Source organism: Micromys minutus, assembly GCF_963924665.1.
Source record: "Micromys minutus genome assembly, chromosome: X".
In the NCBI taxonomy this organism is placed as follows: Eukaryota; Metazoa; Chordata; class Mammalia; order Rodentia; family Muridae; genus Micromys; species Micromys minutus.
The window spans coordinates 16,799,700-16,871,788 of record NC_137970.1 but is presented as its reverse complement, the minus strand read 5'-3'; the positions used below and the strand labels follow the sequence as shown (position 1 = coordinate 16,871,788).

General features: G+C 39.2%; 1 protein-coding gene and 2 pseudogenes across 3 annotated transcripts; all 3 read left to right on the top strand.

Annotated features, from left to right (window-relative positions):
• The first annotated feature begins 16,995 nt into the window (after positions 1-16,995).
• On the top strand, positions 16,996-17,955 carry LOC308414603 (heterogeneous nuclear ribonucleoproteins A2/B1-like; annotated as a pseudogene). Its single transcript has one exon. The product of its transcript is annotated as a heterogeneous nuclear ribonucleoproteins A2/B1-like (transcript).
• A 29,425-nt stretch (positions 17,956-47,380) lies between these two features.
• Positions 47,381-48,876, top strand: LOC308415663 (spindlin-2C; the record flags this gene model as incomplete). Its single annotated transcript, XM_080910719.1, has 2 exons — positions 47,381-47,459; positions 48,095-48,876. Exon 2 carries the CDS (start codon positions 48,097-48,099, stop codon positions 48,874-48,876), a length of 780 nt encoding a protein of 259 aa, XP_080766845.1. The 5' UTR covers positions 47,381-47,459; positions 48,095-48,096.
• Positions 48,877-52,357: 3,481 nt separating this feature from the next.
• Positions 52,358-52,797, top strand: LOC308414730 (acyl carrier protein, mitochondrial-like; annotated as a pseudogene). The gene has a single exon. The product of its transcript is annotated as an acyl carrier protein, mitochondrial-like (transcript).
• The last annotated feature ends 19,292 nt before the right edge of the window (positions 52,798-72,089 follow it).

The window sequence follows — 72,089 nt, the reverse complement described above, 5'->3', positions numbered from 1 at the left end:
CATCCCACAAAGTCACTTCCTCAACCACAATCATAGCAGCTTCGTTCATAATAGCCAGAAACTAGAAACAACTCAGATGTCCCGCACTTGATGAATGGATAAATAAAATGTGATACATTTATTACACAATGGAGTATTACTCAGCAAAACTTTACAGGCAAATGGACAGAACTAGAAAAAAATCATCCCAAGTGAGGTAACCCACACCCAGAAAGATAAATATGGTATCTACTCACTTATATATGGATATTAGCTATTAAAGAAATGATGATTGACCTACAATCTGTAGATCCAGAGAGGTCAGGTGTAGAGGAACAGACTGGGAGAGCACATGGTTCTCTCTGGGAAGGAGAAATAGACTAAATTTTCAGGGTGACCTGGGGGTAGTAGGGGATAAGAATGGGAGGATCACAGAAGAATGAAGTTGAGTGAAGAAATGTAGAGGGAGGGAGAGCTAGAATTAAGGGGCATTTGAGGGTAGTATGGAAACCTAGTGCAGTGGTAATTTTCTGAAATATATAAAGGTGATCCTAATGAAGTCTTTATTAGAAGGTGGAATTCTAACTGACCATCTATTGTCACCAAATAAAGCTTACAGTACTGGAACTTGGTTACATTCAGTTGAGGTGTTGGTCAAAGGGGTCCTATAGAGATCCTCACACAACCCAAGCTGTTGCTAAGATAATATACGCTGTTATCTTCAGATAGACAGCAAAGTTCCATTGTTGAAGACAACACCCACACAACACATTGAACAAGTAGAGCTAGAACTGGTGCTTGAATAGACCCTTCACCCTATGTTCTGGTGACTGGTATGGAAGGTACTCTGCAAGATATCCAAAGCAAAATAGAAACACCAACCCTGCCACAAAACCTTTGCAAGTTATCCAAAGAGAAACAGAAACAGCCACCTAGCCACAAAACCTTCGATCTACAGTCTGTCTTGCCTGCAAGATATTTTCCCACAATGGGGAAGTAACCAACCAATGTTTCATTGACTTTAGGCCCACTTTATAAAATGGAATACATGCCTGAAACTGCTTAGGTGACCAAATATCAGAGAGCAGATATCCCATGAACCTAGGGTAAAACCAAATACTACCGGTCAAAAATGTAGCAATAAAATGACTCCTAATGATATTCTGGTGTACTCATAGATTAGTATCTTGGTCATCAATCATCAGAGAAGCTTCTTTCTGCAGCAGATGGGAACAGATACAAAGACTAAACATCACACACACACACACACAGAGAGAGAGAGAGAGGAAAACTTAGAGCACTCAGCTCTAAATGTAATGGTCTACTAAACCCTTTCCCTCAGAGCTCAGAGAACCCTGCAGAATAGGAGGTAGTATAAAGAATATATGAACCAGATGGAAAGGAGTAGAACAAGACCTTCTGAATCAACTGAGAAAGACTCACAGAAACTCACAAAGACTGATCCAGTATGCACAAGGTCCATGCAGGTCTGCATCAGGTCCTCTGAATATATAGTGTACATTACTGTTTAGTGTTTTAATGGGACCCATGACTGTGAAAATGAGTGGGCACCTGATTTTCTTTGCCTTATTTTGGGGTTATTTTCCTTCTGTTGGTTTGCCTTGTCCAACTTCAATGTGATGGTTTTTGTTTTATCTTACTATATGTTATTTTGTTATAAAAACTCATGTAAAGTTAACACATCTTATTTTCCGTAGTAAAAGAATAATAGAAGAATGTAAACAAAGATATTTACATTATATACATATCTTAGTCAGGGTTTCTATTCCTGCACAAACATCATGACCAAGAAGCAAGTTGGGGAGAAAAGGGTTTGTTCAGCTTACACTTCCACATTGCTGTTCATCACCAAAGGAAGTCAGGACTGGAATCCAAGCAGGTAACGAAGCAGGAGCTGCTGCAGACACTATGGAGGGATGTTACTCACTGGCTTGCTTTTCCTGGCTTGCTCAGTCTGCTTTCTTACAGAACCCAGGTCTACCAGCCCAGGGATGGCACCACCCACAATGGGCGGGGCCCTCCCCCCTTTGGTCACTAGTTTAGAAAATGCCTTACAGCTGGGTCTCATGGAGGCATTTCCTCAACTGAGGCTCCTTTCTCTGTGATAAGTCCAACTTGAGTCAAGTTGACACACAAAACCATCCAGTACAATACATATATGTATATTTTTATATCATATTATGTAATACTCACATTATATTTAAATGTCTCTCTAACTACTGATGTCGTAGATAATGTTCATAACCACCCTCTACTATCTATGCTTTTAGCCTTCATCAAGCGCAATAACTGGTCATAGTTCTTAAGTAGTAGGTTGACCTAAAATATCATTTCTAAATATTTGAGGCATTACTGGTCATGTTTGTGTTGACTTGTACATTTACATTGATTTTAATTGCAAGACACTTTCCTTAAGGAATTTCTAGTATTACATACAAATTCTTCTCTATCCAAATTATGGCCTAGCAATCCAGTCCCTGAACATCATTGACTTTAGTCAGAATAATTACTTTCTTTCTTCTTGCTAGGTCAGAGACATGAGGATCCCAGATTGAATAATTATAGTTTCTCTGGGTAGAAGTCCAGTAGAATGCAAAAACCACAGGAAAAGGATTAAAACTTTTATTAGTAGATCCCTACATGTAACAATAAATGGTACCACTATCATTTCCAACCTTTAATTTCTGGACCTGCAAATCCTGACTCAGAGCAATAACACTATATGATTGCCACGGATTCCGAGAATATGTGTTCTTCTGGAGGACCCCATTCTGGTGCTGCACAGTTACTGCCATACAGATGGCCCTGTAACTAACTCTCCAAAAGGTATTTCATTATCCTATTAACCATCTGCTACATGATAGTGAACATAATATTTAACCTCATAGTCAGCCATAAAATTGGTCAGTATCTGTATCACAATGTCTGTTCCTACATCAATTCACTATCAGACATGCTCCATAAAGCAATAGACTCATATTGAGAGATAAAATATAGTAGGTCTAGGAACCATGAATATTTGAGGGACTTTCTCATTGTCTTAGTTAGGGTTTTAGTGCTGTGAACAATCATCATGACCAAGGCAACTCTTATAAGGACAACATTTAATTGGGGTACACTCACAGGTTTAGAGGTTCAGTCCATTATCATCAAGGCAGGAACATGGCAGCATCCAGGCAGGCATGGTGCAGGAGGAGCTGATAGCTCTACATCTGCATCTGGAGGCTGCTAGCAGAATACTCAATTCTAGGCAGCTAGGGTGAGGGTTTTGAAATCCATGCCCATGGTGACACACCTACTCCAACAAGTCTACATGTCGTAATAGTGCCATTCCCAGGCCCAAGCATATGCAAACCATCACACTCTTGTTATATGCCTATGTCTTTTAAATATGCACGAATCTCATTGTGTATATGCTTATTCCCATTTGATGATAGACTCGTTATATGTACATGAATATTATACTCATTTCATGTAAAGAAACTCATCAAATCACAATTTGGTGGTTCATATTCATACATTGTTTTTATTACACCTTAGTAGAAGGTCAAGTACTATATATAGAAAGATGAGCAGTTATCTTGTTTCAAAGGCCCTCCACAATGGAGATTTCAAGCATCATCCTTTTCCTTCATAGAGAATTTCATCAAGTACCATTACTTATAATGAGTATAATTCACGTAGCAGAACAGCTTGCAAAACAGTCTATGTCTGTTTCAAAGCATTTCTTCTCATAAGACCCATGCAAATCTAGCACCTACTTAGATTATATTTACTAAATGGAGAGGTTTACACATTTAGATAAAGAACATTTTGCTTTCACTAGCCAAATGAGAACATGAAGCATTTGCTTCATTTTTGGTTCTTAAAATGGCCAGATAAAATTTTACCCATCTCTGTAAGGGTTTCTTGACATTCTTCACAAACTCATCTGTTGATACATGTTTCAGCCAATCAACTATTCAGTCTTTCTACCTAATTTTACAATTTTTTCACCTACAACCTCATATCTTATATCCATAACAGCCATTTGTCACATGGTATCTGGATAGATCTGCTTGTAGAAATTATAGAGTTCATGTAGCCATTTGGTAGTATATCACACTCCATCACCAATCACACTTTGTTGATCACATCACTTTTACAGCCCTCCTAGAATTCAGCTGTGGACAACTATCTAGAAACAAAGATGGGTGATAGGACTAGGTTCTGAGGAAAATCAGCATTATCTTGCTTGACAAGTGACTCAAGAGGGATTATTAACATTTTCTCAAGAATGAAGGGTCAATTCCCTTAGAAAGAGGTGGAAAGGCCAATACTACTGTGGGTTATGAGGCCATTTTAATTGAGAAGGACTTCCTAGAATTTAGGGGCCAGACATCTTTATTTTCATTAAAGTCTTTCCATACATACATAGTTATATTTACAGGATCAATTTCTTTCCCCGGTCTTCACATCCACCTTAGACATCTTGTGTGGCTGAAAGTACAAACTTACCTTCAACATCACTCAGTTATGAGATGAAGGGATGTAATTCAGCAATTTCCTGTGGCTTTAGGAGGTATCTTCCTTGAGACACATCTAGAAACAGATGACCTATGAAGTACTTAAACCAGGAATATGAATCCCTTAGATAATCCTTTATTATATCATTTTTCGACATTAGTATCAACAAATATCATATCCCTCAGTTTTCCAAATGTGTTCAAACACGTCTTAAAAGAGTCACAGACTTTTTAATAGGCCAGGAAATAAATTCTCTTTCCTCTCTGTATTATTACAAATTGAGTTCCTAACATTTAAAATCTAATTAGGTTAGAAAGTGAATTATATTCAAGAGACTCATCATTTTATGAACATAATTGTATTTAAAATAATTTAAACTTGTTATTTTAAAACTTCATACATATATACAATGTGTTTTAATTATATATACTCATCACTCTCTAAGTACCCCCAACATATCCTCCAAAACTCATGTCTTTTATATAATATTTCTATCAATTTTTAAAGAATGCAGTGTATCTTGATTTTAATCACTCCTACTCCTCCTCTTCTCAACTATCCCAACATCTCACTTTCCTGTCACCCTTTCTTCCTCTTTTTGTCCCTGTCTCTCTGTCTCTGTCTCTCTCTCATCTATCTCTCTTAGAATATACTATCTGTCAACAGCCATTTTAGTTTCCCGACTTTCACAATCTTTCTATCCCCTCTTCTTCAATGTTGCCTGAGTTTAGGGAGCAGTTGAAAATGTATTAAGTTGAGGCAGGCCATCCATGGTCAATCAATATCTGCTTTATTTTGACCAGTTGCAGCCTTCTAGTGCAAAAAGAAGTTTCTTTGATGAGGGGTAAAATCTATATTTATCAGTATATATAAAGGTAAGGATAATATTGTCTGGTAGAGGCATTGTCTCCATTATTAATATTAAGTAAGTTCATTTAAACACACACACACACACACACACACACACACACACACACACACACACACACACACACACATACAGAGACAGAGAGAGACAGAGACCCAGAAAGTTCCGGATTATATTAAATTTACTCCATTCATCAAGAAGGAAAAGCAAAGGCAGCAAGATGGCTCAGCAATTGAAGGCACCTGGAACAAAAGGTGACAACCCGATTTTAGCTTTTTGGAACCCACATAGAAGAGAGAACTGGCTCCTGTAAAGTTGTCCTTTGACCTCCATATATGTACCATGGCATATTTATTCCCACATACAAAATGAATGTATTAAAAAAGAAGACTCAATCTTTCTTCAAGTCCCTAATGGTCACTTTAATAGTATCACTGTTGACTGGACTTGCATTGTAAATGTCTCACTATTCACTATGCCTAGTGCTCTGGTTATGTTTTTATCATTGAGTCATGAGCAAAACTCATTATTTTGATTGATTTGCCAGTGTAAGGGAATGCCAAGGTGCTGAGGTGGGAGAGGATGGTTGGGAGTGGGAGCATCTTTATGGAAGTAAGGGGAGGGGAAATGGTAGAGTGGGGTAAGGGGATAACATTTGAAATGTAAATACATAGAATATCCAATAAGAAATAAAAAATAAATGAAACAAATGCTTATAATTGTTATTGAACAGCTACAAAAGTAAGACTACAGAGTTAAAAAAGAAAAAAACATAATGCCACCAAAAGAAACTTTTAAATTACCCTAAAATGAATATCTTTAAATTGTCTATTAAAGGTTTTAAAATAATAATCTTGCTTAACCTCTTACTGTCCAGATTGTATTTCTTTCTCTTGCCTTATTACTCCAGCTAAGACTTCAAATATCATGGGATATATTCTAATATAAGAAGAAATTATTTTAGTTCTTCTCTACTCAGTATAATGTTAACTATAGGTTTTGTCACGCATAGCATTTACTACATTAAAATATGATTATTCTGTTTCTGCTGTCCTTGGGGCTTTTATCATAAAGGGATGCTAAATTTTATTAAAGGCCCCTTTTTGTAACTATTGAGGTAACTTTGTGATATTTGTCTTTGGTTCCATTTTGTGCTCTATTATGTTTACTTATTTATGTATGTTAAAATATCTCGGCCTTCCTTGAATGAAAACAACTTGATTACATATATTCTATACTGTTGTTAAATTCAGTTCCCAAGTGTTTTATTGATATATACATATATGTATATGATTTATAGTATATGCACATATATATGTACCTAAATTTACATATCTTACATATTATACATATACATGTCTGTATATACACATACATACATTATGTTTGTATTATATATGTACATATATTATATATATTCAATTCATTTCATTGTCATGATAAAGATAGGGCCATGTTGTAACAAGATATAGAAAAATTACTTATCAAGTTCAGGAAAGACCAGAAACAGTAGTACATATTTCTTAGTTTGTTCCAAAACTTCAAAAACATCATATTTTTACTATGTAAGTCCAACAGTGAGGGAAGCAGTGCCAGTACTGAAAGTTACAAAACATCTCTAAAAGATTTATTTTAACAGAAATTTTTAACTGCATTTTACAAGGAAAGAGGTTATTCTCTGACCCCCTAACTGACCCAAAATAGCACTCAGAACTGCAAACAGATGTTATCAACCTATATCCACGTGTTGGCTTCAACAGTCATGGACCTTGTTTAAGAACGCTTTCATTTTGGTTCATTTCATTAAGGTTCATTTCATTGTCTGCATTAAGCAACTGTTACTACAACACATGCATACCTTTTTTCTGGGCCAAGTGCATAGAAGAATATAGAACTCAAGAATAATGCTTTAGATTTAGCTTAGGGTTTGTAAGCTGATGGTATGGGGAAATTCAAGGCATACTAAGGTTTGCTAGTTTTTTTCAAGGCAAGTTAAATTTAAACAGGTGAGTACACAGTAGGACATCAGAGGGAGTACATAGTCTCAGATGATTGCAGGGCATATTATTAACTTGGTTTCAAGGTTTGGAAAAAGTGCATTCTCTTTGAGGGCAAGATATCCTTTCAGAAAACACATTAACACATATTTAAATCTGGATTCTACACTTGATAGAGGATATGCAGCATTGTAGCACTTGTTTTTATGAATGTGACTTCTTCCTCTTTCATAATAATTTCTACTTCCATTTATATTTGTGTAAGTAGCAAATTTTCATTTTTAACTGCTAAATAAAATTTTATTGCATACTACATTTTTTTATACATTCATCTGTTGAGGGACATGTAAGCTGGTTCCATTTCCCACCTACTATGAATATTACAGAAATAAACATGGACATGGTATGTTGACTTACATCCCTTCACACATATACTTACAAGTGTTATTTCTGTGTCATGTATTTGCTATGGTCATGGGTATGTTTTTGTTGTTTTGGGTTGTTTGTTTATGTATTTTAAGAATTTCCATAGTAGATGGAATGTATATGGATTCCTCTTTCCCACATTCTTGGTATAATAATCTGTTGTCCTTTGTTTACTTGACTGGGGAGGGTAAGGTGGAATATTAACATTTTAATCTCTGTTTTTCTGGATACTAAGGAAGAGTGAAGGGACTGTGACCAGCGTGAGCATGGAGCACATGACTCTGGCAGACCTTGCCCTTCTCCCCGTTCCCTCTGCCTTGTTAAACAAAAACTTAGATTACATTCCTAAAGCTAGTCTCAGGGTCTTCCCGTATTTGGCCACTTACTCTTGCTGAAGCTGACTACCAAGGTCCAGCTATCAAAGTACTGAAGTACAGCAATCAAAAGCCTCCTTCGGCTCACCTATTTAGCATGTCCAATTAAAATGAAACACCTCATCTTAATACAGGATTTCCCATTTTACCTTTATAAACCACCATTTGCCTATGTGCCACATCTGTCTCCTCTCTATCCAGAGACAGTCCTTTGTCCTACTCTGGGATAACCCTCACCCCTCTCCCTTGCCCACTTTCTCCCCTCTCTCTCCTCCTTTATTTCCTGTCTTTGTCTCTTATTCTTTGCCTTCTGTCCCTCTGGGACAAATAAATCTCTTTTGTGCTGAGAACTTGGTTTCGTGGGTCCTGAGACAATACTTCTGCTTTCAATGATGAAGACTCTTATAAAAATACCTGCCATCTATATTTCTTACTGAGCTATTTAGTCTATGGATCAATCATTAAATGAATGATTTTTTAAATATTAAATTTAGGTTTGTTGGGAAGCTGCTCTTGGGCAAGTTCTCTGTCCCAAAGGATCAAGCCCAGAGAAATCCTCATGGGGAGAGAAATGGAAAGGGAGAGAAAGAGAGAATAGGCACCTATGCAGAGAGAGGAAAGAAAAGAAGGAGTGAAGAGGACGGAGGGATGGTGAGGGGTGTGAAGGGGAGAAAGAGAGCTTATTGAATGATTTTTTGATATTCAAACTTTGCATTTTTTATTTATTCTAAATGTTAGTGCCCTGTTTGAGATATAGTGAACAAAGATAGGGGTTTCTTTTCCTTTTATGCATAGAAGTCTTTTAATTTCATGGAGTCCTTGGAATTATCTAGTCATTTTGCCCTCTAACATTAATGTTATCTGGAATAACAGAGAATCCTATCTTGAGCTCAAGAATTATTGGTCACCAAATAATCAGATTGCATTATTGGAAACTCTTACTTCACCTAAACGCAAGATATCTGAGTATAATAACACCTACTGGCGTTTCCTTTCTTTTGATTTTTCTTTATTTTATTATTATTGTGTGTACACATGATGTTTGTTGGGGGGGTCACCTGTATGGAGGTCAGAGAACAACTTCTAACAAGCCTGTTTTCACCTTTCATGTTTCTATGCGCCTGAGTATCGAACTCAGTTGACTCAGTGTGGACGACAAGCTCCATTACCTGCTGAGGGACCGTCCTCTCCAAAATCTGCTGTCTTGTTTTATGATGGTAGCCGTTCTTATTGGGATGTGATGTTCTCCCAAAGTAGTCTTGCATTTCCTTGATGACTAGGGATGTTGGGCACATTTTTTAAAAGTAGTAATTATTAGTTTTTTTTTTCTTTGAGAACTGTTTTATTAGCCAAATTGATGACTGACAGTTTTGTCTTCTTGGTGTTAAATTTTCACAGGTCTTTTAAAAGTCTAGATATTAGTCTCCTGTCTGAAGTACAGTTGGCTGCAATTTTCTTTCATTCCATGAGCTATCTGTGTGCTCTGAGGATAGTTTCTCTGGGCATAACCTGTAATTTCTCTGGGCATAAACTGCTGATTCTTGGGGTTATTTCCTACCATTGGAGTTCTTGCCACTCAAGTACCTTGAAGAATATTATCTGTGTTTGTTCTATTAATTTCAGAATTTGTTTTAAAATCAAGGTCTTTTTGGTCTACTATTAGCTGATTATTTTCTACAGGATGAAAATGTGTGTATCTAATTTTATTCTTCTACAGGGACTATACTATCTTCACAGTATCGTTTGTTTTACTGCATGCTTTTTGCCACCCTTTTCAAACATTAGTCAGCCACAGGTTTGTCAGAGCATCTGAGGACCCTCTCCTCTGTTTTATGCCAGTATCAAGCGGTCTTTGTCACTATATGTCTGTAGTGTAACTCGAGGTCTGGTATTACAATACCTTCATCTTTGTTCACATTCCTTAGGATGCATTTGTTGATTCATGTTCTTTTGTGGCTCCATATGGTTCACTAGATTGCTTTTTTTTTATATCTCTCAAGTATGACATCAGAGTTTAAGATGAGTATTACAATGAACCTGTAGATTACTTTTGTTAAGATAGCCATCTTCATTATATTAAATCTGTTAATTCGGGAGCATGGTAGAGGTTTCCATTATATAGTGTCTTCTTTGATTTGTATAAGAAGTCAAATGATGGTTATTTGCAAATGACATGATTAAATTCTTAAAATGTTAGTGAGACTCTGCTATAAAACTGTGATCCTATAAATGCAGTAAAGTGACAGAACACAAAGTTGGTATAAAAAGTGACCTTTATATTTACCAACAATGAACTCTCACAGAGGGAAATTAGGAAAACTGTCTCATTCAAAATAAACCACAAAATCAAAACCAAACCAAACCAAATCAAACAAAGACAGTTCCTAGGAATACATTTAACCAAGTAAGTGAAAGATCTCCATAATGAAAAGTTCAAGAGTTGGGCATGGTGGTGCACGCCTTTGATTCCAGCACTTGATGGTAGAGGCAGCAGGATCTCTGAGTTTGAGGCCAGCCTAGTCTACACAGAGAAACCCTGTCTCAGGAAGAAAAAAAAACTTTTAAAGGGGGCTAGAGAGATGTCTCAGTGGTTGCTCTTCCAGACAACCTAGTTTTATTTCCCGGTGCCCACATAATCACTCCAAACCATCTTTAATTCCAGTTCTAGGGGAAACAACACCCCTACGCAGATGTACTTTCAGGCAAACACCAATGTAAATTAAGTATTTTAAAGGTCAAGATAATGGAAAAAAATTCCTTTCTTAAGCTTAAGTAAAGTTTCCCTTTACTTTCACCTAGTAATGAGAATTTGCTAATAATATTGGAAGGGATAAAGCTGATTGAGATTGATAAAGAGTCAAAAATTATGGGAAAATGTGTTAAGATGAAATATCATCTACTAAATTACAAATGGTGATGAATCTCATTTGTGTTTTACTGACATGACTTGTCTTTGTCGTCTATGTTTATTTAGCAATAACCATATCAGGGTCTCATGTCAAAGTATTTAGGCTTAATCACACTAGGATATTCATCATGGTACATGAAGCTAGTGCTCCAGGCCTACTCTATCCACTTGCCACCACATTATTCACCCACATGAAATGGATCCTTGGTGAATTCACTTCCACTGTTTCTTCTGGCTTGTGCTTCAGGACTTTGGAAGTTTCAGACACTAGTGAAGAGAGAAAGAGCTTCGGTAGCAGTGTAGATAGATATTGGTAAGATACACATAGCCCTGTAAACAAACTCTTATATGCACTTCTATAAACAAACATAATGCAATTCATTGGGTTAAAAAAAAGACCTACTAGCTTAAACAGGGCCAATTGTGGCCAAGGTACAGAGAATAAGAGAGTGCAGAATATTTAGCCCCTAAATGTGTATGTATATTGACCTTCACTTCCAAAGTCTCAGGGATCACTTTGGAGGAGGTGGCAGAAAGAGTGTAAGGTCAGAGATGGTTGATACTACAAGGAAATAGTATCTCCTCTACAGCAGGGAAGCTACACACCTGAACACACAGTGGCTGTGACACCATGCATAACACTCCTGCAAACCCAAGTCCAACCAAACTCAAGCACAGAAAGGGAAGTTAGGTACAAAGTTCCACCCATAGTCATGGGGCCATTAGCAATGCAGAGCTGCTCGGAGAGGAAAGTTCCAGTCTTTTCTACAAGTAGATCCATCCCCTGCTGAGTTGACTATGTTCCAGTGAAAGGTCAGAAGTAGGGAGAGAAGAAAGAGTTGGAGAAGGGTGAAAATATGATCAAAACACATGACACACAATTCTTAAAACACTAGCAGAAAACAAACCCTTACAAAGAAGTAAGGCTAATTGGGACTAAGAAAGAAATAGATGGGAATGAGAGATGGACAAGAGAAGAAAATATGAGAGAACATGATCAAAATGTGTTATGTATATCATGGAAAACATAACAAAACCCATTATTATGTATATTTAATACATACTAATGAAACATCAAAATAAAAATAGTAATGGGGACTATTTAGGTATAGAGGCACAAGCCTGTAATCCCAGTACTTGAGAAGATCATGGGGAAGTTTAAGGTCATCCATAGCTACATATTGAATTTGAAGCCAGCCTGGTTAACGTGAGACCCTGTCCCAAACAAAATGAAACAAACAACAAGTGAGAAAGGGCACAGATGGATGGTTGGAGGGGGGTAGATGTCTACTTTTCTCAACACCATTTGTAGAAGAAGAATTTTTTAGTAATGTAAAACACCTATTTGCTTAGTTTCTTTTTCCAATGTTATAATAAAATGCTCCGATAAAAGAAATTTAATCAGAAAAGGGTTCTTTCTGGTTCATAGTTAAAGCCCATCATGGCTGTGGTGTCAGGAGTATGAAGTAGCTAGTTATAATTGCATCAACAATGCCCCAACATTGGTCTCTCAGGTGATCCTAAATTGAATCAAGTTGAACTATCATAGGCATCTCTGTCAAAATTTAGGTGGTTATAGCTAAGTGAGTTTATTTCTGGACCCCCTATTCTAGTGTTCTTATACATTACCATTTTTGTGTGAGAACCATGTTTTACCATGTCCTCTCTATCCCCACCCCCCATTTCTAACTGTATTATGTAGATTTATTAATGGGTATTAACACTGCTAGCATTGCTCTTCCTGATTAAGATTGCTTTGGCTATTCAGGGTCATTTGTATTTTTATATACATTTTATAATTGGTTTTCCCTGTAGCTTTAAATAATGTCATTTTAATTTTAATGGGGCTCGCATTGAATCTGCACATAGCTTTTAGCAATACAGACATTTTTACAGTAATATACAATCTCTTTCCATTAATTGGTGTACTCTTTGTTTCTTCAGTATCTTGAAATTTTTGCTGTAAAGGTCTTTCATGTCCTGGGTCAGGCTCATTCTTAAGTGTTATTTTAATGTTTGGTGAGTGACATTTCCTCCTGATTCTTTTTTTCAGAAAGTTTGTTTTTGGAATTTAGAAAGCCTACATCGAGATATTCATATTCTGCTACTTTTCTGAAGTCACTTGTTACACCTAAAAGCTTTCTGGTGAAATCCCCTAAGATCATGTCACCTGCAAATAGAAATATTTCTCATTCACCCTTTACTCTTTCTTTTTCTTTCATGTCTCTTTCTGTAATGTTGCTCTAGCTAAGGCTGCATCCTACCCTGAATAATAATGGGGATGAATGCCATTCTTGTCTTCTTTCTAATTGTTGGGAGACTTGCTTTCCATTTTTCATTTGGTATAATGCTTTTTATAGGTTTCTCACATGCAACCTGTTATTTTGAGATCTATTCATTATTATCCTATTTTCTTTAGGACTCATATCCTAGAAGAATATTGAACATAACTGAAAGACTTTTTGTGTCTATAGAGAGTAACATATGATGTCTGTCTTTATGTATACTTATTGTGTTGTATACAATTACTGATTTGCACAAATGGAGCCACACTTTTATCCCTGTGAGAAGTCCAAATTAGTCATTGTGTATAATCTTCTTAATATGTTTGTACATTCAGTCCATAAGTATATTACTGAAAAATTTTGTGTCTACACGTATCAGGAAAATTGGTCTGTGGGTTTCCCTTTCTTACATTTCTTTAGTTTTGGTGGAATTAATTTTATGGAATTAATTTTATAAAATTTTAATTTTATGGAATGAGTTCAGTAATTTTCCTTCCTTTTATGTTTTGTGGAGCAATTTGAGAATTATTGGTGATAGAGATCACATAAAGTTTTGGTAGAATCCAGCAGTGAATCTATTCAACTTGGTTTTTGTTTATAGAAAACTTTATTATTACGTATATCTCATTGTTTGTAACAGATCTGTTTAAATTCCTATATCTTCTTTATTTTTGAATATTACATATATCTAGCAATCTATTTCCTGTATACTGTTCTAGTTTTAAAGCAACTTTTTACATATGGAGAATTTTAGTTTTGTTTTGTTTTGTTTTTTTAGAAAGTTGCCAGTGGTATGTTTCCCATGATTCAGTGAATGGCCCACTCTCCCATGCCAGTATAGGAAGCACATACTAGACTTAATTTAAAAAAAAAATAAGTAGAGTTCAAGTTAAGGAGATTTGTTATAGGTATATTGATAAAGTTGAGGGGTATAACTACATTTAATTGTATACACATATGTAATTCTCAATAATAAAGAACTATTATAGACTTTGACTATTTCCATGTTGCGTTTTGTTTTGCATGTACTTTACGCTTATTGCAACTAGTACGTTTTCAATGCATACTGTCAAGCCCTTGAAAAAAATCAAGTACCGACTAAAAAACATATTCACATGGTTTTATGTAAAAGTTATTTTAATGTCTGAAAAAACAGTACTGACAAAAATGTATAATTTTAAGCAAAAAATGTTTAAAATCTTTACATCTATCTTTGTTTTGAAAAATAAAATCGTTTAAAAAAAAAAAAGAACTATTATAAAAATAGTAGTTGGTTCTCTCTCTCCTTTCATTTTTGGGGGGCAGGCTTTCTCTAGTTCTTTTGGCCACACAATATATTCCAGAGCAGCTGGTCCACGGGCTTCTGGGTGATTCTTCTGTCTTGACCTTCCATCTTGTCACAGAACTGATATAATTATAAAAGTACGGCATTACATCTGGCTTTCCATGCAGATGCTGATGATTGAACTCAAAAGACCAGGCTTGCAATTCAAGCACTTTTACACTCTGATCCATTTTGTTGGCCCTGGTTCTAGGCTTTAATCTAATCTGCTGTATCTTTCAATTGGTGAATTGAGACAAAGGTTATTTTTAAGAGGGTGCAATGGTTTGAAGGGGGAGTGGGGAGAGTTCAGAGCATGACAGCATCCAGGCAGACATGGTGCAGGCAGAGCTGAGAGTTCTACATCTTCATCTGAAGGCTGCTAGTGGAAGACTGACTTTCAGGCAGCTAGGATGAGGGTCTTATAACCCACACACACACAGTGACACACCTATTGCAACAAGGCCACACCTTCTAATAGTGCCACTCCCCGAGCCAAGCATACACAAACCACCACAAGTGGTGCTTCTCTGGTTTACCTCTGTGGAGGTTTAAGTGTCACTTTCTTCTGGGTCACCATTTCTTTTTGTAGATTTGGGGAATTTTCTGATAAAAAAATGACATTACACATAAAATACAGGTGCCAAGTTTGTAGCAGTTTGAATATTGCTTGGCCCTCTTGGAGTAGGTGTGGCTTTGTTGGACTATTTGTGTTACTGGGTGTGGCCTTTAAGACCTTCATCCTGGATGCCTGAAAGCTAGTCTTCTAGCTGCCTTCATATTAAGAGGTAGAACTCTCAGCTTCTCTGGGATGCTGTCATGCTGCCACCTTGATGAAAATAGACTGAAACTCTGAAGCTGTAAGCCAGCCTCAATTAAACGTTGTCCTTATAAGAGTTGCCTTGGTCATGGTGTCTGTTCACAGCAGTAAAACCCTAACTAAGACAATGTTACACTCCACAGTCTCAAAGAAGCTAAACAAGAAGAAAGACCCGAGTGAGGAAGCTTGAATCTCACTTAGAAGGGGGAATAAAATAGTTATTGGAGGCAGAGGGAGGGAGGGAACTAGGAAGGAGGGGTGATGGGTAGGGAAATGGAGGATTCAGGATCAGGTGTGGGGAGGGACAGGAGAGATGGCTAAATGGACATGAAGATGAATAAAAATCTGCAACTGACTGGGTGAGGAAGTGGGGGGGGGCATCTCCAGGATGAGACAGAGACCTGGGATAAAGGAAGTGCCCAAGAGTCAATGGAGGTGACTTTAACTGTGACTCACAGCATTGGGGATAAAAACTGAAGAGGCCACCTCCTGTAGCCAGGTGGGACCCTCAGTGGAGTGACAGAGACATCAACCCACCCACAAAAGTTTCAACCCAAAATTTATCCTGTGTACAAGTAATATCGGCATGGTGGAGGGAACAGAGACTGAGGGAACAGCCAACCAATAACAGGCCCAGCTTGAGACTCATCCCATGGGCAGGCACCAATCCCTGACAGTGTTAGTGATACTCTGTGATGCTTGCAGACAGGAGCATGGCTGTCCCCTGAGAGGCTCCACCCAGCAGCAACTCAGACAGATGCAGATGCCCACAGCAAACAGTGGATGGAGCTTGGGAACTCTCATGGAAGAATAGGAGGAAGGATTGCAGAGGGTGGGCAGGATCAAAAGGGATAAACTCTGCAGGAGGATAAATAGAGTCAACTAACCTGACCCTTAGGGCTCTCAGAGTCTGAACCAAACACCATAGAACACACAGGCTGGACCTAGGCCTTCCCGCACATATCTAGCAGATGTGCAGCTTGGTCTTTATGTGGGTCCCAAAGAACTAGTGTGGGGGCTGTTTCAAAAGCTGTTGCCTGCTGTACTTGGGACATGTTCTACTAGCTGGGCTGCCTTGTCTGGCTTCAGTGGGAGAAGATGCGCCTAGACTTGCAGAGACTTGAAGTGCCAGGGTGTGTTGCAGGGGGCCTGTTACCCAGGGGAGCCCCATCTGCTCTGAGAAGGGGATGGAGGAAGGATTGGGGGAGTTGGTTGGGAGGGGACAGTGAGTGGAATATAAAGTAAATAGTTTAAAAATAAGCTATGCTACAAACAAAGCAAAACCAAACCAGATGTTTAAATGAGATGGAACTGTCTTTAGAGAATAGCAGCAGTGCTGGTCCTGTGTGCAGGTACTCCTGGAGGAGCAGTTTCTTAGCCATCAGCTGTTCTCACCAGTGTCAGGACGAGTCTTGTTGCACGTCTGTCCACGGAGGTCTTTCTCATCTCACTTGGCTGCAAGAAACTGAGCTGAAGTGGCTGAGTCCTCGATGGAGAAAAGAAAGGAACAGTTCATTAGCTCTTTATTGGTCACTTGAGGTTTGAAACCACAGAAGAAAGTTCGAGAAACTACTACGAGCTATGGGGAATGGTCACAGACTGTGTGGTTATGAGGGGTCCTGCAAGCCAAAGGCCAAGAGGATTTGGCTTTGTTACTTCCTTATCCACGGCTGAGGTTGATGATACCACGGCTGCAAGGCCTCATTCCATTGATGGCAGGGTCGTTGAGCCAATACCTGCTATAGCAAGAGAGGAGTCAGGAAAACCAGGAGCCCATGTGACTGCGAAGAAGCTATTTGTTTGTGGAATTAAGGAAGATCCTGAGGAACATCACCTTAGAGATTACTTTGAAGAACATGGAAAAATTGATACTATTGAAATAATTACTGATAGGCAGTCTGGAAGTTAAGGAGGCTTTGGCTTTGTTACATTTGATGGCCATGATGCTGTGGATAAAATTGTCTTGCAAAAATATCACACCATAAATGGTCACAATGTAGAGGTTAGAAAGGCATTGTCTACACATGAAATGCATGAATTCCAAAGTTCTGGGAGTGGAAACTTTGGTTTGGGGGATTCTCGTGGTGGTAGTGGCAATTACGGACCAGGACTAGGACCAGGACCAGGAAGCAATTTAAGGGGGGTATCTGATGGATACAGAAGTGGACATGGATTTGGGGATGGCTATAAAGGGTATGGCAGAGGACCTGGAGGTGGCAACCAGGGTGAGGGCTACGAAGGTGGTTATCACAACTATGGAGGAGAAAATTATGGAAGTGGAAATTACAATGATTTTAGAAATTATAGCCAGCAACCTTCTAACTATGGTCCAATGAAGACTGGGAACTTTGGTGTTAGCAGGAACATGGGAGAAGCATATGGTGGAAGGACCTATGGTCTAGGGGGATGTGGGGGGAAGTAGGGGCTATGGTGGAAGGAGCCGATATTGAGCTTCTTCCTACTTACCGTGGGCTGCACTGTATAAATAGGAGAGGATGAGAGCCCAGAGGTAACAGAACAGCTTCAGGTTATCGAAAAAACAATGTTAAGGAAACTTATCTCAGTCATGCATAACATGCAGTGATATAGCAGAAGACACCAGAGCAGGTGCAGAGCCATTTGTGAATGGATTGGATTATTTAATACCTTACTGTGGAGGAAGGGTTATAAAAAATGCCTTTGAGACCGTTTCTTAGCTTTTCAATTGTTGTTTCTTTCTAGTGGTCTTTGTAAAGGTGTAGAAGCATTCCTTCTTTGATAATCTTAAATTTGTAAGTTTCAGGTGACATGTGAAATCTTCTTAAAGATTTTTTTCTCAAAAAGATTTGAAAAGCTATTAGCCAGGATCATGGTATAATAAGACATTATGTATTTTATTTAAAATCTTAAGTGTGAGTGTAGAGTGTACATTTATGATTTAATAAAATAATTCTAAAAGAAAACTGCCTTTTTAAAATAAGAGTTCATTTCTGCTTTTTAAATATAAAAATGACATTGAATAGATTGCTTATGTCTTTTGATTTTTATCAGAGCCCCCTTTACCCCATGCATCCTTTGACTAGCAATTCAAATGAATGTCAGAGTTCTTAGAGGTTTTGAACAAGCAACTTTGTTTCTTTATATAAGGCACAATGTATTGTTCAACCCTCTTTTTCCAACATTACTCTGCTTGTTTTCTCTGTTGATGGTGATTTCCATGGTGTTTTGTTTGGTTGTTTTGCCAGTATGTTTGTTTGTTTGTTTAACTTTTTATTGATTATTTGTGAATTTTACATCATGCACCCCAATCCAGCATATCTCCTCATCATCACATGACAACTCTTTGCCACCGAAAACTTCCCTCAAACACGCTCGCACGCGCACGCACGCACGCACGCACGCACGCACGCACGCGCGCGCGCACACACACACACACACACACAGGATAAAATTAAACAAAGCATAAAAACATCTCATTGTAGAAGCTGTAGCTAGCACGTTACCTTGTGCCCCATAATATACCCCTCTATCCACACATCTGCACTTGCAAATGTTCATTGCAAATGAGTTACTGGTCTGGTTTGAGATCTCTGCTTTGTGATAACCATCACCAGGCCTCCTTCTGGTTATCTTGTTGTTGCTCTGGGTCACAGAGAGCCTGCAGCTTTGGATCAGCAGGACCTGCCCTTTCACACGTCCCAACAGTTCCCAGATGATATAGATTTGGGGGTGGGTGACCTCAGGGTCCTGGTTCTGGGCCTGTTCTCCCTTATCACTCTTTGTTACCCAGGCTACCAGGGTTGTTTCTTTTTTAATTTGATTAACTCTTTCATTTCCAGACTTTCTCTTTGGTCTTTTGTTTTGTTTTGTTTTTTGTTTTTTAAGAATCTCAATTTCCTTACTGAATTTATCTTCCATGTTTTAAATTTGTTCTCCCACATTTTCAATCTTCATCATGCATGTTGCTTACTTTCTGGATGCTGAATTAATTTCTTTACTTCATTGACATGTTTTTATTAGTTTCTTATGGATTTATTGCTCCTTAAAAAAAAACAAGATCCCACGGGACTGAAGTGCTAAAAGCACTTGCTGCTTTTACAGGGGACCTGAGTACCCACACAGTGGAACACAGCCATCTGTAATTCTAATTACAGGGCATCTGCTTCCCTCTTCTGATCTCAGTGGACAGCAGGCATGGATGTGGTACACATATACACATGCAGACAAAACAACCATATACAGGATATAAAACAAATGACTTTTAAAAGGAATGACAAATAAGATCCTGAAGTTTCTTCTTGTGTTTAACTATCTCATCTTTAGTTTCTGGCATCAAGGAACTATAAATTGTGGGGTCTTCAGAGTGGCTTCTTTTCCCATTTGTTATGTGGGTTTCTTTGTTGTGTCTCTTACAGCTCCTGGAAAGGATATGTCCTCCCATTCTTATAGCTTCTTCTCATTCTTTTTATTTTATTTTTTTGTTTTACTTTATGTGTTTTCCAATTACGTTATTATTTAAGTTTATAGTCCACACTCCTATTTAGGGAAGAACTTGACTCCATGAACAGAATCATCAGTTTGGCACTAACCCTGACAGTAATGTGCAGAAAACGATGCCTGTGAATGCCACTTATTTAAGCAGTGAAGTTCATAGACAGAGCCACTATGGTACTTTGGAGGAGATGTAGTCTGTAGAGATTTTCTTTTTTGAGAACTGATGATATGAATATTGAAGAAGGAAAAAGAAGAGAGAATAGGCAAAGTTGAAAAGATGGAGGAAAGGATGAGTGAGCAGACAGGAAGGGTATGAGAAGCAGCACAGGAAATGAAATAAAAAAGTTATAAAAAAAAAAAAAAACAACCCTGAAAGAGTAGAGGCTGTAGATATGAATTGGGGGTGAAAATGTTTGACATCCAAGTTTGCATCCCCAACACCAATGGAAATGCCAGGCAGATGTGGTAGACGCCCTGTAGTCCCAGCTCTTGTTAGAGCAAGCTGACTAACAAAACTGGCTGAAGTTACCAAGCTCTGGTTTCAAGTTCAATGATGAGCTCTATACTTGCCATGAACATACACAAAGACACCTAAACCAACACACACACAGACACACACGCACACACACAAACAAACAATCATGCATGCACACACATGCCATTTACACAAAGAAAACTAATAAAATTATGAAGTGAAATAGAAAAATATAACATCAGATGATAATTTCTTTTTCTACCTGGGATGAACGTAGTTACCTCTCACCCTCTATTTTGTGGTCATTGGTTTCTTCAGCACTCTCTGAACGTGGAGAAGGACTGCTAATCTCAGTAATTCACATGTTTGATTGGTATACTGTCTCTGCTGAAGAGAGTTTCTGTGTCAAACTCAGCTTATGGGGTTCTTCTGTCTGAACGCAGTAGTTATTCCCTTTGGTGTATTGTGTATCACACTTTCCATGTTGAGGATTCCTGTGCTTGGTGCTTTAATGGGGTGTAGAAGGTGTGCCACATTTGGGTTTGGCTTTTCCACTGTATATCCTTACCCACCTGGATCCTGAACGTGCTCACCAGTGTTCCCTTTACCCCATCAGAGAGACTGTTCCAGGTTCAACTCGCTTCTCAACTTCCTGTGCATATTGATCACCCAAGTGGTGCCTTCAATCACTTCAATCTAATATGATTATCTTGGGGCATGAATGGAGAACCTCAGCTTTAGGCTGCTATGCTATATTTTGCTCCAGTATCCACAGCTTGTATTGTTTCTAACCATCTCCTTTGTGGTACTGTATTCAATCTTTGTACACAAGTTCACATCCTACTCAGTCTCTTTCTCTCTCTAGATTGCCATTTCTATAGTTCCAGTGTCCAGGGAGATTCATTCCATCTTTGGTAACTAGTACTGAAGTATTATTGTGATTTGAATGTAAACTATCCCCTAAAGATTCATTTCTTTAAACATTTGGTCCTTAACTGGGGGTGGTATTGGAGACATTATGAAAAAAAAAAAGAAATAACACTGGAAATTTCTAAAATCTAGAGAAAGAGTTGGAAAATCACAGGAATCATTTGGAACCCCAACTAGACAAGAACAGAAAAGAATCCACAACACACCATAGTTGATATGTCACAAATGCAATGCAAAGATACAATATCAAACTTTAATGAATAACTTAGGCTTAAAATGACAATAGTAACACAGGGAATCTCAGCAACAGCCATGGACAAATACATCAAAAACTCTAAAAACAAATATATCCAACAATATTATCCGTTAAGACTAGCATAACCATGTCCTTTACTCTTATACTATAGTTTTCTGTTAGTGCCTTTATAGAACTCATGAGTGTGGAAATGAGTGAAAATGGGTCTCTGATTCTTGTGCCTTCTTTTGTAATTCTTTTCTTTTTCTGTTGGCATGGCTCATCCAACTTCATAACACTGGTTTTCATATTTATGTATATTCTATTTTATTTAGTTAAAAATAAAACTGGCAAAAATGGAAATGTTTAAAAACAAGCACAGAGACTTTCTTCTATCTAGTAAAATAGATCACAACCCAAAACTCACCAAATGAGAAAAACCAGCTCCTATATATTGATAAAGGGAAAATTAACATAACATTTGCAGTGGCTGGTTTTATGTGTCAACTTGACACAAGCTGGAGTTATCATAGTGAAAGGAGCCTCCCTTAAGGAAATGCCTCCATGAAATGCAGCTGTAAGGCATTTTCTCAACTAGTGATCAAGTGGGGAGGGTCCAGCCCATTGTGGGTGGTGCCATCCCTGGGCTGGTAGACCTGGGTTCTATAAGAAAGCAAGCTGAGCAAGCCAGGGGAAGCAAGCCAGTAAGTGACATCCCTCCATGGCCTCTGCATCAGCTCCTGCTTCCTGACCTGCTTGAGTTCCAGTCCTGACTTCCTTTGGTGATGAACAGCAATGTGGAAGTGTAAGCTGAATAAACCCTTTCCTCCCCAACTTGTTTCTTGGTCATGATGTTTGTGCAAGAATGGAAACCTGATTAAGACAGATGCAGTGACTTTCTCTGAAGAAAATCCCAGACAATACTGATGTTTCTCAAGTCCCACCAATAGTTTCTTCTAGACCTATAGCCAGACTGAAGGCAAAACAGGCCCCTGGAGCTGGGGTGGGGGGAGTCCATGAGGAGATGCATTACATTACCAAGGAGCTTAATGACTTGGCTAATTCATTCAAGCAGAAGTCTGGGAATATATGTGGGAATGGGTTTTAAGTGTGTGGGATAATGGTGGAAGGAACATAAAACTAGATCAGGCTGAGTTTATTGACATTGGCCCTCTGAGTGGAGATTCTAGGTTTAATGTGGGAGCTCGCACAGTTTAAAAGGGTGTCCGAAGTTTGTTTGAATGGTTAGATGAAGTGTTTATCAAAAGATGGCCTACAGAGAAGGAGTTGGAGATGCCTGATACCCCTTGGCTTAGTGTCGATGAAGGAATTTTGAGTCTTAGGGAAATTGCAGTGCTATTGTTGATACATTGTGTAAAACCTAATTCTCCACAATGGGAAGGCCTAGAAGACATACCCTTCACGAATCCTGTAAGACACAAACTGGTGAGAGGGGCATCAGTACATTTGAAGCGTTTTGTTCTGCCCCCCCCCCTTTGTGCCAGATCTTAGGGTTGGAGATCCTGCTGCTCAATTAGATGAATTAAATGCAATGGGTTTAATTGGGATCCAAGGTAACAAGGGCCAGGGGCAGCATTGAATGACAGAGACATGGTGATCACAATTATTATAACGGACAGCACAGACAAAATAATGTTTACAATGGACATAGTCTGTAATGGCCAGCACAGGAGCGGTGAAATTTGGTTTCACCAATGGCATGGTTTGTTCAGACCCTTGGTACTGGCTAATCAGGCACGGTGTTTCCAGGCATGAGATAGGAAGCCTACCGCATATCTGTTTGATCTGTACAAGATGAAAAATTCTCAAATTAATGAAAGAATGGCCACATTAGTTGGTGGCAAAAGGCAATATCAAGCAGTGAATCAAATCCCAGACTTGAGCCAGTGTGCAGACCCAGAACTCCTTGAATGAAGGGGTGGCCAGCTTCCCCTGAGGAAGGATCTTGATAAGACATCTAAAAGTGTTGCTGTTGGCTTTCTCCAGTTCTTACTCAGAGGGACCTATGGCCTTTTACAAGGGTAACTGTGCACTGGGGGAAAGAAAATAATCAGACTTTCCAGGGTCTATTGGATACTGGTTCTGAATCAACGCTGATACCAGGAAATCTCAAGAAGCATCATGGCCCTCCAGTCAAAGTAGGGGCTTATGGAGGACAGGTGATTAATGGAGTTTTGACTGATCTCTGACTCACAGTAGGTTGAGTAGGTCTCCAAACACATCCTGTGGTCATTTTCCCAGTTCCAGGATGTATAATTGGGATAGATACTCTTAGAAATTGGCAGAATTCTCATATTGGTTCCTGCGTGAGGGCTATTATGGTCGGAAAGACTAAGTGAAAAATAGTGAATCAAAACCAGTATTTTATTACTGGGAAAATTGCAGAAATTATTGCCACTATCAAGGACTTGAAAGATGCAGGGGTGGTGGTTCCCACCACATGTCCCTTTAACCCTCCTATCTGGCCAGTGCAGAAGACAGGTGGATCATGGGGAATGACAGTTGACTATCGAAAACTAAAACAGGTAGTAACTCTTATTGCAGCTGCTGAACCAGATGTAGTTTCTTTACTTGAGCAAATTAACAGGTCTCCTGGTACCTGGTATGCAGCTATTGATCTAGCAAATGCCTTCTTCCTAGTACTTGTCCATAAGGACCAACAGAAGCAATTTGTTTTCAGTTGGCAAGGCCAGCAGTATACCTTTATAAATTTGCTTCAAGGCTATATTAACTCTGTTGCCCTGAGTCAAAACTTAGTTAGAAGGGATCTTGTCTTTTTCACAAAATATCACATTGGGGCACTATATTGATGACATTATACTGACTGGATCCAGTGAACAAAAAGTAGCAACCATTTCAGACTCATTGGTAACATTTGTGCAAATCAGAGGGTGGGAAATAAATCCAACCAAAATTCAAGGACCACCTACCTCAGTGAAATTCTTAGGGTCTATTTGGATTCTAGAGACACCACATTCCTCACTAGAGTGTGTTACTCAGACCCAATTACCAAGTGACTCAGAAAGCTGCTAGCTATATGTACGGTCTGGAACAGGAGAAGCTCTTCAACAAGTCCAGGCTGCTGAGCAGGCTGCTCTACACCTTGGACCATATGATCCAGCAGACCTGATGGTACTTGAGGTGTCAGTGGCAGATAGGGATGCTGTTTGGAGCCTCTGGCAGGCCCTTGCAGGAGAATCACAGAAGAGACCTTTGGGATTTTGGCATAAAGCTCTACATCATCTACAGACAACTATTCTCCATTTGAAAAATGCTCTTGGCCTGCTGTAGGGCCTTATGGGAAAATGAACATTTGACAGTAGGGCAACAAGTGACCCTGTGACATGACCTGATAGCTGGGTGCTATCAGTCCCTCCAAGTCATGAAACAGGATGTGCACAGCAGCCGTCTATTATCAAATGGAAGGGATTTGTGATTGGGCCTGAGCAGGTCCTGAAGGCACAAGTAAGTTACATGAAGTTACATAACTTCAAATACTTATTGTTTTTATTCCTGCTACAATATATTTTCTGCCAAGCATGTGCCTATAGCCTCATGGGGTGTTCCCTATGACCGGCTGACTGAAGAAGAGAAGACTGGGACCTGGTTTACTGACGGCTCTGCACTTTATGCAGGCACCATCCAGAAGTGGACAGCTGCGGCATTACAACCCCTATCTGGGACAACCCTGAAAAGTACAGGTAAAGGAAAATCTTCACAGTGGGCAAAAGTTGGACAGTACACATGGTATTACAGTTTGTTTGGAAGAAGAAATGGCCAGATGTACGATTATTCACTGACTCATGGGCTGCAGCCAATGGATTGGCTGGATGGTCAGGGATTTGGAAAGATTATGATTGGAAAATTGGTGAGAAAGACATCTGGGGAAGAAGTATGTGGATAGATCTCTCCAAATGGGCAAAAGATGAGAAGATATTTGTTTCCTATGTAAATGTTCACCAAAAGGTGACTTCAGCTGAGGAGGAGTTCAGTCATCCAGTAGATAAGATGATCTGTTCTGTGGACAGATAGCTTCTTTCCCCAGCCATCCCTGTCATTGCTCAATGGGCACATGAACAAAGTGGCCATGGTGGCCGAGATGGGGGTTATGCTTGGGCTCAACAACACAGACTTCCACTCACCATGGCTGACCTGGATACAGCTGCTGCTGAATGCCAGATCTGCCAACAGTAGAGACCAACACTGAGCCCTAGATATGGCACCATTCCTCAAGGTGACCAGCCAGCAACCTGGTGGCAGGTTGACTACATTGGACCACTTTCTCTGTGGAAAGGACAACGTTTTGTTTTTATTGGAGTAGATATTTATTCTGGTTATGGATTTGCCTTTCCTGCACATAATGCTCTGCCAAAACCACCGTCCGTGGACTTACACAATGCCTTATACTTTGCCATGTTATTCCACACAGTATCACTTCTGAACAACGAACTCATTTCACAGCCAGAGAAGTGTCACAGTGTGCCCAGGATCATGGAATCCATTGGTTCCCTAACATCCTGAAGCAGCTGGTCTGATAGAAAAATAAAATGGCCTTTTGAAGACTCAGTTACAGGACCAATTATGTGGCAGCAGCATGGAGGGCTGGGGCAGAGTTCTTCAGAAGGCAGTATTTGCTTTGAATCAGTGTCCAATATATGGTACAGTTTCTCCCATAGCCAGGAAACATGGGCCCAGGAATCAAGGGGTGGAAAAGGGAATATTTCCACTCACTGTCACTCCTAGTGACACTCTAGGAAAATTTTTTGCTTCCTGTCCCCACAACTCTAAGTTCTGCTGGCCTGGAAGTTTTTATTCCAGAGGGAGGAGTGCTCTTACCAGGAGCCACAAAAAACATTCCACTGAACTGGGAGTTCAGACTTTCCACTGTTCATTTTGGGCATCCCTTACTATATAGATATTACCCATAAATTCTTGACTCTGAAGAACCCTGACTAATACAGTTGGTGGTGCCATCCCTGGGCTGGCAGTCTTGGGTTCTATAAGAAAGCAGAATGAGAAAGCTAGGGGATGCAAGCCAGTAATCTGTACCCTCCATTGCCTGTGCATCAGTCTTCTGCCTCCAAGTTCCTGCCCTTTGTGAGTTCCAGTCCTGACTTCCTTTGGTGATGAACAACAATGTGGAAGTGGAAGCTGAATAAACAAACATTCTTCAAACTCTGAAAATTCTTTTCTTTTTCTTGATGAAGACTATTGTTGAGGCATTCAACTGTCTTTTAAATCTGACTTATTGGTTTCTTTATTTCCACGATTTCCATTTTGTTAACTTTAACTTTCTATGTCTTTACAGAATTCCCCATTTAGTAAAGAATTAGCTTCTTCAGTTCTCTCAGTTTTTCATTTGCTTATTTTTATTTCTTGGATCTATTTAAAAATAATTATTTTTCAAATCATTTGGTGAAATTTTATTGATGCCAATATTTGTGGCATCTGTTATTAGGTAACAACGAATCATGAAAGAATATATCTTTATTTCATATTTATTTTATTTCTGTGTTGTAAGCTGCACAATCCTTTTTTGGTAAGGTGATCTTTTGCAGCACTGCATATTTTAATCCTGTGTCTTATGCATGCTAAGCCACCACACCACTCACTACCTATGTGATTTGTACCTCCATTAGCATGGATATCTCATCTACTTCGTTGTGGCTGTTTTCTGGTGAGATGAGGCATTCTACCAACATATCTTCCCAGATCAATTTGTTGTGCAATGCTTACACTACTTCCAACTGGACTCTACATTTTAATTTCTCTGTAGAATCCTTGGTGCGATTTGTGCATAGAATATACCATCTCAACATCAGAGAGACCTACTATTCCTGCATGTTTTAACACTGGGTTACTGAGAGGCTGGAGAGATGGCTCAGTGGTTAGGAGTCCTTCCTGTTCTTTCAGAGGCCCCCAATTAATCTTATGTCAGCTAGCTCATAACTGCCTATAATTTCAGTTCCAGGGAATCCAATCTTCTGTGTTCCAGGGAATCTTTTGGCTTCTGTGGCCATGCCACACATACACAGACAAGTAAATCAAAATAATATTATTTGAAAAGGACTGGGGTAGTCTTCTCTGGTAATTTGGGGGCATGTGGTATTAGCAACAGAGCGTATAGAATGAATCCTCTGTGTCTGGGAGATTTCCACTATCACTGCAACAGTAGCTCTGGCTGTTAAAAGTGATACCGGTGGTTACTTGAAAGGCCTGATGAACTTGTCCTGTAATTGAAGACTGGCTTGGATCTGGGTGCTTTACGGGGAAAGGTGGTGGCAGTTGGAATTGGTAGGACTCAGCTACAGTCATATCAGTTCTATGAGACCTGATAAGGTAAGACTGCAGGCAAGGTAGAAAATCCACTTAGATGCAACAGCAGCACCCCACCCCCATATTTACTGTGAGAATAGTTGTTCCGGAGTAGAGCTACTAATAGAGCCTCACTGGAAATGAGAACACAACAGTAAGCCTATGTTCTCACTTTTCTTTAGGTAGAACTGTGCACCTGGGTTCAAGTAGAACTGGGTTTGGCCAGAGTTAGGTTTTATTTCTCTGAGCAAAAACGGAAGATGAGTATTGAACAGACACAGTACAAGAGACCTTGAATTCAAACCTCAGTGCTAGAAAAAAAATTAAATAAAATCAAATGAGAAGAAAGAAAATACATTTTAACAACAAATGGAGAAAGAACAAAGTAGATTTTTACAAGAAAGAAATTTATTTAAAAAGAAAAACTAAAACAAGAAGTAGGGAGCAGCCAAGCCTTCCTCCTTGTTAAGGTACTGGCATTTCAGGGAAGTAGGACCCTGCTATAGTGTGAATAGTCAGTCTCCTGGGGTTCTAAGGTTGAATTCTAACAGGTATGGGGAGGGGGTGAGTTGCTCAGTGCTACATTCTTTTGGTTCTTGAACTGAGGGATGGAATGTAGCTTAGGCCAGGAATTTTTCACCAAACAAACAAACAAGTTAAAGAAGATTGTTGTAGCACATGAGATGGGTTTTGCAATCTGTAGAGTAGAGTTAAAGGGGGACCTTTTGGTCACAAGATTTAGGAAGAATGTGAGTTGCTCTAGGTGTTTATTTTGGAAGTTTTTTTTCTTTCTTTCTAGGTAATCGGGGCATGACAACTGCCTAAGCATACAGGGGAAAGAGGGGACAAATGACAAATGACAGTCTGTCCTTGGAGGAAAGAAATCTTGTGGAAACCTAGTAATCTGTTGCTTTCTATCTGGAACCTTCAGACCTGGCTTCTGCACGCAAACCTATACATGACTTCTATTAACCTAAGTCTGAGGAGAGGGTGAGTTTGATGATCCACCGTCTGGAAAGCACTTTTCTTCCATAGCAGTCAGCACTCCCACAACATCATTTCCTCTGCAGCTCTGTGTGGAGTATACTATTCAATTTACTGTGCTGCTGGTTTTCTATTAACTTGGTTTTCTATCAGCTAGAGTCATGTAGGAAGGGTGAATTTCAATTGAAAAAAATGCCCTCACAAGATTGGCTTGCAAACAAGTCTGTTGTGCATTTTTATCCCAATTGATTCAGGAGGGCCCAGTTCACTGTGAAGAGTTCCAGCCCTAAGCTAGAGGTCCTGAATGCTGTAAGAAATCAGGCTAAGGGAACACTGCAGAAGAAGAGGTGGAAAGATTATAAGAGCTAGAGAGGATGGATGACACCAAGAAAACATGATGACAAACTTCTCTTCTTGAAATGTTAGATGCCAAGTGGGCCCAGCTATGTAACTGAGGATGGTCTGTGTCTTAGTTAGGGTTTTACTGCTGTGAAGAGACACCATGACCAAGGCAACTCTTATAAGGACATTTAACTAAGGCTGGCTTACAGGTTCAGGGATTCAGTTAATTATCAGCAAGGCAGGAACATGGTGGCATCCAGGCAGGCATGGTACAGGAGGAGCTGAGAGTTCTACATCTTCATGTGAAGGCTGCTAGAAGAACAACAGCTTCCAGGAAGTTAGGATGAAGGTCTTAAACCCACACCCACAGTGACACACCTACTCCAACAAGGCCACACCTCCTAGTAGTGCCACTTTCTGGGCCAAGCATGTACATACCATGACAAAACTTCAAATTCTCAGAACTCCTCTCATGTGCTGAGATGGATCATGCACCATCACATTCTGCTCATTTGTCTCTATTTTTAATCCTTTCTAAACTTGGTTTTCTCTGGACTTTGTTTCCTTTATCTATCTATCTATCTATCTATCTATCTATCTATCTATCTATCTATCATCTATCTATCTATCTTACTTCCTTCCTTCCTACTGTAGACTTCTAATATTTATTTATGGCTACTCTCACATGCTCTTACAAGGGTGTTGTTTGGTTCTATTCAGTGGAGGGGTAGAAGAGTACTATGTGGCACTTGCAGTTGATAGTCTTTGTCCTGGTTAGGTTTGATTGTCAACTTGACAATCACCCGGAAAGAGAGAACCTCAACTGAAAATAATTAAAAGGCTGGCTTGTGTGTATGTCTGGGAGACATTTTCTTGATTACAAATTGAGGAAGGAGGACCAAGCTAGCTCATTATGGGTGTCACGTACCTAAGCAGGTGGCTCTTTGCTAGTTGAGCATGAGAGAATGTGAGAAGCCACACAGTAAGCCATTGGGCAACATTCTTCCACAGTTCCTGTACTGACTCCCCTCAAGAACAGATTTTGACTTGAAAATGTAATCCAAGTGAACTCTGTTCTTCCCAAATTGCTTTGGCCATGGCATAGAGATTAAGGTAGAATAGTATTCTTGAAGGACAAAGAAATATGCATTTATTTACTATTTGAAAAAATCTGTTTAAACATCCGGTAAAAGAATTGTGGATGTTTTAGCCACATAAGAATTATAAAAATTAGAAGATAGTTATGTTTGACTTTAAATATTTGCTTATATATATCTTAAATATATGAGTATATGTGTATATTTGTACCACATGTACCCACAGATATAGGAAGAGAACCTTGGATTCCTGGAAGTAGAGTTAAAATTGTGAGCTATCACATGCATGTTAGGAGTGAACTGTAGTTCTCTGGAAAAACAGGCAGTGTTCCTAACATCTGAGCCTTCTCCCCAGTTCCTGTTTTTAACTTAAATATATACAGGTGTCAATAATGTACAAATACATGAGATGGTATAGAAACAAGCAGGATCCACTTGAAAATTTACATAGACATATCAATAATATTCTTTTATTAATCAACAGCAAAGACGAAAATCGGTGAGAATGTATGAAGTATAAAAAATATTTGAGATTATAATAAACATTTTCAAATTAGGAGATTTTTCAGGGTAAGGAAAATATTTAACATACCCAAGGCCCAAATTTCCTTTTAAAAAAAGATTCTGTAATATAAAAAATCTTCACAAATTAAAACTTAGCTCAGGGTAAAGAAAATATTTAACATATTTAAGTGTCATAGTTCAATCTTCAGGACTGAAAGAACATCCTTAACACCTTAAAAGCAATTATACACAATGTATACTGACTTTTATAGAATTAATAGAAGAAAGAAGAAAGCAACAAGAAAGTTCCAATTTAACATATAGAGCATTCATCACTACCATGTCTACAGGACACATAAACTAGGAAGAAGCTAGAAATAATCAAGTATATTTATAGATGTATCAGAGAACTAAGACATCAAGGAAATTTCTGAGTCGGAACTGGGGAGACAGGCAGATGAACACAGACTGTCAGTTTGCTATGTGTGAATTTCACAAACAGAAGCCATCATTTAGAGTCAGTCCTCAGGAACATTTTTAAACTACAATTGATGAAGTGCTATTGACTCAGTGAGTGAACCTAAGAGCTCCAATTTCTGGTGTCTCAAGCTGAAAGAGTCTCTCACACTTTCTGAAGTCTTACTGCTGGAAGCTGCATGAGGGTCTCACTGTGGGTATTAGAGAAACACACTGGCTCTTGCCAACAGCAAAGTTAACATTTTAAAATTTGCCAAACTGTTATTTTAAAGTTAAAAAAATCTGAGTGACTTGGTATAAAAAGAAATGTTCCATTCCAGTCTCTCTAGCTTTTAACAAAAATGAAAAAGAAAAAAACCTAATTAAAGTCACTTCAAATTCCTTGTATTACCTGAAGAGGGAAAAATAAATATGAAGAAGACTTGTGAAAGTTGTAGCCCATGGACACCCAAACACAAAAGACTGGTAACTGTATTATGTGACCCTTCCCATCACTACACACCTCAGCACCATATCCATCTGCAGAATTCTCATATAGCAACATGCCACAGGTATGGAACTGTGTCAGATACTATGTTAGAGACACTAAATGAGGAAAAGTGAAAATGAACATCTTCCCCAACACATGAAAACTATGGACATTTTATCCTTTTGCATCATAGAAAAAGAAAGAGCACCTAGACTCTAAATCATCTCCCTGCAAATCCAGCCTAACACAGACATATTGAGTCAGCACCTGTTGGGATTCTGTAAACCCCACCCCTCAGTTACCTGACAATAGCTAGGTATGCTCCACCCCAGTAACCTGATAGTATAAAAGGGGCTGCTTGCTCCCTCCTCTCTCTCTTGCTCTTGGCTCTCTTGTCTCTCACCTCTTACTCTCTCCCCCTTATACCCCCTCTCCCCTTCACCCCTCTCCACATGCTCATGGCCAGTCTCTACTCCTTTAATCCTCTTTCTCTATCTCCCCTTTCTCTCACCTTCCCTCCCTCCCTCCCTCCCTTCCTCCCTCCCTCCCTCTCTCTGCCTCTACTACCCTCTTAACTCTCCCATGACCTGAATAAACTCTATTCTGTACTATACCATCATGTGGGTGGTCCCTCAAGGGGAAAGGATTCCCAACATGGGCCCCCCAGAAGCATCTCCCTTGCCCTCAGGCCTCACCGCACCTCCATGGGCCATATCCCCACCAATTTCTTCATCCTTTTTCTTAACGTTGGTGCCAGAAATCTGGGGCGTCATCCTTCAAAAACATTGGTGCCCTGTGACTTTTCCTTTCAGCACCTACACAAAAATTGACTGGCTCCAAGACAAGGTGAGACTCCAGATGAGAGAGCCCTATGAATGAGAGATAGTGAAAATACCCACATTTATCCAGGTATACAGAACAATCATACATGTTAAGTCCATCCTCTGCCAAGAGCATTGAAACTCAGGTAGAAAACCTACAAATCCAGCTTCTGTGGGAGGCCTGAAATATTTGTATCAAACAAAGGGGCCAACTTAGACATTCTCTGCTAGAGAGCTTGGCTTTTAAATCACTGTGCTTAAAGACTAGTAAAGACAGTCTTTTGGAGAATTTTCCTAAAACACCTGTAGTCCACCTTCAATTGAAGCCATACAGGACTTGGCTTGCATGCTTCTTCAGGAAGATTTCCACCAGCCATTTGTGATAGAGATCTCCAAAATCCAGTATCTTTCAGCCCATGGTGGGCAGGTGGGAACTCTCCAAAGAGGTGAGAATTCTTGTGAGTCTTTGTATGCTTATCCCCAGGAATAATCACAGCCTACAATCTCTGTAAGCGGTTAAAAATTAAGGTCTCGGATGCCACAAACAAAAAGTCAGCATTGCTGATATTCTGTGAGCTGACTTGCTTCTGTGATAAATTCCAGCAATTTCCTCGTAGAGGGAGGCATAGGGATCTCTTTGTGCCAATTACACGCTAACAGAAGTCTCCTTTTGTAAGGACGTGCTTGAACTGGAGAATAGATCCAACCTGCATATCCCTCCCTGGCTTGGTACAATGCTGTTTCTAGTTTTAAAAAGATTATAGGCTTGAAAAAAAAAAAAAAAAAAACAGAAGAGCAACCTGTACCGTATATTCATCATTCTCTAGAGTTAAAGTTCAAGAATATCTCATAGGAAATAAAAGCGGCATAGACCTCTCAGTGCCTGCTTCCGAGATACTTCCAGGCCAGAAGTGCCCTTACTAGGAGGATGCGAGCCTTTTGATTACTGAAGAAAGGAGAGTTAACATCATCTCCCAAATGCTCCCCCCACCCCCTCTAGTTATCTCGCTCTCCCAGCTCTCTCAGTCCATCTTCCCCCATTGATCCCTCTTGTTCCCATCCCCACCTGCTCCCTGTCTGCTCACAATAGGTATTCTCTTTTCCCTTCCCTGGGAGATTCATGTTTCTCATTTTGGGCTTTCCTTGTCTCAGCCTCCCTGGGTCTGTGGATTGTAGCAAGATGATCCTTTACTTTATGGCTAATATCCACTTATAAGTAAGTACACTCTGTTTGCCTTTCTGAGTCTGGTTTACCTCACTCAGGATGATTTTTTTTCAAGTTCCATCCATTTGCCTGAAAATTTCATGTTGTTGTTGTTATTGTTCTTATTATTATTATCATTCTTCTTCCTATTATTATTATTATTATTATTATTATTATTATTATTATTATTATTATTATTATTATTATACTTTTAGCAGCTGAAAAACCTACTGCAGTGGAAACTTCCTGGAACTAAGAGGGTGTGATGGCTGTTCCCAGTTGCCAACTTGACTTTATCTGGAATAAATGACAATCCAGAAATGAATGTTACACCTGTGATCCAGCTCTTGAAGCATTAGTGGCCATGAAAATCTTAGGCCCAGACAAGGTGGAACAAGCCTTTAATCTCAGGAGACAAAGTCAGGAAGATCTCTGAGTTCAAGGTCAGCCTGGAACAGAACAAGCTCCAAGTGAAGACCAGCTTAGGTCCAGGCATGGTGGTACATACCTTTCATCTAGGCTATACCTTCTGCTAGAGGCCTATATAAGGTCAATGGAAGAAAGAAAGCTTTCTTCTTCTCTGCCTGCTTTCACTTACTTGCCAGATTATCTGTTGGAAACGACTTCAGGATTCCAGTTTATACAGAAGACCAGCTGAAACATCTAGCCTCTTGGGACAGAGCAACTACCAGATTTTTTGACTTCCCATTCACAGCTGCCAATTGTTGGGTTAGTTGTACTGCAGACTGTAAGTCATTCCAATAATTTCCCTTAAAATATAGAGGCATTCCATAAGAGAACCCTGGCTAATACAGAGGTTTATCATCCTTGTGATGGGGGATATGGAGCCTGATCCAGCCATCTTCTGTAACCAGACAAGGCTTCCAGTGATGGGAATAGGACATCAACCTAGCCATAAAACCTTTGACCTATAATTTATTCGGCCTGCAAAATGCTTAAAGGTGGCACAGAACTTGTGGGAGTGGCCAACCATTGACTGGTTCAAATTTTAGGCCAACACCACAAGGAGTCCACATCTGACACTGCCAGATGAGCAGGAACCAGCGGTTGAATATATTGGAGATCTAGGTTGAATCAAATACACGTGGCAAAAAAATTAAATAAATAAAAATAGGAAAAAAGCAATGAAATGATTTCTAATGATATTCTACTATACTCATAAACTAGAGCCTAGCCCAGTAGTTGGTGTTTTCTATGACTCTTTTTGCCTGCTCTCGGGACTCCTTTTCTCTTAATGGGTTGCCTGGTTCAGCCTTGATATGAGAGTAGGTGCCTAGTCTTATTGTATCTTGTTATGTCATATTTGGTTGATATCCCTGGGAGGCCTGCTCTTTTCTGAAGGTAAATGGCAGAGGAGTGGATCTGGAAAAAAGGAGGGGGGAGCTGGGAGGAATAATTAGAGGGGAAACTGTGGTGGATATATAATGAATGAGAGAAGAATAAAGGAACAGACAGACAAACAAACAAAGAGATGTAGAGGTAGCATCTGAAAAATCGTCCTTGGTTTTTTTCTATTGTAGCTTTTAATAGTCCTTGTTCTTCTGTGTATTTAGTGTTTTGATTGCTATGTGCTGAGGGGACTCTCTTCTGATTTAGTTTACTTGGTGTTCTATATGCTTCTTATATCTTGGTAGGTATTTTCTTATTTATGTTAGGGAAAATTTCCTTCATGTTTAAAAAATTTTTTTCTGTGCCTTTGACCTGGGTTTCTCCTCCTCCCTGTATTCCTATTATTCTTGGAACTGGGCTCTTCATGGTGTTCTAGGTTTTCTGGATGTTTTGTATTAGCAGTTTTGTAGATTTAATGTTTTTGTTTTGTTTTGTTTTTGGACCAAGAAAATATTGTCTTCAATATCTGAGATTCTTTCTTCCATCTCTTGTATTCTGTTGGTGAAGCTTTGTCTCTGTGGTTCCTGATTGAGTTCCTAAATTTTACTCAGATGTTTTTTTCAAATTTTCACTTTTATATCTTGAACATTTTTCTTTATTTCTTCCCACTGTGTGTGTGTGTGTGTGTGTGTGTTTGTGTGTGTGTTTGTGTGTGTGTGTGTTTCCTAGATTTCTTTAAAGGATTTAATTGTTTTCTTTTTAAGGGCCTCGGAAATATGCATAAAGGATATTTTAAGGTCTTTTTTTATGTTTCACCTATATTGAAATATTTCGGGCCTGCTGTACTGGCTGTTACTGTGTTTTACTATTGATGTCAAGACATCTGGGATTAGGAAGATTGCAATTCTAGGTGCTGATATCTGGTCTTGTCTTTGTTGGGTGGATATTTTATTCCTTGATTTTTATTTCCTCTCTGGTTCTCTTTTAGGCATATACCCAAAAGATGTTCCAACATTCAACAAGGACACATGCTCCTTTACGTTTATAGCAGCCTTATTTATAATATCCACAGGCGATAAAGAACCCAGATATCCTTCAACAGAGGAATGGATAGAGAAATTGTGGTACATTTACACAATAGAGTACTATTCGGCTATTACAAACAATGACTTCATGAAATTCTTAGGCAAATGGCTGGATCTAGAAAATATCATCTTGAGTAAGGTAACCCAATTGCAAAAACACACCCATGGTATGCACTCACTGATAAGTGGGTATTAGCCCAAAAGCTTGGATTATACAAGATACAATTCATGGACCACATGAAGCTCAAGAAGAAGGAAGACCAAAGTGTGGATGTTTCAGTCCTCAGTAGAAAGGGGAACAAAAATATTCTGGGGAGGAAATATGGAGACAAAACTTGAAGCAGAAACTGAAGGAAAGGCCATCCAGAGACTGCCCCACCTGGGGATCCAGCCCATATTCAGCCACCAAACCCAGACACTATAGCTGATGCCCAGAAGTGCATGCTGACAGGAGCCTGATATAGCTGTCTCCTGAGAGACTCTGCCAGAACATAACAAATACAGAAGTGGATGCTCATAGCCAACCACATTACTGTGAATGGGATCCTGAATGGAGGATTTAGAAAAAGAATTGAAGGGGTTTCCAACCCCATAAAACAACAATACCAACCAACCAGAGCTTCCAGAGATTAAATGACTATCCAAAGAGTACACGTGGATGGACCCATGGCTCCAGCTGCATATGTAGCAAAGGATGGCTTTATTGGGCATCAATGGGAGGAGTGGCCCTTGGTCCTGATAGGTTTTATGCTGCAGTGTAGGGAATATCAGGGCAGGGAAGTGGGAGTGGGAGAGGAAGCACCCTCACAGAAGCAGGTGGATGGGTGATAGGATAGGGGATATGAAGGGGAATTCAGTAAAGGGGATACATTCAAAATGTAAATAAAATATATCTAATAAAATAAGAAAAAATATTATACTGACTGTGTGTTCCCTGTAGGAAAATCTTCTGAGATCCTGATAGGTGTGGGCACTGAGAATTTCTATGTAAAAGGTGTTTCTGGGTATTGGGACCTGACACTTAGGAATGGGGATGGGCTGGTAGCAGTGCATAGTTGTACAAGAAGGAGGAAATCAGGGTGTTCCACCAGGACCTACTTAATCCCCTGGGAATGGGGGCAGAGAACAAGGAGAGGTCACAGCAGCATGTCTGTCTAGAGCTAGGGATAAGACTAGGGGATTGGGTTTACAGAAATGGAGGAAGAAGTGAAGATCTACAGGAAAGTTCTGAAGCTTACTCACTTCCCTGGTAGGAATGGCCAGTGTATACCCAGAGAGAGCTGCTGGAGTTGAGGGCTGAGACAAAGCAATGGGTATGCGGAAGGAAGTTTAGAGGGGTAGATTTGTAGGATCCACTGGAGATGGGGAGAAAAGACTTCAGCAGGTGTTTTGCTGCAGAGCTTGGGATGAGAAGGGTGATTGGATTTGAAAGGGATAGGTGAGCACCCTGATTTCCTGGATGAAGTGTGAAGATAAAAATTTCTGAATCTACAGAAAATAATGAAAAGAATACATTAAAGTATACATTCAGTATCAAACCATGTTCAACATGCACAGTGTGAAGAAATATATATAAGCGTCTGCATTGCACACTCTTCTTTGTGCATGTTTGAGTAAGTAGAAGATGTACTTTGGCCATTGTAGGTGATAGAAGGTAATAGGACTTATATTTAGCCTTCCAAACACTCTTGCTATATGCCACGGAAACTGCTTCTATCACATCTCTTTGAAGTCAATAATATTATTTGATACCCCTTAATTTCTTGGAGTGCCATATAACAACAGAGTTACAAGATGGAACCAGATGGTACGTAAGATCCTCCAGCGAACACATACCCCAGCTATACCAGTTTGAACAGATAGATACATAGCAACCCACATCCATACAATCTAAGTAAGCCAGGCAAAAGATTATAGAATCTGGATTTAATACAAAGAAAGGAAGCAAGAAAGAAAGGAAGAAAGAAAGAAAGGAAAATGTATAGAGAAGAGAGTATAAAAAGAGCTTTCACTTGATCTAAGTGTATAGAGAAATATGTCTCTTGTTTTGGGATCAGAGGTAAAGTCAAGTCCAGGCCTTTGACTTAAAACTCAGGACTAGGGTTGTACTAGGTGACAGTGGGTCTTGGGAAGAACCTCACAATCTATATAACCCTACTTCACAATGTACAACTCACCATCTGCAGATTTGGAATATACCTTGAGCTTGGATTACATCTTTGTACTGGAAAAATGAGAACAAAACCTCAGCAAGCACAAAGCAAACTGAAATTAGGGTACAGATTAATGTGAAATAGAAGAAATGGGAAAATGACACAGTGCCTGTCCAGCATATGTATGTAAGTGCCAGGTTTTGGTATTTGATACCCAGCAGATCACACAGAGAGAAAGAGAGAGAGAGAGAGAGAGAGAGAGAGAGAGAGAGAGAGAGAGAGAGAGAGAGAGAGAGAGAGAGAGAAAGGGAGAAAGGGAGGGTGGGGAAGAAAAGCAGGGAAGCAGAGAAAGAGAGAGATGGGGGTAAGAGGAATTAATAGTTTCAAAGGAAACACACTCTAGAATTTCTAGAAAACAGGCATAAAACTAAATTATAAAATTGAAATAAACAACTAATCATTCAATACCTAAATATCATACGCAGCAAGCATTACTCAAATTTCTTTTGTTCTGTATTTGACTTTTCAGAAGATTCCTTTTTAAAAACACCTTTGAAAATATATACATCTTATACTTTATAATTTTTAATAGTTTAATGAGTTGACCTTTTTCTTTCTTGCTGGTGCACAAGATAAAAAGTAAAGTTCAAATTTAATAGCATGCCACACTCTATCATGTACATTATATATTTCTACCAGTATTCAAGTAGAGAAAGCCAGATAGCAAATTCAAACTTTAATTATAACCACTATAGGTGTTAAAAATAGGAATTGGCAATACTCATATTTTGTGGTAATATTAAATAAATTAAGTGTATAATGGAGGTCAGCATTTGAGATGTAATTTAAAATATAATTTTACGTAGATAAACATGTGAAAGACTTTCAAAACGTTATGAAAATATATTAGTGAATGAAAACAGAAGCAAAACAAAAATATAAAATTACCTACATAATTGTTGGAACACCTACGTTCAAACAAACTGGGGAATAAGTGTAAATCCATTAATATCTAGAAGGTAGAAAGTAATGAATGAAACAGGCACTCAGAAGCTGTTTGAATAAAAGGTGTTGACTTTTCCCTTGGGCTCCCAGAGTATCTAGAAGCACTAGTGAAAACTTTCCATTCATGTGTTTATTTGGTGTCTTGCCCATTTGGTTAAAGGCACAGAAATCAGTTATGTATCCTTAACATTTCCTCTTCTCTGGACTCTTTCCCTGGAGGGGAAAACCCCCCAAACCTCATTAGGCAGGAGTCCTCCCGGTCAAGTTAGGATAATTATCTAGGATGCAGAGGCCTTCATCCCTCATATAGGAACCAGACTGATCACAAATAATGCCAATAAGACTTCTTAAGAATAACTTGTTGAACCAGAACCAAGACAGAGATCAACTAGACCACACTTTGACCAGGACAATATAATAATGTATGTGTCTTTGTCCTCTGTTCATTCTTCTATTTAAGGCCAAAATTGTTGTGAGGACACTGAATCATATATTGGTTCTTCTTCAAAATTCGGCTACCATGAATAAGCCTTTGTTTTTTGTTTTTAACTTTTTTATCATTTTATCGGATATTCTCTGAATTTATAATCCAAATGTCATCCCCCTTTCCCCTTTCCCTTTTCCCATTCTCCTACCCTTCCACTTGCTTCCATGAAGGTGTTCCTACTCTCAACCATCCACTCCTACCTCAGCACCTCAGCATTCCCCTACACTGGGAAAACAAGCCTTCACTGTCCCAAAGTTCTCTTCTCCCATTGATGCCAGATAATGCTGTCCTCTGCTACACATGCTATTGGAGCCATTGTTTCTCTATGTGTACTCATTGGTTAGTGTTTAGTCTCTAGGTGTTCTGGAGGGTTTGGTTGGTTGATTTGTTGTTCTTCTCATGGAACCCTTTCAGCTCCTTCAGTCCTTCCTCTAGCTCCTTCATTGGGGACCCCATATTCAGCCCGATGGTTAGCTGCAAGCATCCTCCTCGGTATCAGTATGCCTCTGGCAGAGCCTCTCAGCAGACATCCATGTCAACCTCCTGTCAGCAAGCACTTCTTGGCATCAGCAATAGTGACTGGATTTGGTGGCTGCAAATGGGATGTATTCCCAGGTGGGGCAGTTTCTGGATGACCTTTACTTCAGTCCCTGTACCATTCTTTGTCCCTGTATTTCCTGCTGTGAATATTTTACTCTCCCTTCAAGAAGGACTGAACGATCCACATTTTGCTCTTCCTTCTTTTCGAGTTTCACATGGTCTGTACATTGTTTCTTGGGGATTCAGGACATTTGGGTTAATATCTGCTTATCAGTGAGTACATACCACATGTGTTCTTTTGTGACTGGGTTACCTCACTCAGGGTGATAGCTTCTAGTTCCATCCTTTGCCTACGAATTTCAGGAAGTCATTGCTTCTAATAGCTGAGTAGTACTCCATTGTATAAATGTACCACATTTTCTGTATCCATTTATCTCTTGAAGGACATCTGGGTACTTTCCAGCTTCTGACTATAATAAATAAGGTTGCTATGAACATGGTGAAACATGGGTCCTTTTTATTTGTTGGCATATATATCTTTTGGGTGTATGTCCATGAGTGGTATAGCTGAGTCTTCAGGTAGTACTCTGTCCAGTTTTCTAAGAAACTGCCAGACTGATTTCAACCCCACCAACAGGGAAGGAGTATTTCTCTTTCTACACATCCTCACCAGCAACTCCGGTCTTTTGAGATTTTGATCTTAGGCATTCTGACTGGTGTGAGGTGGAACTCAGGATTGTTTTGATTTGCATTTCCCTGATGACTAGGGATGCTGTGCACTTCCTTAGGTGCTTGTCAGCCATTTGATATTCCTCAGTTGAGAATTCTTTGTTTAGCTCTGTACCCCATTTTTAATAGAATTATTTGGTTCTCTGGAGTCTAACTTCTTGAGTTTTGTATATATTGGATATATTTGTATATATTTTATATATATTAGCCCTCTATCAAATGTAGAATTGATAAAGATTCTTTCCCAATCTGTTAGCTGCCGTTTTGTCTTCTTGACAGTGTCCTTAGCTTTATGGAAGCTTTGTAATTTCGTGAGGTCCCATTTGTTGATTCTTAGAGCATAGGCCATTTGGTGCTCTCTTCAGGAAATTTTCTCCTGTGCCTATGTGTTCTAAGCTCTTCTGCACTTTCTCTTCTAATAGTTTCACTGTACCTGGTTTTATATAGAGGTATACTTCTCTTTTGAAGCCTGCTTTTCATCCACTATTTTGTTTAAAACTTTTATATTCTACAGTTTGTATTCACAGTCTACTGTAAAGCACACATATCCAACTAATTACTGGTGTTTTGTTTTGTTTCTCTGAGCTGTGGAGCAAGACATTCAAACATTTACAAAGACACTGAGCATTACATCTAACTTTCATATTTCATTCTCACCCTCCCAAAATGCTGTATGTAATATATCTAACTACTTTTACCTGTGTTAATATAGAATAAATTCTGAAAAAATTTTGATGGTGACTATTCACACTTCAGATATTCTAAATTTATTCTTAAATATATTCAAGACAAGTGTTCCAAAGAAGCTGCATGAATTTAATCATACCATATTACACATTCATTATCAAATGTCTGTCCTGTTTCTTACATCCAAGAGAACTTTTGAGAATTTTCACAATTTTAGTGTGGACTAATGTGGAGAGTATGAAATGGTAGTTAGATCGTCACAGCTTTTAGAGGAAAAAAATCTTATCACTGGCAGTTCCAACAGGCTAGCCTTGGCTACCAATCCCCAACATACATACTCAAGAAACAATTTAAGAGTTAAAAACAAATCCAATGCATCCTATCAGATTACCATGGACTAAGGCGGGTTTTCAATAACAACAGAAAACAACAAAAAGGCCCACATAAACGTGGAAGGTGACTAGCCCTCTACCCAACAATAGCTTGGTCAAAGAAGAAATAAAGAAATTAAAGACTTTGCAGAATTAAATGAAAATGAAGGCACAGCATACCAAACTTATGGGATACAATGAAAGCAGTGCTGGGAGGAAAATTCATCGCTCTGAGTACCTCCAAAAAGAAACTGGAGAGAACATAAGCCAACAGCTTGACAGCACACCTGAAAGCTCTAGAGCAAAAAGAAGCAGATACACCCAAAAGGAGTAGACAGCTCGAAATAATCATGCATACTCAGAGCTGAAATCTACCAAGTAGCAAAAAACAAACAAAAAGCAAAAAACAAACAGAAAAGAAAACAGTACTATACAAAGAATCGACAAAACCAGGATCTGGTTCTTTGAGAAAATCAACAAGATAGATAAACCTTTAGCCAGACTAACTAGAGGGCACAGAGACAGTATTTAAATTAACAAAATCATAAATAAAATGTGAGATATAACATCAGAAAAGAAGAAATTAAAAAAATTATCTGATCCTATTACAAAAACCTATATTCAACAAAACTAGAAAATCTGGATGAAATGGACTATTTTCTAGACAGATACCAGGTACCAAAGTTAAATCAGGATATGATAAACCTTCCTAGCAGTCTTATAACCCCTAATGAAATAGAAGCACTCATCAAAACTCTGTCAACCAAACACAGCCTGGGACCAGATGGGTTTAGTGCAGAATTATTTTAGACCTTCCATATAGACATAATGCCAATACCCTTCAAACTGTTCCACAAAATAGATACAGAAAGGACACTACCCAATTCATTCTTTGAAGCAATAATTATGCTCATACCTAAACAACACAAAGACTATACAAAAAAAAAAAACTTCACACCGATTTCCCTCATGAACATTGATGCAAAAATACTCAATAAAAATTTTTGCAAACCGAGTTCAAGAACACATCAAAGCTGCCATTCACCATGATCATGTAAGCTTCATCCCATTGATATAGGGATGGTTCAAAATACAGAAATCCATCAATATTAAAAAAACTCAAATAAAAAAACACATGATCATCTCATTAGATGCTGAAAAAGCATTTGAAAAAATTCAACACACATTCATTACAAAAGTCTTGGAAAGATCAGGAATTCAAGGCTCACACCTAAACACAGTAAAAGCAATATACAGCAAACCAGTAGCAAACATCAAATTAAATAGAGAGAAACTTAAGCAATCACACTAAAATCAAGAACTGAACAAGGCTGCCCACTCTCCCCCTACCTATTCAATATAGTATTCTCAAAGTCCTAACCAGAGCAATTAGACAATAAAAAAGGTCAATGGGATAGAAAATGGAAAAAAAGAAGTCACAATATTACTATTTGCAGATGATATGATAGCATTCTTAAGTGACCCCAAAAGTTCCACCAGAGAAATTCTACAGCTGATAAACAACTTCAGCAAAGTGGCTGGATATAAAATTAACTCAAACAAATTAGTAGCCTTCCTCTACTCAAAGGACAAACATGTGGAGAAAGAAATCAGGGAAATGACACCCTTCACGATAGTCACAAATAATATAAAATACCTTGGTATGACCCTAACTAAGCAAGTGAAAGATATGTATGACAAGAACTTCCAGTCTCTGAAGAAAGAAATTGAAGAAGATCTCAGAGATGGAAAGATCTTCTCCCATGATCATGGATTGGCATGGTTAATATAGTAAAAATGACCATCTTGTCAAAAGCAATCTACAGGTTCAATAAAATCCCCATCAAAATTCCAACTCAATTTTTCACAGAGTTAGAAGGAGCAATTTTCAAATTCGTTTTGAATAACAAAAATCCCAAGATAGAGGAAACTGTTCTCAACAATAAAAGAACTTCTGGGGGAATCACCATCCCTGATCTTAAGCTGAATTAAAAACCACATGTTATTGGTATAGAGATAGGCAAACAGATCAATAGAACAGAACTGAAGACCTGGAAATGAACCCACACATCTATAGTCACTTGATCATTGACAAAGGAGCTAAAAACATTCAGTGGAAGGACAGCATCTTCAACAATCAATGCTGGTTCAACTGGCTGTCAGTATGTAGAAGAAAGGAAATCAATCTATTCTTATCTTTTTGTACAAATCTCAAGTGCAAGTAGATCAAAGACATCCATATAAAACCAGGTACACTGAAACTATTAGAAGGGAAAGTGCAGAAGAGTTTAGAACACATGGGCACAGGGGGATATTTTCTGAAAAGAATACCAATGACTCATGCTCTAAGATCAAGAATTGACAAATGGGACCTCATAAAATTGCAAAGCTTCCGTAAGGCTAAGGATACTGTCAAGAAGACAAAATGGCAGCCAACAGATTGGGAAAGAATCTTTATCAATCCTACATTTGATAGAGAGCTAATATTCAATATATACAAAACTCAAGAAGTTAGACTCCAGAGAATCAAATAACTCTATTAAAAATGGGGTACAGAGCTAAACAAAGAATTCTCAACTGAGGAATATCAAATGGCTGACAAGCACCTAAGGAAGTGCTCAACATCCTTATTAGTCGTAGGGGCAATGCAAATCAAAACAACCCTGAGATTCTACCTCACACCAGTCAGAATGGCTAAGATCAAAATCTCAGATGACAGCAGATGCTGTTGAGGATGTGGAGAAAGAGGAACACTCCTCCACTGTTGGTGAGGTTGTAAGCTGATACAACCACTCTAGAAATCAGTCTAGGTGTTCCTCAGAAATTTGTACATACCTGAAGACCCAAGTATTCCACTCCTGGGCATATACCCCAAAGATGCTCTAATATATAACAAGGACACATGCTCCACCATGTGCATAGCAGCCTTATTTATAATAGTCAGAAGCTGGAAAGAACCCAGATGTCCTTCAACAGAGGAATGGATACAGAAAGTGTGGTACATTTACACAATGGAGTACTACTGAGCTATTAGAAACAATGACTTCATGAAATTCCTAGGCAAATGGATGGAACTAGAGAATATCATCCAGAGTGAAGTAACCCAGTCACAAAAGAACACACATGGTATGCACTCACTGATAAGCAGATACTAGCCCAAAAGCTGTTCAATACCCAAGAAACAATTTACGGACCACAGTCTTTTCAGAGGCTGTGCCAGAACCATACTCATATAGATGAGTACGATTGCACCTAATTATGGGACTGAGCATGGGGACTCCAATGAGCCAGAGAAAGGACTGAAGGAGCTTAAAGGGTTTGCAACCCCATGGGAAGAACAACAATATCAACTATCAAATTTTCCATAGCTCCCAGGGACTAAAACACCAACCAATGAGTACACATGGAGAGACCCATGGCTCCAGTTGTATATGCAGAAGAGGATGGCATTGTCTGGCATCAATGGGAGGAAAGGTCATTGGTCCAGCGAAGGCTAGTTTTCCTAGTGTAGGGGAACGACAAGGCACTGAGGTGGGAGTGGGTGTTTGGGAGTGGGAGCATCTTCAGTGAAGTAAGGGGCAGGGGGAGCAGGATGGGAGAGGGGAGTAAGGGGATCACATTTGAAAAATAAATACATAAAGAATCCAGTAAAAATAAAAATCAAAAACTGCAGAGCGTTCAAGTTCTATTTATTTATTTATTTAGTTTGTTCATTCATTTAGTCATTTGGGGCATGTGTGTGAGGTCAGGGAATCAGTTTTCTTCTTTCACCATCATTTGGGACTCCAAAATCCATATCAGTTTGCTAGACTTGGCAGCAAGGGTCTTTGCTTTTGCAGGAACCCAGTAAGTATTCTTATCAACTGGGCAATATATGTGTTTCAGTCAAAATAACAAGAACTTCCTCCTGGAGATGTTCTGTTTTGGCTACTGAAGAGAACTACTATTATTATTTTTTCATTCAGTGTGAAGAACTTTGCTTCATAAAGTATGATTGAAACTCTTTGTTATAAAACATAATATCCACATGTATATCCCAGAAGGCTGTAAGACTAAGGTCCGTGCTGCAGGATTAGAAATTACACCTTACTGGTGGTCTTTGTTCCTGTTTTTAAAAGAGTAACTAAAAATGAATGTTAGTTCTGAAGTGAGGGCATTGTCTACTTCCCACATTGCCATATAAGCTCTGCATTCACAAATATCAAAACTTGTTTTATAGATCATTTTTTAACAACCACGTTTGCATAAATAATGCAAGCTCTTTTAGGAGCACAGAAAAAAGGAGAAGGAAATACAAGGACTACTATTTTGTGATGAGGCAAATGGATTGGAGAAGTGGGGGGGGGGAGCTGAACTAATGTACATTTGAGAATCTTACACACGGTGCATAAAATTCTGCAGCTGGGAGATTTGTAACAAGAAGACGAGCAATCAAGAAAACTTACTTATAAATCGGATCTAAACAGAAGAGAGGAGTGAGCATCGGTCTTATTTTTCTTCTTTCTCATCCTAGCTCCACTAGCCTAAAACAACCAGCAAAGGCAGTTTTTGCATAAAGAAAACTCCACGAGGGCACGGGGTAAGGGAAAAGCAAATTCCAGACGGATGGAAAGCAGATGCTGTTGGGGGCATTAAAGTGTAGAGTTGCAGGTGGGGGTGGGGAACCTGAACTAAAGGAGAGAATCCCTCGGAGCTATGCGCAAGAGGGGATGTGTGGGGGAAGGGTTGGGGTGTGTGTGGAGAATTCCTGGCTCCTGATTTGGCAGAAGGGATGAGGACAAGAGCACATTCCCCAGCTTAGAACCACGGTGTGGAGTGGGAGAGGAGGCGGTTGAACGGTGTTTGGCAGGAAGGGGCGGCCTCTCGCGGGGCAGGAAGCTACGCTAGGAAAAGAGGGAGGAGACTGCAGTGGCAGCAGCGACTGCTGAAAGCTCTTAAGTGGCCCAGGTACTGCCGCTTCTGACACTCGGGAATAAGGTGAGAGAAAGCCCAGAGCGGGGACTTCCTGGACGCTCCCTTCTTTTGCCCCGCGGCTTTCCTAGACCGGCACTTGGCCTTAGACTCCTCCTGGCTCTGCTCTCACAGGCGCTCATTTGGCTGCTCGCCGGCTGATCATCCTTCGCTCCAGGCTCGCAGCGGAGGCAACAGTCTTCTGTCCTATTTGGGCACGTGAGTGCTGCAAACCCCAGACAGTGAGCAGGTGAGCACCGGACTGGGTGCCGGGAAAATAGGAATCGGTTCCTGCTTGTCAGGAAAATCGGAGGGAGTGCTAAGATTTGAGCGGAGGGAAACTCGGAACCGAGATTTGGGGGGGCGGGGCACGGAGCAAGAAACACGGGAATCTTATACAAAGGTGGCCGGAGCGGAGCGAGAGACAGATTTGTGGTGCTGAGCTCAAAGGGAAATGGGGATGATTTGGAAGACATATGAAGAAGTGAGCACAGAACAAGCATGGGTAGGGGCAGTAAGGGCGGGATGAAAAGGAGAGCAGTGGGTTAGAGACATAAGAATTGCATGGACGTATATAGAGATATGGTACTGGGGTTACACGTAGGGATGGTGGAGCGGGGCAGCTAGGATGACAACAGAGAACCAGCTGCTTTTTGCTTGGCTCTCAAGCGCCACAACTTCCACAGCGATCTCTTCTCTAACTCTGTTGTGTAACCAAACAAGCCTGAAAAGAGGGTAATGCAGGCAGACATTTAAACACGTCTTGATATCGAATACTGCTACTGGACGCATGTATATCGTGCGCAGGGACTTCCTCGTACACAGAAAAATAACCTTAATATGTGCCTAGAATGTTTCTCCCTAGATTCTCTACTCCTCTTACAGGTATGAAGACCCCTCACAAAAAAACTGCTGCAAAAGAACAAATGGGAGAAACCTTAGGTCACCACGTTGGCTCTACAACCATCAAGAAGAAAAAAGCTTCTCAGAAGAGGCAGAGGAGCAGATCGTCATCCCGGCCCCGGAGGAACATCGTGGGCTGCAGAATTTCTCACGGGTGGAAGGAAGGAGATGAGCCGATCACACAGTGGAAAGGAACTGTGCTGGATCAGGTGCCTATCAACCCCTCCCTGTACCTGGTGAAATATGATGGAATTGACTGTGTCTATGGACTGGAACTTCACAGAGATGAAAGGATTTTAAAGCTTAAAATCCTTCCCGATAAGGTGTCTTTTTCTCGGGTCAGCGATGCGCGCCTTGCTAATACTATAATTGGGAAAGCAGTGGAACACGTATTTGAGGGTGAGCATGGCTCTAAGGATGAATGGAGGGGGATGGTCCTGGCCCAAGCGCCTATCATGAACGCCTGGTTTTACATTACTTATGAGAAAGATCCCGTGTTGTACATGTATCAGCTTCTGGATGATTATAAAGAGGGCGACCTCCGTATCATGCCAGAGTCCAGTGCATCTCCTCCAGCAGACAGGGAGCCAGAAGGAGTTGTAGATGGCCTGATAGGTAAACATGTGGAGTATACCAAAGAAGATGGCTCCAAGAGGACAGGCAAGGTCATTCACCAAGTTAAAGCCAAGCCCTCTGTGTACTTCATCAAGTTTGACGATGATTTCCATATCTATGTCTATGACTTGGTGAAAAAGAACTCTTAGGGTCAAATTTTCGTAGTGTGGGGAAGCAAATGTGTACTTTGTAGATGTGCAAAAAAATAATTTTTTTCAGTGTATCAAAAGCTGGAGAGTTTCTGATAACCCAGAATCTTTGCCAGCATCACTGTTGTCTTTGTTCTGGAAACTACCAGTCTGTGGACATGACCTATTAAATGTAAAAACATTGTCTTGTGTAAGAGATGAGTATGTTTGGTGGATGGGATATGAAGGAACAACTGTCAACTTAACCTGTGAATAAAGTACCATTATTATTATAAACGGTTATCTAAAAAAAATTGAATGGGAATCATCTGGTATGGTCTGGGGGAGGGAGAGGAAATAGAGATGGGATAGGGTGTTTAGAAGGGGTGGCTGCTTGCAAAAGGTGCTGAAGAAGAAAGGAAGGTTCCCCGAGGGAGGCATGGTGTTTGAAGAAGAAATATACAACTGGTGGTGGCAACTAAAGAAAGTGAGATCTTGGGTCTTTTAGGGAGGTAAAGGACACTGAGAAGAGAGGAACACCAAGAAGTTTAGAAGGGCTCCACAGTAAGTTTAAGAATGATTCATAAAGGGAAAGGTAGGTAGAGGGCTCACAGGAAGGATGAACTCCAGGAAGAAGGGATACCCAAAGAAGTGTTTTGAGAAAGGCTTGTTAGCAGGGCCCAGGGTGCTCTCGAAACCCTCAGAAGAAAAAGAAAAAAGCTGTATACCTGACTACATCCATATTGACCACCTTGGCTGGTTTCACAAAATAGTCATCAGTTGTTAAAGAAGGCAGATGTTAAAGACGTCTTCTGGCATAGGCATTTTGAATTAGAAAACTCAGACTAATGAATTAAGAGCCACGTCTTCATTTTGAGAGTCTGCATCATACCTGCCAAGCAGAACCTCAGTTTTCAAACCCAGACACAGTAACAGTGGTTCAGAGGCTCTGGCCTTGTGGGCTGTCTCCTTGTATTTCCAGAGGGTACCATACAGTAAACCCTGGCCCTCGATGTCATGATTCATTTCCTATAGTTTGGGTAAACGATACTTCTGAAGAATGAGCTAGTGAGGCTCACAGCATTTAAGAGATGCTATCATGAGTTTAGAAGCTATTTTATCTGGAAGAAAATGAAATCCTGCCAAGCTGATAGAAGAGTCCAATCACTGTTGATCCCTCACCACCCTCAGGCAAGGCATCTGATAACAGAGCCTAACCCTCTCCACAAGATTAGAGAGGACCAGGCTTTCCGTTCTTCTGTCACAGCTGCCTGTAATTATATGTGGCTTCACTTAGGGAGCCCGCGAAGAGAGGCTCGGTGCCCTGAGTAGCTGTGGTTCTGGAGAGGCCTCTCCCACAAAGCCCCTGGCACCTGACACCCTTTTTGGTGCATCATGGCCAAACAATGCCCCGTGAAATTCCTTTGGAACAGTGATGGACGTCCATGCAGCTGTTCATTTGCAGACCAATCTGGATGCTATGGGCAATAGGGCTGGGTATTGTGATTTTTGTGTAACTAATTCCTTCAGGTGGATATTGTCATGCAGATAGATGGGTTGTAACTAGTGAGCAGAAGAAACAGCAGCCTCACTATAATCCCCCAAAGCCATGGTGTCCAGCCAGAGGTCTCTACCCAGTTCTTCTCTGTGTCCTCTTTATCCTGCCTTCCAGAACTTTTTCAAAGTGCATTCTCTGGTTTCTGAACTCCCATCCTTAACTAAACTTCCACCTCAAAGAAAGAATGTTGTGTGTTCTGTCTGTGCTGTAGAGACACACATGCTAGAGTAAGCAAGGGCTCTCTGAAGACTCAAAGGACATCCTAGCAAACCCAAAGCAGAGGCTGATCCCCTGAAGAATTACTCAAGGGCACCTCACCTCACCAGAACAGAGTCCAGTTTTTTTTTTCCTACGTGATATTACTTTGTCTAGCCCAAACCAGCCACTTTTATCTGGCTTTTATATTTTGTCTGGTCTTTCAGTTTAATTATTTCCTATTTTAAAAAAGAGAGAATTGTAGTCTTCCTAAGAGTTCACATAATCTATACTCACTTCTGGACTGCCCTGGAAAGCACATGAAACAAACAAACACAACCATTAGGACTCACATTACAACAAAGATACAAGTAGCTGAGTGACAGGAAGGGTTCAGCCCACTTTAGCCTCCGGAATGTTCCAGTTGTCCATTCCTCCAGTTGTCCTTTTCGATTTGACAAAACACACAGTCATTCCTTAGAGAGATCTGCATTTGTAAATTTGAGGCTAAACCTATGGAAACCTTCTGTCTCAGTTCATTTGTTTTATCTTCTTCCCACAAATATTTACTTTGGGTGGGCTCTGGCACTTGTCTAGACAGGCACTGATGCGTCAATGAATAGTTAAAGTAAATAAATAAAAAAAAAGATCCCTAACCTCTAGGGCTTGCATTTTACTGTGGAAGCTAGGCAGTAGCTAAGAAAAGTACATAATAAAGCTTTGGCCGTGTGTTAAGGAGCAACACAATAAAGCAAGGGCCAGGGAAATGAAATTGAAGAGAGGAATAGCTTAGAGACAGATAAGAGCCAGGGAAGGCCACCTGGAATGCTTGGTTTATTGCATTTAAGATAGTGTGAGAAGTGCCCTGTCGCACCAATCAGGGGAAATGCACATTCCAGATAGAGTGATAACTGTTGCTCCTGGGCCAGAGAAGACCTGGTGTGTTTGAGCAGAACCAGGCAGGATGGTGTGAAGATGGAGCTGAGGGAGGTAGATAGAGAGCTGTGGGAGGCTACTCTAAAGAAGTCACAGTGGTTGGGGAGTCAGCAAGTCCAGAGCCCTGCGCTTTACAATCTCTGCAATGGAATTTCATTTTTACCCGAGTGAAAGGGGAAGAGATCCAGGAAGGCAAAGCACTACAATATCATAATTTGTGGTACATTTTATCAAGATTCTTTTGGCAGTTGCAGAGAGTGTTCTATAAGCAATTGGGAATTAGAGCAGAGGACGGAAACTTAATTTAAAATGGAACCTATTAATACCCAGATAAAAAAGCAGCATGCAGAATGCCTAATTTTGAGCTTTGAAAGTAGGTAAGTACTAAAGGCTCACAATGTACAAATGAAAAAGAAGGCAAATGCCAGCGGAGGCGGCATACATCTTGAATCTCAGCACTCAGGAGGCAGAGGCAGGAAGAACTCTGTGAGTTTGAGGCCAGCTTGGTCCACAGAGTGAGTTCCAGTTCAGCAAGAGCGAGGTCCTTACTCAAAAGAAGTGTGGTGAATACAATTAAAATAAAATATAAAACTTTCTAATTACAAAAGGTATCACTAACTAGGAAAAATGAGATTTGGGTGCAAACAAAGACACACAGGATCAAAGAAACAAGCCACGGAAAACTGGACCAAAGTTGTTGAGTAACCAATTTAGAAAAGCCGTGGACTATGCAGTCAAAATGCATACGTTCTCTTAATAATTCACTTAATTAAAATTTCCTGTTTGGGCAGTGCATCCTGAGTTGGCGTAGCCATGGCGTCTGGTGTCCTTTGCGCCTGTGTCTGCCGCCTGCCCGTGGCTTTTATGCTGCTGTCCTGGCTTCCCACATTGGCCTTAACCTGACCATCCAACACCACTCTCTGCTCTGAGGGAATCTGGAGGAGACCCGGAACTCTGCAACCTGCCTTGGCGCGCTTGCGCTTGTGCCAGCACAGTGATGCACCTCCACTGACGTTACAGGGAATCAAGTTCTGTATGTCTTGAAACTCTACGATAAGATTGACCCAGAAGCGCTCTCAGTAAATTCTCTTTTTATGGAGGACATGGAACTAGACAGTTTGGACCAAGTGGAAATTATTATGGCCGTGGAAGAAGAATTTGGGTTTGAAATTCCTGATATAGATGCAGAGAAGTTAATGTATCCACAAGAATTTGTAGATTACACTGCAGATAAGAAGGATGTGTATGAATAAAATATCAGAGCCCTCTTCCTCACTGTGAGACTCCAGAGGACACATTTTGGCCAACTGACAGCAGTTCTGTTAGACATGTATTTAAAATAAATCTATTACAAAACTAATAAGGAAAAAAATTCCTATTTGTCTTGCTACAACACAAGACCCTGAAAGTGCCTACTACCATGTGGTTGCTGGGAGTTGAACTCGGTCAGTGTTCTTAACTGCTGAGCCACCTCTCCAGCCCCAAGCAAATAACTCGTGAAGATGGTGATAATGTCTCAGTGTGAAATAAGAAGCAAGTTTGTAGAGGATTTGGAAGATAAGAGTGCTTTCCTCTAAAGCAAGGGGTAGAAAGTCTTACTTCAGTAATAAAAAATGGTTTCTTTCAATAGTAAGTAAATGAAATAAAGCCTAACCAATCAGTAAACACAGTCAACAACAACAACATAAAACAAACAAAAAAGTTTGAAAGGAGGCAGTTTATTGCTTATTTTAAAAGATAGAGTAAAATAGGTTTAATTCCTTTAAAAAGGGAAAAATCTCATGCAAAAGTCCAAATTGATGATGCAAATTCAGAGCCCATCACTGTCCAAAAATTTAGATGGCTCTTTTTTTTTTTGGTTCTACTGTAGACATTATAACTGTAAGTGAAGCTATTTCATAACTTCATGGGATAATTTAGAATTTAGCACAAGTGATTCTCTAATTTTCAAAACTTTCACTCTTAGAGCTATTCCAAAATGTACAAGAGGGGCATCCAACACATGTGGGCTCTCTGACAAAACCACAGATAGGTAGCTAAGTTTTTAAGTAAGTAACTGTGCTACAACACCGGAAATCAGAAAGATGAATGTGGAATGAAAGATTCAGGATTCAGAAATGTGGGATGACAGTACATTTCATCCAGGTTGCACGGCCCAGGAAGAAGTCTTTCCTTTGCAGGCGTAAAGATGGAAAAGTCCAACAAACTCTCAACAATTGATGCTGGCAACACTAGCTACTGGAAAGTTTAGAAGGCCTATAGCTGTGTGGTCTACTTACATATGTAATCTTAAATCAACACAGAAGCTGCGTTTTAGCAAAGATAATCACTCATCTCCCAGGTAACTCACAGGGAACAAGAAACAGGGAGCCAGTTTGATGAGGGAGCTAGTGTCTGATTTTGAATTGTTTTAGGGGTCAGAATCCCCTTCATATTTCCACTTACAGACTACCACAGTTACTCTGTTATGCTCCCCTTGGGTAACTGCCTCACATCAAATCTGGCTCAATAGACACTTGCTGAATGCCCTGCACTGAAGGAGACAAGTATATTAACACAGAGTAAAAGCAAGTTGTGTACCTCAAGAACTAGAGAGCCTCCCCTCCCTGAAATCAATGTTTGAGTTAGCAGTGTGAGTTCCTGCTGACACCAGGACTTAAGGCAACCACTCTTGTAGTCCTGGCCATTCCTTTCTCAGTATAGTTAAGAATTCACAGACTGGGGAAAAAACCTACTTCTAGTGGCTGCTCTGCTCACAGCCATTTGCTACAGTGGTCTTTAGCCTTTGCTGTAACCTTATCTCTGCAGTGTGCAGCCTAGGGAAAGCTGGGAAGAAACTACTGGATGAAATTGTTTTCTGTTCTTACTCACAACTGGGAGTAATTCACATGAAAGAGTTAATGAGAATAGTCTCTACTGTTATCTCACCCTTGGGTGTGGACAGTCAAAAATATAGGTACTTTTTTTTTTTGCCTAATTCTAGCCATAACTGAAGGTTGTTTGCTCCCTTGAGGCATTTTGACTGAAACAGTTATAGGGAGAATAAAGCCAAATATTGTCTAGGTGTACCAAGCTAGGGAGACCCACTAGTACCAGGGAGATAACTTCAGCAAGAGCAGAGAGGCATCATACTCCAGTTTCTGGTATAACCACATTTATACAGTCCCCACTGCTCACAATTCCTGCCGTCAGATTGATCAGATATTACTAATAATGAGTGTAAGTGGGGGCTAAAGAGTTGGCTCAGCGGTTAAGAGCACTGGCTGCTCTTCCAGACGTCCCGAGTTCAATTCCCAGTAACCACATGGTGGCTCACAACCATCTGTAATGAGATTTGATTCTCCCTATGGTGTGCATGAAGGCAGAACACTCAAATATATATGATAAACAAACAAATCTTTGATAAAGAATAAATGAAAGTAATATAGAGGTGATAGTGGTGCCTTGGTGTCTGTCACTGTCTCCTAACATAAAACATCTACTCAGCAAATAAGAGATTCAGGCCATTCACCACTACTAGTGTGACCAGTGCCAGAGATTCTGACAAGTAAGTCATATTAATGGTGCTTGACAAAGTCACACAACTCTGAGGTCCCCATTCTTTATGTTTGTAGGAGTAATCACATAGTAGATATTCCACATAATATGCTGTGTACAACACAATTGCCACAAGGGCTGAGGTGTCTCAACTCTTGTGTAACCTGCAGAGTCAATGTGTCCTGGACTTTGACACCTTGGGCCCAGATTTACTAACTACAGTCACAGAAGTAGAAGGGCTAGAAGGTACACCAGTAAAAATAAAACCACTTTCAGTAAAAAGGCGATCACATTAAAAGTGGCAAAAGTAGCCAATACAACAGAAGTGTCTATCTCAACATAAGGACAAAAGAAATATGAAAAAAGACTGTATCCTGGAAAATGTAAGTCTACAAACAGTGTCTGAAAATTGTGTGAATGAAAATTCTTGAAAAGAATCTGTCAGGCTGTGGAAAAACAAACCAAGGAAACAAAAAACACTTTTGGAAGAAGTCTGTGTCTGCAGAGACAGATGGACCAATTAGGATTTCTGTACTGTGGATAGGTTGAAATTTTGCTGCTTTAGAGTCTAATTATAAATCTTGAGCTAGGTTTAGCTTCTGGAACAGCCATTCCTGTCCAACTCTGATTCTGACCTAACACCTCGTGATAATAAATAAAAATGTCTTAGAAGCTATTAACTTGAACTAACATCTTGTGAAAATAAATAAAAACTCTTAGAAGCTATTAACTTAGAACTAACATCTTGTGAAAATAAATAAAAACTTATTAGAAGCTATTAACTTAGTAGAGCACTAGCTTCTACCAATCCCAGAGCTAATAATATCATGAAATATCATGTTAGGCCTATAAAAAAGCTTCCTCCATCTTGCTGTACCTGCCTCTCTGGTGTATCCCCCCAAATGTATTTTAAACTTGGATTAATTTATGATTCTTTTCTTTTGTAAAACTATAAAAATTTTATGGAACTGCTTCCATCTTGGAACATGGAATGTGGGGTAACCTAAATTGGTGTTTCCAGGTCATGGGTATTCAAAATTGATGCAAAATAAATTCTCTTTTATTTTTGTAAGGTGAGAACTATGGTTTATGTGTCAACAATAGAAATGAGTGAAATGCACAGTAATCCAAAAGAATGATGTCTTTAAAGGCTCAATGAGATTTGAGACAATATATATAAACATTTGAATGGAACTAGAAAGATAATGTAGAATAGAAATAAGAAAGCGATTGTTTAATAAAGATGAAATAGAAATATTAGAAATGAGAACTCAGTAAGTCAAAAAAAAAAAAAAAAAAAAAAAAAAAAAAAAAAAAAAAAAACACTGTCAAATCCAAAGGAAACTCCAATCCCTCAATTTCCAAAAGGCAATGTGTAAGTCCAGAAATGACAATCTTGACTAAGCTGAAGCTATACTGTATAAGGACTGTTACAGCCAGCATCTGCCAGGAACCTGGAAAATGGGTTTCTTCCTGTAGGAAGTGCCACTTCCCTGTGGTTGCATATCAAAGGGGCCCCAGGCTCCTTTGGTTCCTATTAACACTTTTTATTAATTTCAAAGTTCAAGTTTCTTTCCTGGCCCTCTTCACCTCCCTCTACTCCTTCTCCACTTTGTTAGCTTCTTGTCTGCTGCAGTTCACAGGCTTCCCTCCTCCCAAGTAAAATATACTCCTGACCCCACCGTCCCTGTGATTCTCAGCTTATCTTGATAAAAATAGTCCTGGCCATGTCCAGTTTGCTTCTTTTCCTTTCTGCTATAAACACTTCCAGAAGATTCTGGATGTTCCCTCTCCCTCCCCATCCACCTACACTAACCTCTCTCTCTCTCTCTCTCTCTCTCTCTCTCTCTCTCTCTCTCTCTCTCTCTCTCACACACACACACACACACACAAACACACACAGAGACACAAAGAGGGGCTATAGCTCATTCTGAACAATGTTTAAATCACATGCAAGAAGTTTGGGGCTCAATATTCCCTACAATTAATTAATTATTTAATTATTAATGAAAAAATTAATTCAATAAATGAATAAATAGATAAACAAATTAATAAAAAATGTTAAAACATAAAAGACCATCAAAACTCAAAGATGAAGACACAAAGAAGAGAACAAAACTCTTCAGCTAAGGAAAATTAATAAAATGACAAGAATAGATGTATAACATTAAAGAACATAACCATAAACAAAAATGGATTGAATATTCCAAATAAAAAATATAAATTGGATGAATGAATAAAAGGTAAATAAATATATCATCCACATAAGATAAGAGTACCTTAGGAAAACACAGTTCACCATCAAAACACACAGAATTAAAAGGCAAGTCCAGAAAATGACATTCCAAGGCAATGGAATGTTAAAGTGAATGGGCAGCTTCAAGGTAAAACCTCTAAGGAGAGTTAAAGAACATTACTTTATAATGGTCAAGGGACCAATTTGTCAAGAAGGTATAATAATAGTAATTGCATATACACTTAATATGATAGCATGTACTCTTTTTTCTCTTTTTTATTAGATATTCTGTATTTACATTTGAGATGTTATCCCTTTCCCTGACCTCATTCCCATCCCCTCCTTCCCTCCATTTGCCTTCACAAAGATGCAATCCCTCCTAATCACCCTCTCCACCACATTGCCTTGTCATTCCTCTACACTGGGAAAACATGCCCTCCCTGGACCAAAAGCCTCTTCTCATACTGATGCCAGACACTGCTATCTTCAGCTACACATGCAACTGGATCAATAGGACTCTCAATATGTACTCAGTTGTTGGTGTTTTAGTCCATGGGAGTTGGAGAGGGTTTGTTTGGATTATACTGTAAATTAAATAAGCTTGATGTTTACAGAACTTTTTAACTAAAGTTTTAGAATGCTTACTCATATTATCAGCACGTGGGAATTTCTGTAGAATGCAGCATTAGGCCAAGTTAACACATAATAAACCACTTGGATCTATGCTCTATGTGTTTAAATACACTACACTGAAACCACAAGAAAAACTTTGGAAATTTCAGAAATTTGTAGAAAATAAATAATTTCTTAAATAAACCATAAAGCAACACATAACAAAAAATGTGGTACATATCAAAGGTAATAAAATGTGAGGAATTTGTAGACAAGAGGGTCAACAACAGTAAGAGCAAGAACCAGATAATACAGGGATTTAAAACTGAGCAACACTGCAATTCTGGCTGGAATACAGACACACCATTACCACACACCTTTAATATTTTTTTTTAATTTATTTATTTTTTAAAATTAAACAACTTTATTTTAAAACACAAAGATAAATGTACAGATTTTAAGTATTTTGGCATAAAAGTATACAAATACATTTTTGTCAGTACTTGATTTTTTTTAAAGGTTTGATAGTGTGCATTAAGGTCTTGCTAGTTACAATGAGCATAAACTACACGTAAAACAAATTGTAACTTGGAAATAGTCAAGGTTTTCTTGGTGTGTGAAGATTAAGCATAATGATTTTTCACTTTCTTTTCTTGGCCTCTGTTTTTTCTTGAACTTCATATAGTCTGTGAGTTGTTTCTGGGGTTTTCAGAGCTTTCGGGGTTAGTATCCAATTATCAGTGACTGCATATTATGTCTGTTTTTTGTGACTGGGTTACCTCACTCAGGATGATATTCTGTAGATAAATTCATTTTCCTAGAAATTCCATAAATCATTTTTTCTACTAGCTGAGTAGTATTCCATAGTGTAAATATACCACAATTTTTGTATCCATTCATATACTGAAGGATATCTGGGTTATTTCCAGCTTCTGGCTATTATAAATTGGGCTGCTATGAACTTTGTGGTGCATGTGTCTTTTTTGTAGGTTAGCATCTCTGGGGTATATGCCCAGAAGTGAAATACCTGAGTCCAATTTTCTGAGGAATCACCAGACTGATTTCCAGAGTGGTTGTTTCAGTTTACAACCCCAACAGTGGAGAAGTGTTCCTCTTTATCCACATCCTCGCCAGCATCTGTTGTCATCTGAGTTTTGGATTTTGGCCAATCTGACTGATGTGAGGTGGAATCTCAGGATTTTTTGGATTTTCATTTCCCTGATGGTTAATGATGTTAAGCACTTCCTTAGATACTTCTCAGCCATTCGATATTCCTCAATTGAGAACCTTTTGTTTAGCTCTGTACCGCATTTTTAATAGGGTTATTTGATTCTCTGGTGTCTAACTTCTTGAGTTTTTTGTTTACCTTGGATATTAAGCCTCTATCAGCTGTGGGGTTGGTAAAGCTCTTTCCCCACTCTGTTGGTTGCCGTTTTGTTTTCTTGACAGTGTCCATAGCCTTACAGAAACTTTGCAATCTCATTAAGTCACATTTGTTAATCTTTGACCTTAGAGCATGAGCCATTGGTGTTCTGTTCAGGAAATTTTCTCCTGTGTCTATGTGTTCTAAGGTTTTCCCAACTTTATCTTTTAATAGTTTCAGTGTATCTGGTTTAATGTGGAGATCTTTGATTCATTTGCACTTGAGCTTTGTACAAGGAGATAAGAAAGGGTCTATTTTCATTCTGCTGCATGCTGAGTGTCAGTTGGACCAACACCATTTGTTGAAGAGGCTGTCCTTTTTCCATTGAATGTTTACAGCTCCTTTGTCAAACATCAAGTGACCATATATGTGAGGGCTCATTTCTGGATCTTCTATTCTAATTCCATTGATCCATGTGTCCATTTCTGTACCAGTACCATGCAGTTTTTTTTAGCACAATTGCCTTGTAATATAGTTTTAGGTAAGGAATGGTGATTCACACAGATGTTTTCTTGTTGTTGATGATGGATTTTGCTATTCTAGGTCTTTTGTTATTCCATATGAAATTGCACATTGCTCTTTCCAACTCTGGTGGAATTTTTGGGGTCACTTACATACACTATCATGTCATCTGCAAACATTGATGTTTTTACTTCTTCCTTTCCAATTTGAATCCCATTCATTTTCTTTTGCTGTCTAATTGTTCAGGCCAGGACAAACAGTACTATGTTGAATAGGTAGGGGGAGAGTGGGCAGCCTTGGCTAGTCCCTGATTTTACTGGGATTGCTTCAAGTTTCCCACCATTAAGTTTGATGTTGGCTATTGGTTTGCTGTATATTGCTTTTATTATGTTTACATATGGGCCTTGGATTCCTGTTCTTTCCAGGATTTTTAACATGAAGGGGTGTTGGATTTTGTCGAATGCTTTCTCAGCATCTAGTGAGATGACCATGTGGTTTTTTTCTTTGAGTTTGTTTATATGGTGGCATACGTTGATGGATTTCTGTATATTAAACCATCCCTGCATCCCAGGGATGAAACCTAATTGATCATGGAGAATGATCATTTTGATGTGTGCTAGGATTCAGTTTGCAAGGATTTTGTTGAGTATTTTCACATCAATGTTCATGAGTGAGATTGGTCTGAAGCTCTCTTTCCTCGTAGGGTCTTTGTGCGGTTTAGTAACGAGGGTTACTGTGGCCTTGAAAAATGAGTTAGGTAGTGTTCCATCTGACTCTTTTGTGGAATAGTTTGGAGATTATTAGAATTAGGTCGTCAATAAATATCTGATAGAATTCTGCACTGAACCTGTCTGGACTTGGGCTTTTTTTGCTTGGGAGGCTTTTGATGACTTCTTCTATTTCTTTAGGTGTTATAGGATTATTTAGATAGTTTACCTGGTCCTGATTTCACTTTAGTATCTAGTATCTGTCTAGGAATTCATCCATTTCCTCCAGATTTTCCAGCTTTGTTGAGTATAGGCTTTTGTAGTAGGATCTGATGATTTTTTTAATTTCTTCAATTTCAGTTGTTATGTCTCCACTTTCATTTTTGATTTTGTTAATCTGGATACTCTCTCTTTGCCCTCTAGTTATTTTGGCTAAGGGTTTATCAATCTTGTTAATTTTCTCAAAGAACAAGCTCTTGGTTTTGTTTATTCTTTCAATGGTTCTTTTTGTTTCTATTGGTTCAATTTCTGCTCTGAGTTTGATTATTTCTTGCTGTCTCCTCCTCTTGGGTGTATCTGCTTCCTTTTGTTCTAGAGCTTTCAACTGTGCTGTCAAGCTGCTAGTGTAAGCTCTCTCCAGTTTCTTTTTGGAAGCACTCAGAGCTATGAGTTTTCCTTTCAGTACTGCTTCCATTGCATCCCATAGGTTTGGGTATGTTGTGTTTTCATTTTCATTAAATTTTAGAAAATCCTTAATTACTTTCTTTATTTCTTTTTGTTCCTGCTGGCATTTAATAGAGCATTGTTTAGTTTCCATGTGTATGTTGGCTTTTTGTTGTCTTTGTTGTTATTTAAGACCAGCCTTAGACCATGGTGATCTGATAGGATGCGTGGGAGTAGTTCAATCTTCTTATATCTATTGAGGCTTGTTTTGTGACCGATTATGTGGTCAATTTTGGAGAAGGTGTATTCTTTTGTTTTAGGATGATATGTTCTGTAGATGTCTATTAATTCCAGTTGTTTTATAACCTCTGCTAGTTTCACTGCATCCTTGTTCAGTTTCTGTTTCCATAATCTGTCCATTGATGAGAGTGGGGTGTTGAGGTCTCCCACTATTATTGTGTGGGGTACAATGTATTCTTTGAGCTTTAGAAGGGTTTCATTTATGAATATGGGTGCTCTTGTATTTGGAGCATATATGTAAAGGACTGAGAGATTCTCCTGACCAATTTCCCGTGTAATGAGTAAAAAGCGTCCTTCCTTATTTTTTCTGATAAATTTTGGTTGAAAATCTACTTTATTTGATATTAGAATGGCCACTCCATCTTGCTTCTTGGGGACGTTTGCTTGGAAGGTTTTTTCCCAACCTTTTTCTCTGAGATAGTGTCTGTCTTTGTCCCTGAGATGAGTTTCCTGTATGTAGCAAAATGCTAGATACTGTTTATATATCCAGTCTGATAGCCTATATCTTTTTATTGGGGAATTGAGTCCATTTATGTTAACAGATATTTGGGAATAGTGGTTGCTGTTTCCTATTATTTTTCCTTTTAGAGGTAGAATTTTGCCAGTGTGTCTTTCTTCTTTTGGTTTTCTTGCTTAGGTATGGTTTTTACTAGGATGTAGTTTCCCTCCTTGTATTGGGTTTTCCACCTATAATTTGTTGTAGTGCTGGGTTTGTGGTCAGATATTATGTAAATTTAGTTTTGTCGTGGAATATCTTTGTCTTTCCATCTATGGTGATTGAGAGTTTGCTGGGTATAGCAGTTTGCGCTGACACTTGTGTTCTCTTAGGGTCTGCATGATGTCTGTCCAGGATCTTCTAGATTTCATAGTCTCTGTTGAGAATTCGGGTGTGATTCTGATTGGTCTACCTTTATATGTTACATGACCTTTTACCCTTACTGCTTTTAGTATTCTTTCTTTGCTTTGGGCACTAGGCATTTTGACTATAATGTGTCCGGAGGAATTTCTTTTCTGATCCAATCTATTTGGAGTTCTGTAGGTTTGTTTTATGCTCATGGTCATCTCATTCTTAAGGATAGGGAAGTTTTCTTCTACAATTTTGATGAAGATATTTACTGTGCCTCTTAGTTGATATTCTTCTCCCTCTTCTATGCCTATTATCCTTAAGTTTGGTTTTCTCATTGTTTCCTGAATCTCCTGGATATTTTGGGTTAGGAACTTTTTGGCTTTTGCATCTACTCTGACTGTTTTGTCTATGTTTTCAATGTTGTCTTCGGCCCCTAAGATTCTCTTTTCCATTTCTTGTAATCTGTTGGAGATGCTTGCATCTGTGACTCCTGATTTCTTTTTTAGGTTTTCTACCTCCAGGGTTGTCTCTTTTAGTTTTTTTTTTTTTTTTTATTGTTTCTATTTTCATTTTAAATTTTTTCTTTAATTTCTTCATCTCTTTGGTTCTGTTTTCCTCGAGTTCTTTGAGTGTTTTTCTTATTTCCTCTTTAAAAGCTTCTATTTCTTTATGCTTTTCCTCCTGTTCTTGTTTAAGGATCTCTATCATTATCTTGGAGTATGATTTTGGGTCTGAGTCTTCTTTTTCTGGAGTGTTTGGCATTCCACTGTTTGCTGTCATGGGAGAGCTGGGTTCTGGTATTGCCAGGTTGTCTTGGTTATCCTTGGGGAAGTTCTTTTGCTTTCCTCTTGCCATCTTGTTGTCTGTGATTATACGTGGTCTTGTTATCAGTGATTGGTTGTAGTCTCTCCTGTGTACCTGACCTGTGTCTCTGATCTTTGCTGTTCCTGGTGGCAAATGACTTGAGCGTTTGTTCTGCAGGCAAGGGCCCTCTGGGTGGAAACCCAGCCTCTATGGCAGAGTTCCTGCTCCCCTGAACCAGTGGGGAAGGTGCACTTTCCATGTACTCTGCCCAGACCTCTCTGCACCCTGGTTACTAGCAGCGCAGTCTCACAAGGCCTGTGTCCCTGGATCTCAGCTGTTTCTGGTGGCAGATGGCCTGAGCGCATATTCTGCATGTATGGGCCCTCTGGTTGGAAACTGAGTCCCTAAGGGAGAGTTCCTGCTCCCCTGCACCAATCGGGGGTGGTGCACTTTCTGGCACTCAGCCCTGATCTTTCTGAGCTCAGGCTACCTGCAGTGCAGTCTCACCAGACCTGTGTCCCTGGATCTAAGCTGTTCCTGGTGGCAGATGGCCTGAAAGACTATTTTTCATGTATGGGCCCGCTGGGTGGAAACCGAGACCCTACAGCAGAGTTCCTGCTCCCCTGAACCAATGGGGAGGCATGCTTTCAGGGCGTTTGGCCCAGACCTCTCTGCACTTCAGATACTTACAGCGCAGTCTCACCAGGCCTGCATCCTTGGATCTCTGCTGTTCTTGGTGGGAGATCCAGGCTTCTATCCTGAAGGTGTCTTTTTTTTTTTAATCACACAAACGTGACATTTTTTCCAGAAATATTTATATAACTGTTTCCAGAAATAGTTATATCACTGCTTACTTTTAGTTCTCTGGACACTAAGTGTGAGCTACTTTGTCCTGACTCATAGCTCATAGTCCCCCATATATCTAGCATTAGTCAACTTGCTCCATGCTAGATAGCCATATAGCCATATAAATGCTATGTTGTCTTTACATACCTTTGTGCACTACAACTTGCATGTCTTTTAGATGCTTTGCTAAGTCTGTGTGATCCTCAGAATTTAGCATTATATAATGAAACCTCTTTGCAAATGGTGGTCGGTAATTATGAAGGCCAACCACCATCTGTCTCCAAGCAAATGGTGCCAAATGATTTTGGCATTTAGTAGCTAAGAGTATGTTAAAAAACAAACAAAACATTAGCAAGGCCAATGAAAACATGCAAAGAACCCATCATTTCTGTTACTCATCCAAAAGTAATGTTTGGTACAGCAGCACGGATGGAAGGTACTACTTTATCCCATTGGTTATCCTGGGTCTTGATCTTCTGATACTTCCATGGCACAGCCACCCATTATTGTAAGCATGAAGAACTCGATGAAGCTGGATTATGCTGCTCCTTCAGGCCTGTTACTATGAGGGATCAGGAGCATATTCTCACCTGATACACATATTTCAGTTACTGCGTCAGGCAGACTCTGAGCCTGTACTGTAGGCAACCACTACCTTTCCATGGGTCATATGTGGGCACTAAAATGGACCCACAGTTGGGAAAATATTTTTTTCTTTAAGAGACAAATGTACATAGCATAGTATGGAGTGATAACTGCCCAGAATCCGGAGAAGAAACTTAAACCTTTGACACATGTCAATCTACTTTTGTGTCTATCTACTGATGGCCATTATCCCAAGTATTTCATGGGCCTATGTGGAAACCAAGGTACCCATGGTTCCAACATGTAATGAATCCTAAATATTCTGCCATCAGAAAAGGGCCAGTAAATGTCTAATTTAACATAGGCTTTCTGGTTGTCTTGCATGGCTCTTACCTGCATGCAACCTGACCAACCTGTTAGGAAAACAAACTGAGGCAAGTCCCTCAACATGAGACCTTCTCCCTACAAAACAGCCAACAAAATGGTAATAACCTGAACCTTCTCTCTGCTTTGGTGAAGTGATAAGGCTCCAACCTTACAGAAGTTCCCAAGCACAACATCTGTCTTTCACACTCCAGCTCCCACAAGGACCTATAGCATGACACAAATTGTGTTACATTTTCTTCTGACTTAAATGAGGGCAGGCCTCTTTTTTTTCTTTCCCCCTCCCCTCTTATTTCTTAAACTTTGTGAGTCAAATTTGCTTTCCAGTCTAAGTCACTCTGATTCACCAGGGCCTTTACTTTAAAGATCATGTCCTACCATGGATCTCATCAAAGCTACTAAATTTACATAGTATTACTGAAGGCTCTGATGAGTTACCTTCCTTTTATATCTCTAGCAAATACAGTCCTATTTGACCTGTTGAACTCAGCCTTATATAACACCTCTATCATGCCTAGTTCCCTCATTATCATTTTTATTACATTTTCCCATCTGCACTGTTTGCTCCTCTCATGAGTTCTAAGATTTTTGGATCCTGGGAGAGGCTATTTAGCACAGATACAATTTTCTCTCTCTTTTCACCAATCCTTCTCTCAAGCACAAAAAGTGGCAATCCAGAACCTCTATCCCATCATCTCCTATACTGAATTTGCCCATCCAAATCAGAGACTAGCATGGGGATGGCATCCATATGTCTTCATTGCACCATCTCACCATTACACATCTAAACTTCAGTTGTATGTCTTATCACCCATAGCAGAAGCAATCCAATTTTTGTTGCAGCTTGCTTATAATGCTGCTCTACATGCGCTACTTTCAGGTATTACCATATAGCTTCTGGTCTGTCAGCTATTTTTGAAGTATCCTAATATTTTCTTTGTGTACTGCATTTACCAAAGAGCTGTATCATCCCATAAGACAGAGATATTGCTTGTGAGAATCCCACCCTGACTTTCCCTCTGGTTAGATACCATAATCCCAATAACATGCATTAACACCCATAGCAATGGCACTACAGCTGCTGCTATAGCAGAAAGCACATGCAAAAGAATGACTGTGGTGCAATAGCTATGTGGTCCTTTACTCCCCCCTCCCCCGTATAGCTTAGCTTTGCTTGCATATCATGTCATACATAGCAAGAAGAATATAGCTACACCCAAACTCATCTTTGTTTCTGTAGGGTCTATGTTAAAGCATTAAATATTGCGTAAATTTTCTCTGGGGAGATGTGTCTGTTTGCCACATAAAGAACACAGTGAGAGAAAAAAATAACTCTTTTCAAGTCTAATGGTTAGCTGATGAGCTACAAGAGCAGGAGTGAGTTGGTTGCTTATAGGAGCACGAAGAACTTAGGGGCAACTACACAATCAGAGAAAATACCCTATAATGGTTAACTGTATTTTATGTATTTATATATACATATATATATATATATGCACACATATATGTATATACACATACATGTACACATATACATGTATACATACTTATAGATATATACACATATGTATATCTATCTCTTATCTATCTCCTATCTATCTATCTATCTATCTATCTATCTATCTATCTATCTATTTAAATGAGATCCCCTGCATCCTATGAATGCTGCAACACATCGTGAGCCCTCTCCCATTTCTACAAGAGAATGTTAGTGTTTTCTCATCTTAGAACAGTCTCGTGTGAGTAATACACGTGTTCTGACCTCAAGACGCTGGTGTCCATGTCATGTCTGGTGGAAGAGTTCCAAAGCAGTAAATCTGTGTTTGTCAGAATGAGCTGGAGATTTGCCCAATGCCCAATGCATTTATATGGTGACATTACTGGTAACCATCTTAAACAGAGTCATGTTCTCTAAGTTCTTGGGATTAGAGATCACTGCATTCTCAACCGGGAGTGAAGCTGCATGCCTTGAAGGAAGAGGAGTGAGGATCGCTGCAAAGTTGAGGACTTCCAAGTTAACAAAGAATTGCCTGGCACTTAGGAATACATACTGAGACCGACTCAAATAACAACCAAACAATGATGGAAATGAAACCCTTACATTCTTTATGTTCAAGCCCCAAGAGCTTCTTCTCTGTATGGGAACACTGGGTGGAGAGAGAGAGAGAGAGAGAGAGAGAGAGAGAGAGAGAGAGAGGGAGGGAGGGAGGGAGGGATGGGGGGAGGGAGGGAGGGAGAGAGAGAGAGAGAGAGAGAGAGAGAGAGAGAGAGAGAGAGAGAGAGAGAGAGAGAAGGGAGAGAGAGAGAGGATCCTTACATTTTCTTCAATTTCAAGATTCCATTCTAGAAAACCAGAAGAAATTGATATCACACCATCACACCAGATACTGATACACTGAGCTATGGCAACAAGAACTACAAATGAAAACATGAAACCTCCAGAGGAAAATGCTAATCTTTCAACAATTAGATTCCAACTGGAAATAAACTATGAGATGCTGAGGAAAGCATTTTAAATATTGATCCCAAAGAAACTCAGTGAGATGTAAGATAGTTTAGATAAACAATGCAAATAAAGGAGAAGCTCAATGCAGGATGTGCATGTGAAATACACAAAAAGATGAAAATCACAAAAAGAAACAAATAAAAAATATTGTTACTAAAATTTTCAGTATATGAACTGAAACCTACAATAGAGAACTTCTAAAGCATATTAGGTTGTAGGGAAAGTTTCTATACCTGAACACAAGCCTAATGAACTAACACAGTAAAAAGGGGGAGGGGATTATAAAGGATGGAAAAAAAGCCACTATAACTTGTTTGGCAGTGAGGGGAAAATTTGTATGAGCTGTGGTCATTTCAGAAGGAAAATCACATGGGAAAAGAAATAAAAACCTATTTTATTAAACATTGACTTAAAATCTAAGTATTTAATGATACCTACATCCTGATGAATAGAGCCCAAAGAAATAACATATCGAACAGAATTAGACCTTCTTGTTATTGGTAGACCACCAGGGATGACCACTCAGACACAATATATATCCAACTGAAAGTCTCTGTGTCAGCTGGCTGGGACTGCACCCAGGTATGCAAGGATCTGAGCGTGATCCTGAATGTTCAGATCATGAGGCTTTGAAAGGCAGAGACGTCATCTTAGCACACTGCTTGGCACATCCAGGGGTCAGAGGCTTTGCAGAATAAGCAGTTTGAAGCAAATAGTTGACCTAGAAGCTAAGATAAGCTGTTAGCTGGCTGGAGAGGGCTTCAGCACAAATGAACAGCTGAGATGAACTGTTGGAGGAGGTTCTGCACAAACAATTTAAACAAAGGTAAGATAAGTTACCTAGGACATTTTGACCTTTGGTTACTCGAATACAGCTGGTTTTCCATGGGACTCTTTAACAAGATCACATCCTAATTAAACCTAACTTGGCCTTAGTAAGAATGTAAGATGGGAAACCTCTGTACTGTCTTGTCCTGTCACATCATCCTGACACATTGTCGTCAAAATATAAACAATGATAACAACAACAGAAACAAAGAGATAGTCTTTTAAAAGGAGACAAAGGAAAATACTAGGTCATACGTAAGGAAAGGCTCCTCAGGCATAGAGGTTGTTTTAAGCACAAACCTTTTAAGACACAAGAAAACGAGTAGATTCAAACTACTAAAACAAAAAGTATCAACCATGAATACTATGCCCGCAAAAGTACCTTCTTCCATGTTTATTTTGTTTTTGTTGTTGTTTGTTTGCTTTTGCCATCTGGGAAGAGGGAGTCACAATTGAGAAAATGTCTCCATCAGATTGGTTTATACACAAATCTGTGGCCTATACACAAATGTCCTTGATTAATGATTGATGTGGGAGGGCCAAGCCCATTGTAGGTGGTGACATTTCTGGTCTGGTGGCCCTGGGTGATATAAGAAAGCAGACTGAGCAAGCCATGAAGAGCAAGCCAATAAGCAGCATCCCACTATGGCCTCTGAATCAGCTCCTGACTCCAGGTCCATTCTATGTTTGAGTTCCTGTTTGGACTTCTCTCAGGGATGGTGTCTAACCTGAGAGTTGTTAGATGAAATAAGCCCTTTTTTCCCCAAGATACATTTGATCAGAGTTTTATCACAAGAATAGTAAACATAAGTAAGGTATTTTCAGAATAAACTCCTTCATACATACAGTTAAAATGTGAATTTTCACTCTTATATCACTCCTTCCTAAGGGATTTCTATAGTATAATTAAAGGGTAAGTGACATCTTTAACACGTGTAAACACCCAGAACTCACCAAGCAAAGAGATTCAAAGAAGGAAATTAAACAAAGTATGTCAAAGAACTTTCCCATCACAAAAGGGAATATTAAAACAGATGTAATGGAAAAACATTACGCAAAGCAACCAGAGTTACACAAAATAATGAAAAGAAGTTCATATTCATGAAGAACAAACAATGGCCCAAAGATCAGACTGTCAACTCTAAAACCTAGACTTGACTGAATATATTTTAAAAAAATGAGACCAAAATCATATGCTTTCTACAAGAGGCTAAATTCATTGAAAAATATTTATGTGGAAAAAATACATTATACGACTAGAAATCAGAAATGTGAAGGATTAGCTACACCTATAACAGATAACAGTAACTATTATTGTATAGATGTAAAATAGTCATTTTCCATAATAGATAGATAGATCATAGAAGCAGAAAATCAATGAACATCTAATTGAACCTCACCATAGAGCAATGGATCAAACAGTTGCAGAATATTTCATCTAGTACAGCCCAATACACACTATCATCAATAGCAAATGGGATATTCTTCAGTGTCGCTTATAGGTGAAACCACAAATTATGAAGCAATAAATTTTAAAGATCATACCACTCAATAAATGAATTAAAACTGTGGGGAGCCCTCACCACGGGACTATTGCATTGACATCACTGTTGCCATTTTAACTTCATCTGCCATTTCTGAAGTTACTAAGAAAGCCTGCTTTAGTTTCTATTGTTGTATAAAGTTTCCATTTACTCTATCTAGAGAAGTTTTGGTTAGGTACTTTCAGCCTGTGGCCAGTTACCATGACAATATCTATGTCAGACTTCCTGTTGCCCCCGTTTTCTCTCTAGTATATAACCTGTAACTTTTTGCAATAAAAACAGACTTGATCAGAATATCCTGTCCCATTCCTTTGTGTCTCCTATTCCTTTCTCCTCACCCCCTCTCCCAGGTCTATCATTGACTGACCTGCAGGTCGGGTCATAAGACTATAAGTTAACAAAAAGCAACAGACACCACACTAACATGAAAATTAAACAACATTCTCCTAAATGGCCAGTGGAGGAAACTAAAAGAGACATTCTACTATTTCTACAGATGAATGGTAATGATAACACTGCAAAACTATGTAGCAGCGGGAGGGCAAACACTAGATAATTCATAGCTATTAGTACATAGGAAACAGACTAACAATATCTCCCCAAGACATAAGACAGGCAAGAAATCAAAGCAAAAATAGAAAGCAAAAATAAGACTAAATTAAATGATACAAAATATGGAGTTAGGTTTTTTTTTTGAAAAACATAAAGAAAATTGATAAACATTAGCTAGGCTGAGAAAAAGAGAAGACCCAAATGAACAGCTTTAGAGGTTTAAAAGGAAATAAGATAACTGATGTCCCAGAAATGCAAAGGATTATAAAAGTAGTTGTAATTATATACTAAAACCTGTAAAATCTAGATAAAGAAATACATTCTTGAATGCATATAACCTGTGAAAAAACAAAAATATAACCAATTCATTATGACATTAAAGCAGTACATAAATTTTTCTAAAAATCCATAACTTAATAGTTATTCTGATAACTGTTCCATGCACACATTTATATTAATATGCTTAATCTACATTTTCTAAAGGAACTTCCCTGCAGGTATTGAGATATATATTTTTGACAGATTTAGGGACAAGGAGAGGACTTAGTGTGTAAAGCACTTGCTAGGCAAGTGTGAATGCCCAGAAGCCACACAGAGCTTGACACAATAACACGAATCTATAATCCCAGTGTTCCTTTGGTGACAAGTGAGGTACAGAATGAGAATCCCTGGAAACTCATGAGCCAGGGAATTGGCATATACAGTGCTTTTACAATAGAGACTCTTTTGCAAACAAGGAGGTGAGAACTGAACCTTGAAGGTGTCCTCTGTCCTCCACACAACACCAAAGCAAGCATATGCCCATATCAATACACACAATTGAAGGATGTCAGAGTCATCCTTAGAAAAATTTCATCTGGGATGGCAATTAATCATAAATTACAGTTTTCAACTTTAGACTTAATGAATACAAATTTCTTGGGGACAAACTTGAAGTAGCTCTAGCAAACACCCAATGTGGTTCTGATTCTTATCATCAATGATGATCAATAAATAGTAGTTTTGGGAAATTAAGCTTTCCTTGCTTCTACTTTGATTTATTTATTGATTGATTGAAAACAGATATGTTTTCTCATATAATATATCCTGATTATGGTTTCCAATATTTTTGCCATTGTTTTCTTTAACCTTAGTTTGAGATAAAAAAAATTTAGCTTTTCTAATCTTACAAATTTCCAACTGATTCATATTCCTTTCAACTGAGATTGCAGATGACCACTAACCATTAACAAAGGGTTATCCTATTGTCTCTTTTCTTTTACAAACAGTCATTTTTATGATGAAAATGGTCTGTTTGATCTAAGAAGCACACATCCAAGGAACATGTACTCCCCAAGAGAGCATTGAAGAGAAGAAATAATAGGGTAAGATTACTGGATATTAATTAATTTCAGGTTCCACTATTTCTGTGACATTTGATTAATTCCTTCACCTTTTCTAAGCCCATTTTCTCATATCCATAGAGGGACCAACAATCTTACTCTATTAAGAATAAAAATAATCCTTTTTCTAGGATCTAGCCTGGTGAGTCTATCTACTTCCCAATTCTCCACATGTTCCTTAACCAACAATCTGGCCCAGGTCCCAAAGCCAGTGCCCCAGCCTTGTCTGGTCACCCTTCTTTGTGCCACAACCCACCTCCAGGCTTCTTCTAGGACCTGCCCTGCCTATCCTCAACCAAAAGTCTCCTCCCATGCCACATCTAATAT